Here is a 69,760-nt window from a genome sequence, read left to right as displayed (position 1 = left end):
ACCTGTGATTTCATACTACAGGCTGAAAACCTGTCCATTCATTACTGCACGGTGGTGGAATTTGGACACTGACATGCTCTGAGGAAACTGAGCTCCACAGCCTCCAGGTACCCCTGAGCTGGGAAAGGCTCAGTTACGTGTCCTAAGGAATTACGTAACTTTGCCTTTTCTCATCCTCTACTAGAACAGGCACAGAGTCAGAAAGAATTTTTTTAGTACACTCCACGTGTTCTTTAATATAATTTAAAAAATGAATCCCACCAGTGTTGGAATACATCATTTTACAGAAAGCAGAAGCTCTGGGTTTATTTTCAGCAAGATGTTTCTAAATTCTACACCATATCTTTAAATCAGAAATTGTTTTTTTATGTATACCACACTTCATTGCCTGTAATTTAAGTGCACATTTACATCAGTCTGGGTGCACAATAAAATCCAGCCTGGGTGTGATGTCACTACAAGGCAGAGAACCCATCACCCCTCCTGTGAAGTTGTGTCATTGCTGAGATGTTTTGTGGCTGGATTCACTACACATATACTAATTTTAAATAGACCTTTTCTCACATAAAACTGAGCCCTGCCACTGCAGGTTATGGCAGTGCACCTCTGGGTGCAGCCTGTCTGGCTCTCAGTATGAACTGCTGTGCCATAGATTTGCAGGGGAGGGAAAGGAAATACCTTTATGACCTCATGCTATCCATTTATACTCTGAGTCATTTAAATGATTGCTTCTTATAAAAGTTATCTTTGCTAGCAGAGGAATATGTGGGCAAATGCTCCCTGTGACAATCAGTGTGCTTTGGATCGGACTCAAAACACACACATTATTCAAACTTAACTTTCCTTCACTCCTACTGCATGATTTGCCCTCAAAAGAAAACAGCTGACTCTCCATAAAACTGCAGGTGATGGCGAAATTCCTGTCAAGCACTGGAGGTCCAGTGTGCTCCTCAGTTAATTGTAAATTACTCTGGAACCTGCTAGGCAAAAATGAGATTTTGTTCCACCTGTGGCCCACCAGTTAATATGGAACAAGAGTCTATTGTCAGTAGACCAGATTTATTGCACAGTGTCCTTTCCATCAATGGAAAAATATGAGGGATCTATAAATAAAAAATAAAAAAAAATTGACTACACTCCACTGTGTCCAAACATTCAACTTCCAAACAAGTTGCCTTTCTGTTTGTCAGTTTTAATTATAGAATAACTTATAGTTGATTGTGTAAGTGTTAAAGGACTTACTGAAGGAAAATGAAGAGCAGTGGAAGGGCAGAATGAAGGAGAGATGAATTTCATAAAGCTGTGGTTCAGTTCATGCACACATGTTTAGGTTTTCTTTCGATGGAAATGAAGTTACAGGATGGGGGATGAGTCAGAACAGATCCCACTCTGATGTGGCAGTAAGGACTGAAGGCCCTGAACAAGGAAGTAGGAATTGCTCCGAGGTCCTGCAGTTTAAATTAGAAGAAAATAGATCTTGTTATAGCAGTTAAGACAGCAAACTCCACCAGTTCATCCAGTTAAATCCACTTTTGCTCAAGCACTGTGCAGGCTAATGCAATTCAGACCCTGTGTCATTCCATTTCTCAATCATTTCATTTCACTTAACCACATTTTGCTAGTCACTATTTGTTTTTGCAACCATAGTGATGAAATATATTTATTGGCGACATAAGCAGGTGTCTGGCTTTGTCAAATTTCAATAATTCAGAACATCTCTTGTCCATTATACTAATAATTGAAATTTAAGCAATTTTTGTTCTGAAATCAAATCCAAAACCTCTAAATTTGGGATTGGCTAAGAAGATGTGAGACTATTTATCCACAGTTCAATATTTCTGCCAATATCTTGCTAATAATTTTGTCTGATTTTTTAGGTTATTGTCATTTGGTAACTGTAGTTCATATTTTCATTGAATTTTTGTCTTCTCCTGTAGGACAATTATAAATGTAATCTGTTATGATATTCTTATGACAGTGACATCTGATATTTATTGCACTGACAATTGATACTTAGAATATATTCCTTGGCTCATTTTTAAGCTGTCATTTTCCTTCAGTGCTGTTGGAAATATCCTTATAAACAAAGAATTCTCAGGTTCAGAGAAAGTTGCTTTCATTACAAAATCCAATTACCCCCTACCTTTTATTACAGGAGACATCAAATCTTATTTGGCTTTTATTTTTGGGTGTCAAAATTTTTTCGTCATTCTCTGATTATATTTAATTCCCTTCACTTCTTTACAAGTAATCACAGACTCATGAAAATTCACTAAATTTTACATTTGCCTCAGCTATTTCAGTATTGCAAAATGCTGTATAAAATATAGCATTTTATAAAATATATAAAACTCTTAAAAACCCTGATAAGGAACTTTAATACTTCTAAACTCTGTTGCAGGGGAGAGAACAATTTATCCTCTGTTCTTCATACAACTTAATCACCTTTTAATCCATAACAGCATCCCACCCCATGGCTACAAATGTCTTGAACTACCTCAAGGGAAAACTTCCACGTGGTCAAAATTCAGAATATTGAAAATCAATAGCATTATGGTGATAGAAATGTATCCAGAAATAGGCACTGAATTATCAGAAGGAATTGTGTATGGAAAAGGAAGAAGCTCTGCTGATATATTTATATATTGGTATAATTTTTATTTATTATCAGTCTCAAAATGCCACCACACAAAGAACATGTTTGAAAAGAGAGATGTGCTTGAACTTGATCACGTCAATATGAACAGGACTGATTAATTATTTGATATGGCTGAATATTCAGCCATAGAAATGACACAGTGGAAATTGAAATAGCAATAATTTGTAGGACTGTCTCATATGTCAGTGGCAAAAGGAAAATTTTTAACCAGGTTGGAGGAACTGAGAGGTAGTCTCTAGTTTTTGTCTAAATATTTTTGCAGTGGGTGCCCACAGCTGGCACTTTTAATTCTGGTCCTTCACCTTCCTCCCTCCAGCTGTTTGCTGCTGTTTTATTTATCGTTTCCTAAGGAGATATTGAAATGGAGCTAGGCTTGGAACAGGAACTGATTATCATTTCAGCTTGGTTTCAGTTTTTGGCAGCTGAACCTGAAGACTTCTGGAAACCTTGAAAAATATATATGCAAGGGAGGCTACTAAAGCCATTAGTCAATTGGGAAACATTGCCTTTTCCCAACCACACAGAGTGGAATAATGAATAACATGGACAAAACTACCAGTGATGTCAATTGTTGTCACTGCATTGAAGTTGATGATGAGACAATAACTCAAATTTATGATCTGAACTCTTGATCCTCTCCATTTCCCATAAGTAGATGTATTAAAAGTCTTAATAGAGGACATGGAATTTAAAACAGGAATGACATGTGTCCATGGAAGCAGCTGAAGCATATTGAAGGAACCCCATTTGTTATTAAAATTTAATTGGAAAGATAAGATGCCAGCAAAATGACTGGAAAAATGTAATTTTCTTTCTCCCCAGAAATATTATTAAATACTTACAGCATAACAGTCCACGTGGTAGATTCCTAAAGGATAATTTCCTTTCTGTGCTGCTCTATAGCTCCTTCCATTCCAAGAAACTGCATGTTTCTTTTATTTATTTTCCTTTTATACCATAAAACTCCCCTGTCACTCGCTATATTTTGTTAGGATACAAAACAGCCCACTCAGCAATTGTTTTGCATTCACACCTTGCATTTGAAAAGAGGAAAGAAAAGCTGCAGTAGAAAGTGCAGCTGAGGACAGGCAATATAATCTGACTTACTTGTGTTTCACTCTATGGAAAATAACTGGCACTATTAATGAAGTCAACTGCACTTCATCCTAAGCAAAGATGGCAGAGCTCAAGTGCTTTTAAGGGAGACAGAAATGAAACTGGATAGATTTAAACTGTGAACACAGGAAGAGGTTAAAGAAAATTTTTTCCCTCTAGTTTTGAAAAATGTTTAGCCTGGAAGATGCAATAGACACATGATTTCCTATCTCAGGGAGTGTCACCCTTAAGGCTTACATATCCCAGGATCATAAAGGTGTCATTGTATATAAGAATATTTCAGTTTAGACATCAAAACTGAGGAGATTGGCACCATCCCTATGTACTTTATATCTAAATTATCTCCCCTTTATCTAAAGCAGTGTTATACACTTTTTTTCATTTTCTCCTGAGCAGTTACAAAGAAATCATATATTAGATTGATCTAAAGGAGTAATAGTGATGCTTTTAGAGACAGGTTCCTACTGACTATTACTTGTTTCCTGAAACCATTGACCTGTGCAAGTGAAAATACAAAGTGTACAAATGATGCAAGTTGATGAAGGGATAGAGGACGCTGATTATTGATGGGGGAATGTGAGACACTGACCATTGCCACCTGTGATTCCATAACTCTCAGAACCTCTGGAGAGCCTGAATTAGTGCCTAAGTGACAGACCCAGATCCTCCTGGCAGAGAGGCCCAGAACTGCTCTGTTCTCCTTCCCCAAATAATTCTCCTGTAATTCTTTAAGGGAAATCTTCTCATAGAATTCCATATTTCATCCTTGAGCAAAGAATGCTCTGTAACTTCCTTCTTTACAATTGGAGCACCTTCCATCCATTTTGCTCTGAGTTGCAGCATTTGGCATTGTTTAAAATGATACTAATCTGTTTTTGTGACCCTTGGCAGGGCCAGCTGCACTTTATCACACAGAGAGGAGCAGCAATTCAAATGGACATTCTGTCACTGATCCGTAGCTTATTTTTAGAGGTGCCTCATTCCCCTCATCAGTTCATTTGGTCCTAATTAATTTGCTCAAGCAATCAACAAATTATATCCCTTATTAATAATCTCATAAGTGAGATTTATGGCCAGTATTGCTATCACAGCCGTGGAGATAATGGTGAAATCTGTCTTCTATGGATATTTAGCTTGCCTCATCCATTTTACCAGCAGCTTTTATTTTTTTCCCAGTATTTTTTTTCCTCACATTTTATAGAATTAATTCAGTATTGACAATGAAAATCATATTGCAGTAACCAGTAGAGTCTCCACAATTAAAAATTAAATACTACATTAAAATGCATACAAATAATGAATTGAAATAGGAAAGGAAAAGAGGCTTGAAACAGAGGCTGGATTTGAAATAATGTATTCTTATGTCAGCCTCAGGAGATCTGCCCATCGTGGAAGGCCCTGCACTTTAAATGCCAGATTTGTTTTATGCATTGTGACCGAGTATTTTGAAAACTTAAGTGAAATAACAGCTTCAGTCACAGATCAGAATTCATAAAGTCCCACTCTTGTGCTTGGTCTCTTTCCCACTGGCATCTCTTGGCCTGTGTGGATTTAAATGAGGTGGTGCAAAATTGGAGCTTGCCTGGGAAACCAGACCTCGCTCAGCCATGCTTTAATAATGTTAATATTTTTAAAAGTGGTATTTTTTCAACACTGAACCGTGCTTTAGAGAAGACCTTTGGTAATATTTTCTTTTTGAACAATGTGTTAAGAATCATTGCAAGGAGAAAGGCAGTTTGGTTAATGGATGATGATGGAATTGTAGTTTCCTCTCATCTGCAGCGGCAAATATGAGGTGAGTGGTAACTATTGAAAACAGAGAGTTTGTTAATGGGAATAAAAACACAAAAAAGACAGGAGAAAGTGAAGTCATAAATTTCCTGCAATTTCCAGACTTAATGGACAGCTGATCTACTTGTGTGTGCAGTGACCATTGATTTTTCATCACTCAAATTTGAGAGGGTAAAGGAAAGCACTGAGTATTTATTATAATTTATAGTAGTTGATGTGCATAAACAACAACAAGGTAACAACCTACTGCTGGATTTTACTGGATTAAAGGATTGGCAAATAGTTCAGTGTTTCCAGAAACATCTTTATCAGCGGAGAAGAAAATGCATTTTCTTCTTGTGAAAAATTACAGTGTAAAAGGCCATATACAGGTTGCTTGTAAACATCAGGCACTTTGGAATTCCACAGCACTGTGTTTTGCTTGTTCAAACCTGGGCGTGGCAGTCAGACATGGATTAGCAGGTTAGAAATGTGTATTTTGTTACTTTGTATAAAACATGGGAGAAAAAATGCCCTGTTATATTTGCTGTCATACAGTTTTCTTGTCAAATTCTTCAGTATTAAAGCTGCTCTGAAATTTCAAACAAAATCATATAATCACCTTTCCCCCCCATCCTCTTCCCACCATAAAATCCTATGGGATGAGGGAGAAAATAATAGCCTGTCAAAATGTTCAAGAAATAGGGTGGGGCAAGGACTCTGACATGCAGGCAGCCATTCTAAGCAGATGTTTTGCCCAAACATGGGATCCTTCATGGGAGAAAGAGAGGTCACACAGCCTTCCTCAGGCATGAGTTCTCTCTGCAAGACAAGATTTATAGTTTTGTTGCCTGTTCCTCTAACAAGATAATTCCTGTCAATATGGCAAGTTGGTGGGTGAAGCAAGATCTTGGATTAAACGTTCTGCTTTTGTGCCAGGTGGGAGCTGACCCTGGACACGTGGGTTCTCTGCAAGAGGTGTGCACATACATCCTGCTCCAGGCAAACCAGTATCAGGGCAAACTCTGGGCAGTGTCCTCTATTCTGGAGAAACAAATAGATAAACTCTCAATAACAACAATCTCATGATGCAAAACTCTGTACAGCAACAAGAAATCCTCCTGGTTCAGTTTCAGGGAGGGTGCTCCCAAAACTGAGAATCATGGAATTATAGAAATAGAATATCCTGAGTGGGAAGAAACCCACAAGGATCATTAATCCAGCTTCTGGCCCTGCACAGACACCCCAACAATCCCATCCTGTGCACCCCTGGGAGTGTTGTCCAAACACTTCTTGAGCTCTGTCACTTTGGTGCTGTGACCTGGGGAGCCTGTCCCAGTGCTTAACCACTCTGTCAGTGAAGAAACTTATCCTAAAATCACAGTGGGTGATTCCCAGCCCTCTCATTTATCTGGGTCTCTCTGCAAGGTGTCTCTGCCTCGGAGGGAGCCAACATCTCCCAGTTTAGCAACTTCTCTCCTATAATTGCCCAGTTCATTCCTCTTGAAGTTGTTACTCCAGATAACTCTCACTGTGCCTACTGAAGTTATTTCTGGCCCCTCCTCTCCTTTGCTAAAGGCTGATTCCTCTCCACTGTAAAGGGTGCCAGTTAAAAACACGAAGTAGATTATTTGCATCACAAATGAGCCCAGGCTTTTCTGAAATAGCTGTGAACTGCCCAGGTTGAAATGCAGAAACTTGGTCTCTTCCTCACTTTGAACAATGTAAAATATGTCGGGAGGCTGGATCTCACTTGGTTTGGCCGGGCTGGGTTGGAGCTGGTGTCCAGCTGAGAGGCCAGCACGAACTGGGAGAACAGCGGCTCCTTCCCAGCAGGACAGTGGGCAGGAGAGCATCCTCTGCCAGGACAGCAGGTCTGGAGCAGCACAGCTCATTGCATCCCTGGCTGGATCTTTGCACCTCTGCCAGCTCTCTGGGAGGCACTCAGACCTCATCATATCAACAGCTCTTTCTTAGGAGGGCATGAATCAGACCAGCCTTTTCAAGCCTTTGTCATATGCAAAAAAAATAACAACAGAAAGCCTTTTTTAAGGTTGAAACATTTTAAAAAGCTGACAAATCCCAGATATTTATATTTTATATATATATATAAATATAAATGCATGTGTTTATGTACATGTATTATTCATCTTCTGAAGCTTTTTTGCATGTGTGCTTGTTTTGGCTGAGGTAATTTTCTTCCCAGTGGCTGGTGTGGGGCTGCATTTTGGATTTGTGCTGAGCACAGCGTTGATGATATAGAAATGTTTTTGTTATTGCTGAGCAGGGCTCACACAGAGCCAGGTCCTTTCCTGCTTTTTGTGCTGCCACACTGGGGAGGAGGTTGTAGTTTAGCAACAGGTAAAAGGAGGTGTTGAGTAGATGTTTTCTGCTCCTGAACAAAATCCCCAGACTAACTTCTGTGAGGAGATTCTGGAGCTCATGATTTGTAACCCTGTCTTTAGGATTGTTATGTTAAAGCTGATCTTTTCAAGTTAATCCTTTAAGAAGAAAAGCATAGAGAAAAGATTTTTGAACTTTCAGTCTAATGTCTTTATCTTTACTTGCGGTTTATGTTCATGTTGTAAGTTGTGCGTCCTGGGAATCTTAGCTACTCGGGACATGCAATAAATTCACCAATTTTAGAATTCTGTGAGAGGATTATTAATGTCCTTATTCCTGCTAAAATTTCCATGGAATTTGGATTGTCTGCTGCCTGTTAATTGCATCCTTATATGTAGCAAGTTTTCTAATTGTTTCATCACTTATCAATAAGAAAAAACTTTTGTCTGGTTTGAATAAATGTGGTGTACTTTAAAAGAAAATACCCAGGACTTCAGAACTGCCTCATGTCCCTGTGAGTTGGCTGCAACTTGGACACTTGGAAATCAAGCATCCTGGTTGAATGGGGTGGTTTCAAAGGATACCTTGGCCACTTTCCTCCTCCAGGTGCAGTGACATCAAAGAAATCTCAGTTGTCCTGGAGAGTTTGTGTTCTCCAGGGACTCTGTGGCCTGGAACAGGACTGCACACAGGAGTGATAAAAACATTTTACATAACTTGAAACCAAATTGAATCGCAGGAGGATATGGACAAGTGATGCAGAGGAGGAGAGGGTGGAGGAAATAAAATCATGTAAACAGAATGAAAACTTACGTAAGAGCTGAGTGCTGGGTCAGATTGAAGTGTCAGATCTTCTCTCTCAGCTGATACTCAGTTTTTAAAAAGGAATTCATATAAACCAGGCATGCTGAGAATATTTAAAGTAAGGAAAAGTTCCCTGGTTTTATTCTTCTCTCTGCACTTTGACTGGGAGGTGAGAAGAGTGATTCTGTGGGCTGTGTTCATGCTGCAGTCTGTTCTCAGATGCTTCTGATAAAAGCATTAAAACACACTGCTGAGCTCAAGCACTGCTTTCATACAGTGAAAGTTTTGCCTCAGCTGCCTGAAGACCCTGGTGGAGCAGCTGAACACCCCTGAAGGAGCTGCTGGTATGGAGTGGGTAAAAGCTGCTATTCAATTTGTCTTGATTTCTCTCTGCCCAATGAATTTTATTTGGCAATAAATTTAATTTTTCCCAGGTTGTGTTGCCTGTGATGGTACCTGATAATTTCCCGGTCCTTATCTCAGCCCAATAAATTTTTCCAATTTATTATCTCCCCTTTTCATGGGTGAGGAAAGGCACGGTGACAGAGTGGCTCAGAGGGAGGCACAGAGTCTGGAAGGACTGTCCCAAACCCTTCTTGAGGTGGTGTGAAAATGCAAAATTATAAAACAGGGAGTCCTGGTTCCAGCCAGGAGAGGATTAATTTTTGCAGTAGCCACGAGGGCTCACGGCAGAACCTGAAGTTTATTCTATACCACCCCAAAACATTCCTGGGAACAGGATAAGGGGTCCTTGGGAAGTACTCAAAGGGCATTGTTGGGGTTTTGGGAGAGCTGCTGTGGAGACAGAGGGAGTTAAAAAGCTGAATCTCAAGGCATTATCCAGATGGTAAAATTATACTCTTCCACAGCTGACTTGGAAGTTTAGAAAGCACCTCTCACTGAAAGCAATCAGGATAGAACTTAAAAAAATATTTTGATGCCTTTCTTGCATGATTTTAATGACAAGTAAGCTACTGTACACCCCAAGCTCCTTAAAATGTGAAGTAACTTCTGAAAATTTCAGATTGTTTCCTTTCATTCAGATACATTAATCTTTCCACATTTGTTTTAAGAAGTTTCTTCCTGGTTCCTTTAAGAGGCTTTTACCATCAGCAAAGGAAAAAAATTGTGTCTTGATGTGCCGAGGTGTTACTTTAGAGGCACTGCTGTTATGAGATGAACACCATTAAGTTCAAGGGTAATGATAATAGGATGAGGCAAAGAACAGGGAAAACTGGCAGAAAATGGAATATATCAGGCCCCACAATGGGTTGCAAACAAAAGGAACAGAGAAATCCTGCCTAGTTCTTTATCTTTTCTGGCCTTGTTTTCTTTGCCAAGTTACAAGGCCTCTGTACCTAATTGTGGATCAAGGTCTTCCCCTTCCCCAGGAAAGAACAGGGCTGTGCAGCCCTTGGGTCACATCACTTCTGTATTTGCCTCTTGTTTCATGCTTCCCACCCTTGAATATCTAAGGGCTGAGAACTCTACTTTGTGGCTGTGGTAAAAAACCCTTGGGAGCGAGATAATATGATCAATTCAACAGGAAAAGCACCATAACCAATAAAAAACACCCAAAAGCCAAAAAAAAAAAAAAAAAAAAACCAAAAACCAGCAAAAAAATCCAAACCAGCTGAATTTCATGCATGATCAGAAAAAGAATGCTTGGATCTAGCATCAAAATCTTGATGTCAACCAATTTTATGCAGTTCCTTAGCTAACAATTTCATTTGGAGAAAGTAGAGGGTGACTGCGGTTTATAAGACATCCAGAAATTTTAAAAGTTCTTAGAAAATGCAAGCAAATAATAGATGGGGGGAAAGATTCACTGATGCCTGAATAAAAACAGAAATTCTAAGGTGTAAATAAGGACTGAATAAGATTGGCAATTGTAAGGTATGACATAATAATATAAAATATTAACAAACCCCTTTGCCTTAGTTCATACAATTCAGCTAATTTCTTTGCATCTTAAAAAGGAAATAAAAAAGGAATTTAAAAAGGAAATAAAAAGGAAATAAAAAGGAAATAAAAAAGGAATTTAAAAAGGAAATAAAAAGGAAATAAAAAGGAACTTAAAAAGGAAATAAAAATTGTTTTAACTCTGGCAATGTGAAGGGTTAAAACACTTTAAAACCATGCTTTGTGTATGAAAATGGTGATTCCAGCCCTGTCCTAAACAGTGGGATTGAAAACCATCCCAGAAAATCAGGTTTTGTGCTGTTGCCAGGCCATCTTTGCAGACCAACAATATGTTTATATTCTGGAGTTAGGATAAGATTCAGATAAGAACCCATTTTCAGTTGTTCTAACTGAAGTGATAGGTTTTGTAGTTTGCCAGTTGCTGAAATGCTTTGCATGAAGATCAAAAAATAAACGTTTCCTTTGTGTGATGGGCAAGTATTTCTGTGTGAATATTTGGGGCTTTTTTCTTATGTAAAATGATATTTTTAAAAAATGGAATTTCTAGAACTCTCTTCTGAATGAAGCAATATCTGTTGTATTTTTTTTTAATGTTTCTAGAATGCAAGACAAGCCAGGCTGTTATGCTGGCTCTGTGCTTGCCCTCTGTTTATAAACAGCATTGAGGATCATCCATCATCTTCTCTGGACTTCAAAATGATGACATCTGGACTCCATCCTCACAATGCTGTAGCACTGACACTTCAAACAAACTCAGAAAACTCTAAAGAAAGAGCACAACTTACAAACATTCCACAAGCATAATGTCTGTCTGCACACTAAAAGCTAAAAGACTTGTTTTGCTGGAAATAATTAAAGTTTTGGGGGTGTTTTTGTCTTGGTTTGGATTTTTTTTCCCCTCTTCCCTTTTCCTGGCTTTAACTTATTGAACTTTTTAGTTAAGGCAGCCTGAAGGCACGAAATTACAGATGGTGCTCACTCATCCTAAAATTGAAAACTTCCTCTTTCCAAAGGTAATTGTTTCCAGTTGATACTTGCCACTTGAAGGGGATAAGTCAATCACTTCTAGAATGAAAATAGCTCTTATATTCCTGAGAAGGGAAACTCCCTGACAAGGAGGGAAAAGGGATTGCATCGTCTTTCCTTCACCTAATTTTAGGTGTCAAACCCACACACAGAAACCTTGGCAGAAACATGTAAAAAGTAGGAAGAGTTCCTTGATATTTTATAGTCTATGACTGCAAAAATATAAGTGGGAAAAGCAGGTCATATATGTGAAAATATTCAATATTTCAAAACTTTCTTACAAAGGCTGATCTTAGAGATCTGGAGCCTGTAGCCTTTTTGAAATTTGGAGAATTTTGAACAGCAGATCATGGAACAACTGCAAGAGTATGTTAAGAGAATATGCCATTTATGGTATGCTTGATTATGTTTCTTACCATCATTGGAAAAAAAATCCTGAATAATGGTATCTATTTAAATAAACATCTTTACAGTCAGAAATATAAGTTAAGTTCTTTCTATGAATTTTGATAAGCTTCTTGAGGGCATGCTGGCTAATAAGGGTGTTCTAATTATTTAGCAGCTCTGGACTGGGAGTAGGAATCTCTGGTTTTTGTCTTCACTGCTCAGCAGAGATGCAAGCCCAGACCTTTGAGGGAAATGAGCTGTGCCTTTTCTCACTAGGTTTAATAAATGTATACAGACAGTAAAGGCCTGCTGAGTTTTAGGAGTCCTGCACCTATTTCAGCTCTGAAGAATATCTCCTTAAGGGTTACAAATTTCTTTTCTTCTAAACTTTTTTGTTTTCAGTTTCCTCTCATTGCCTTTTTCTCCCAACTCTTCTCTCCAACCCTTATCCCAAGCTTGTATTGTCCCCGTTTGCCCTCTTGGAAACAAACAATTGACAGACTCTATTTGTGTCTTTCAAACACAAATTTGACAGCTTTTATTTATGTCTTGGAGTTATTTCTGAGCTGTTCCTGTCTTCTGACAAGCAGAAAAGCTGCCCTGAGTACACACTTGCAAGGGATACAAGCAGCTTTGCATGCAAGCTCTCAGAAAAGTTTCTGTGACTGAGATGTGAACAGCAAGACCTCAATCTGGTGCTTTGTTTGAATCATCCCAGTGAGCTGGACTCAATCAATAGCCACCTTGGCTCTGTTCAGGAACAAACACCCTCCGGGTTATTCCTGTTCCTGTCCAAACAAGGCCGTTTCCTACTGTCTGTTTGCACCTTGATTTACTTTAGCTGAATCTGATAAGGATTGCACTTTAGAACATGTGAAATTAGCAGCAGCTACCTAAAATTTGTGTTCTCTCAGGGAAACCAGGTGCTTGTCTCTCCCATTTGTGACTCATTTTTTCAAGAGGAGCAAGGAGGAATGAGGCCCAAAGCACAGTTTTGTATAACTATTATAAAATGTTCAAGGGAAGGCATAAAAGCTGTATTTTTAGTAAAAGAGAAGGGGGAAAGGGGAAAAAAAGAAAATAAAAGAAAAGGAACTGCAGAACCTGCTCGAGTAGTGAGAGAGAAGGACTTCACACACAAAACCTCCAGGTCCATGGAACACCCTGGGGCTCCTGAGGTATTACAGGATCTGTCTCAACGCCTGACTTAATAAAACTCAACTAAAAAACTCCTTGTGCTTTTCAGGACTTCTGTTTTGGAACTGAAGAAGTGTTTGCAGGCTGGGAAGGTTGTCCATGCATTTTTTATTCCTGCTTTGCCAGCTCCCCTAGGAAAAGTTCTTATCTCTTGCAAATCTTTCTCCTCAGAAAAAAAAAAGTGTATTTATGCTGTTTGTTTTGGTTGGGATTTTTTCACTTTCAGGATTGATTCACACAAGTCAAAACCTCATTTCTGTTTTAACAGAACTCTAAGGGATATAAAACCACTTGTAAATGCCCCTACTTTCTGAAAAAGGAGTTAAGGGCTTACAAAGTTAAAGAGGCCATTTTAAAAAGAAAATAGAAGATAAAGCACAGCATGTGCCTAAGTATTTTGCTGACTATGATGAAATTAGGCATATTCTTGAGTGAAACGGGGCCAAAACATCCTCGTTCTCCCTGCTGGAAGGTTCAGGGGGATGGGGGTGCCAAGGGAAGGCTTTTAAACAAAGCTGTGTGAAGTGAGTAATTCCAGTTTCCAGGCACAGCCTGTTTATGAGAGAGGGAGGCTGGCCCATGATAAACACACTGCAGAGGAACTCTTTGGAATTATTTCATGCTTCCATTGCAAACTTCATGAAAAATATCAATTAAACCCACTAGTGTTAAGAAATTACACATAGGTGTTGTGTATCTTCACAATATAATTTAAATTGTTCTTCTAATTAAGGTTTCTTGATGCTGAAACTAAAAGCATAATGTTTAGCATAATTTAAGTTCAAAGCTGAAGAGAAAAACCTGGGAGTTTTACCTTTTGTGCTCTCCATCCCACCCCAGGGAGGAGGGAGTGGTTTAACTAGGAGAACTAAATTGGAGAATACCATTCCCAAACTATGGCACAACCCTCTAAAAAAGTGATGGCTGCAATTTTGCTTTTTCTGTTTGTAGTTCAAGACAGAATAAGCAGAACTGCTTTAACTGAGCAAGGACTGTTTGTTCTTTGTGAAAACTGCTGGTTTGAAAAGCATACAGGTAGTAGGTGGGTAGCATGAGCAAGCAATATACAGAAAATTTGCCCATGAATTACAGAATATTTACTGAGAGATTGAAAATCAGTTTCAAAGAATCCAATTTAAAAAATTGTGATAATGAGCACCTTGGCACTCAGCGGCTGTGGAAAGCAGGTCTTTCTCATCACGTTTTTTTTCTCCCAAATTTGCTTATGAAAAAGAATGCTTAGAGAGAAGCAAAACAGCAATTACACCTCCCTTTTCCCTTTGTTTTTTTAAGTTCCAAGATGCCTCCAGAAACTGATAATTTGGCAAGACACAAAAGTTAAACTTTTTAAAAATGTAGCTCTATTTAATCATTGTTCTTATGCGGAGGAAGAGAAAATGTATTCTAAGAGTTGGCGCTAGAAGCCCCGGTCTGGTAGCTTGAAAAAGCAGCCCAGGTCAAGGCAGTGAGGGTGGTTAGTGGAGAGGAGAGAAGGTGATCTCATTAATAAAACAAAGCCTGGAGTGTCTTTACAGAAGGATGGATTATGTTGACAATCAAGTGAAGGATGCACTTGAAAGGCAGAGGTGCCGCTGGGATATTTGACCGTGGTGCTCTGAGACAAAGCTTGATTAAAAAACGGAGAGAACAGTCAATCCTCCGTAAATGCAGGATTGTGTCCTGCTGCTCCCCACACAATGGCTCCTTTATGGGCTGCCTCCTGCTCTCTGTGCTGAGCCCCAGCTCTGACAGGACAGGTATGACTTGGACCCTTGAAGATTTTTAATGTTGGGTTGTTGTGGTTTTTTTTTTTTTTTCAACACACTTCAGATCTCCCAAGGAACACAAAGGCTTAGCTTGTTCTGAACCTAGGTTTTTAAAATTCCCCTCAAGTATAAAGAGGAAAAAATTAGTACTTTACTACCTGAAATACAAATAAAGCATCCTTTGACTACAATTATTGAATCCTGGCAAAATATTATTTTAAGCTGGGTAATCTGATGCTATTTCCATGCTAAACAACACTCAAACCCTACGATAGTAATGTGGAAACTCACTGGCTGAAGCAGGGGGTATTTGAGGGGGAATTATTGCTCATGATAAAAGCAAAGGAATGCAATTAAGCAGCAAGAAAGGAAAACATGAAATTAATGTATTTCCCTTGTTGTTTTAACAATGTCTGGATAGTGTGGAAGAAGAAAGGTCTTCAGATTAGGAAATCTCACTTCTGAATTACAAAAAGGCCTCCATCACATCCATCAGCTTTTGCCAGGATATATTGTTATATTTTGCCTGAACTCTGCTATGAAAGAGCTGCTGTCTGAAGTGAAAAAATGCTACAATATTTCAGTTTCCAACATACAGAAGTTTTATTGTTTCTGTGAAATCGTTGCTTTGGCTCTGCCAGACACTTGAGTTGCCTGAACACCTGATGCCTGCACTTGCAATCTCTCTCCCTGCAGAGATCTGGCAGAGGTCCCTCATCTGCTGAAGCCACTGGATTTCCACACTGATGCAAGAGGAGCATCTTTGCCTTTGGAGTGGGAGCTCTGCTCGCTGTGCATCCAATGAAAATTTTTATTTTGTTGAGTCAGCTCAAAGCACAAAGTGCTTGTTAGTTTTCCCATCCAGTGTTGGACCTCACTCAACAAATAATGAATCGTGGGTGTGTTGTGCTTCCATCCTTTTTCACCTTTACCACTTGCTAATTTTGGAACTTGCAGTTTATAATTACAGCGCTGAGCCAGGGCTCTTGGCTTTGGGAAATGAGAATGTTTTAAAGGGAATCTTAATAGCTGGATCTTGGTTGAATACGCCGTGAAGAGCTGAGTCTGACCTACATTAAAAGCTTAGAGAACTTTTCATTCTGCAAATGAATAGAGGGCCCTAACACTGAGGGAAAAGCACATATTAATTTCTCTCTAAACCATTGGGATCCACAGAAATAGAAATGGAAGGGGTTTTGTGGGACCTCTCAGTGCTTGTTTCAGGATGTTATGGGGCAGTGCACTTTGTCAGGGTTTCAGTCAGTGCCTGCTGCAGTAATCTGCTGAAAACTGGATTAAGCAGACAATTTTCTTTGCCCTTAAATATCTGATGAATGCCAGCAAATTAAAGGCCACTTTTATGCTACATGTTTAAGTAGTGGTTAAATAATATAGGTAAAAGAACAGCTGATTAAGTTATTTGTAAGATTTTTCTGATGCTGCATCAGAGAGTTCTGTATTTCAGGCAGAGGACATCCTTGACACTCTGGTTCAGAGTCTGCATCTCTTTTCATGAAGAATGGAAGCTTTTGATAAGGGGGAAGACTATTTGAGAATAATTTCCTTTCCTGAGGCTGCACCTCTAATCAAAGGAGGATATCAACTATTGCAATATCCCAAGCATGGGGAATTTTACTCCAGAGGAAGTTAGTGATCAGGGTTCCTCTCTCTTTTTCTTGGGTTATTGAATATTCTCTCAGGGTAAACTGTGTGTCTGATGGTTTCCCACTGACAGATACCTAGCTCTGGGAAAGGACAAACTCATTTTACCAAAATTGCCTCTGGATTAAGGTGTTGCATACACCATTGCTGGGGATATGGCCTACTGCAGAAAACACTACAATTCAATTATATTGGTGAATGCAATATTATTTGTGAAATGAAATTGCCTTCTTGAATCTTTAGAGAATCATGAAACAAAGTGATTACCTATTACCTAAGTAAAAAGGAATAAATGAAAGAGCAGAGTTATCAGAAAGGTCTGAAATGAAATTATTATAAGGTATCCTGATGTCAGCAGAGAGCTCAAAAACATTTACATTTGTCATCTGGCTTGTCACCTTTGATAAGTCCTTTCTTTACTCCCTCTGCTTTCCTTATTTCATGCATGGCATCCCCTTCAATTTCTCCCTACTTTCCTCATATGTGCTTATTCCTCCCAAGCACAAAGCAGGGAAATGGATGTTTCTGACTACTCACTAAACTGAAAAACAAAACTCTGTGTTCAACTGGAATAAGAATATTTTGGTCTTTCATCTAAAAGGGCTAAAAACAGAAGCCAAAAAAATCCACAACATAGTTTCAGTCTTAACACTACTTGTCAATCTATTGGACATGATACTTCTTGGGGTTCTCTTTTTTTTTCCCCTTAAGGAGTTGGTAATTTGTAAAACAAAATTCAATAACTGTGAAACCTAAAAGAACATTTCCTTTTGCAATTCTTATGTATTTTGATATGTTATAATGGAATCCTTTCTTGAAAAAATATTGTCCATAATAAGAATTAAAATAGAAGTAACATACTGGTTCCTTCTCAGTGTAACTTGAATTCATGAAAATATGAAGTTTTCAGTGCATTTGCTGTCCATGGAAAATTTGTGGCAGTGCTACATACAAATAATGAGTAACAATGTACTGTTACTCCTATTGATGTTGTATGTTTTGGCTTAAAATTTACACTGTTTTATTAAAACAATTTCAAAATACATTCTGATATCAATAAATGCCTCTAGTGCTTCTGATGAACACTGCGCTGTCTGCAATCAACTTTGAAATTTGAAACCTTTGGATTTAGCTGGGACATTCAAATTAATTCAATGTTAGATTTATCTATTTATCTCATAGAAATACCTTGCATCTCTTTATATTTCTCATTTAAAGGCTATAAAATAACAAAGTAGATAATTTTGCAGGGGCTCTACCTTATTGAACAGAAGAAATATTTCCAGCCTGCTTACCCTCTTGAGGGTTTGTTTCACGTCAGATTTCAGTCTCAGCTCAAATTTGCCCGTGAACATAAATGCCATTCACTGTTTGGCTGTACTCCTAGGTTTTATTTATCTGAGTTCTGATGGTGCAGCTTATTGTTTCAGAGGAGTTAAAACACCACCTGAAAAGTCATGTGCATCTCGGTTGTGCATGTCTTATGGCTGTCAAGGAAACCACCCCAGGACTCCTGGCACCAGATTTCATCTCAATAAGTGATGGAAACACCACAGGTATTGGCCAGGCAGGCACCTCCCAGTGGGTGCTATTTTGGGAGCAAGTCAATGGATCAGATTCTCCTCTCCCAGCAGCTCTGAAGCTGTGTGAGAGTTTGCCTTTGTCTCCCCACGGGTCTCTGGCAGTTTCTCTGGCAGAGAGCCATCCTTGAGGTGAGGCTGTTTAACAGTGCTCTCAAGGTACAAAAAAGCCTTCAAAGCACTGTGGTAAACCTGTCTCTAACTTTCCTGAAGTCTGGAGTGAGGGCTAAAAGTTATCAGGAGAAGAAGGTGGTAGCCTTGGTTTCAGATGAACGCTCTCTTCATGTACCAAAACTCTACAAAAGTGTTTACATTTACAGCCTTAAACAAAAAATAATAATTGCACATTTGTAATGGATTTGTAATTAATTTAGTCATTAAATATCCTGAAGATGTTGATGGAGATCTCCAGTCCTGGGAATGGCAGAACACTGTAGTTAGGGCTCTGGGGTCACCTGCGAGGGCTACAGGCTGTCACCCAGACTGAGGGTCAAAGTGCCTCTGCTACCAGCCTGTTCCCAAACTGAGTTTGACCAGAAACCATCCCAAAGGGTAAAGTGCTTTATTTTCATGAAGAGGAAAGTAAAGCTTTTGGTGTCATTGGGGATGCTCGTAGGAAATGACAGAGCACGCTGGAAGAAGCTTGCTTGAATGCTAAGGGGAGAAAATAGGACAGGAACATTTGTGAGGGAAACTCTGAGGGGAATCAGTAGGGATAAGAAAGGACATATTGGAGATAAAACCCAAGGTAATGATAGGTGGCATTTTGGAGCTTAAATCAGAAGTAGTACAAAGATGTAGATGAAGACATTATGGAGGGAAAATGTGAGGTAATTTTAATGGAATGGAACACTGTGGAAGAAAACATCTGAGGTAATCTATAAGGACCAGAATAAATACTGAGGGAGAGGTGGGTGACCCTAGTGATGATGAGGAGGCGTGAGGGTCACTGAAGGGGTGCAAGGATCACTGAGGGAGGATGTGGGCTGTGTTGCTGAGGGGCACCCGCCCGGGGCGGCGCCCTCAGCTCCCCTCAGCCCTAAGGGCGGGAACTCGAAGCCGCTCTGGCCGCCAGGGGGCGCCCCCACCCCTCAGCTCCCCTCAGCCCTGAGGGCGGGAACTCGAAGCCGCTCTGGCCCCCGGGGGGCACACTCGCCCCTCAGCTCCCATCAGCCTGAGGGCGGGAACTCGAGGCCGCTCTGGTGGGCAGGGGCGCCCCCGCCCCTCAGCTCCCCTCAGCCCTGAGGGCGGGAACTCGAGGCCGCTCTGGTCGGCAGGGGCGCCCCCGCCCCTCAGCTCCCCTCAGCTCCCCTCAGCCCTGAGGGCGGGAACTCGAGGCCGCTCTGGTCGGCAGGGGCGCCCCCGCCCCTCAGCTCCCCTCAGCCCTGAGGGCGGGAACTCGAAGCCGCTCTGGCCCCCGGGGGGCACACTCGCCCCTCAGCTCCCCTCAGCCCTGAGGGCGGGAACTCGAAGCCGCTCTCCGCCAGGGGGGCGCCCCCGCCCCTCAGCTCCCCTCAGCCCTGAGGGCGGGAACTCGAAGCCGCTCTCCGCCAGGGGGGCGCCCTCGCCCCTCAGCTCCCCTCAGCCCTGAGGGCGGGAACTCGAAGCCGCTCTGGCCCCCGGAAGGCGCCCCCGCCCCTCAGCCCCCCTCAGCCCTGAGGGCGGGAACTCGAAGCCGCTCCGGCCGCCAGGGGGCGCCCCCGCCCCTCAGCTCCTCTCAGCCCTGAGGGCGGGAACTCGAAGCCGCTCCGGCCGCCAGGGGGCGCCCCCGCCCCTCAGCTCCCCTCAGCTCCCCTCAGCCCTGAGGGCGGGAACTCGAGGCCGCTCCGGCCGCCGCTCTCGGCGAGGCGACGCGCGGGGTTCCACGCGCGGGCCGGGAGGCGCCCTCAGGCAGCCCCTGGGCTGAGGCAGAGGAGGAATGGACGGCCCTCACGCGTCTGCACGGTGCTTCGGTTTGCGGGAGGAAGAGATGAGGTAAGTCAGAGGGGAGAAAAAGAACTTCATGGGGGAGGAATGCTGGAACTCCGTGGCATCACCTGGAGAGCACGGAATGCACGTTTTGGTAAAAATTGAGGAGTGTGGGAAAAACAGATGCAGTAATCTGTGGCGATCACATAGTGGACATTTTTGGAAGGAAAATCTTTCTCCAGTGGAGAAAATTGGTTTTGGAGAAAAGTCTGAGGTAATTTGGGGAGGTAGAGCAGAGCAAATTTTGTGATAACACCTGAGGTCATTCTTAATGGCCAGATGGAACATTTTTGAGGGTAAAATGTAAGGCAATCTGCAAGGGACTGAAGGAATACTTTAGAAAGAAATCCTGAGGTAATCTGTAAGGAGCACAAGTAACCCTGAGGGAGAGGTGGCTCTCCAGGTGATGCTGAGGGGATGTGAGAGTCACTGAGGGAATATGAATGTTCCTGAGGGGAGATAGATGTGAAGCACAAAGCTGGGCAAGAAAACAAAACTCTGTAGTCAGATGGCTACAGAGCAGGTGTTTGTTTATTCAGAGCTGGGAGTGAGGCTGCCAAACGCCACTCAATGTTGTTTTGCCTTCAGTTTGATTCTAAATTGTAATGTTAAATTTACAAGGTATCATTAGCATACTCATATTTGTGTAAAGCTGTGTCATGGTTCTATGGGAGTTTGTTGATTTCACACCCGTGTCAGTTTCTTTGTGATCCTCATTCTTCTTGTGGTCTTTTGATTAAGACTTCTGTAGTCTTCGTTACGTTTGAACTTTTTACCTCTAACTTCAGGACATGTCTGGTGCTTCTTGGTTTTTTCCAGTCTATTTATGTTTTTAGCTACGTATGCAGTGTGCAACTTCCATAACAATTTGCTATTTAGCTCTGGATGGTGCTTGCAATGTCAGTGGCTTTGCTGTTTTGTTTGTTTCACAAGCACATCTTGGTTCAATCTTACTGGTTACGGTGTTACTTGTTAGAATTACTTAATACAATATAATGCGTTGCATTTGATAAATACTGCTTAGAATTCGGATGCTGCCTATGTTCCTCTTAGGGGGAATATGGGAGTCATTTGAACGGAGGCAGGTGCCCCGTGTTCCTCTGAGGGGCCATGCATTTTCTGAGAAGTAGATGTGAAGCCCAAAGCCTGGCAAGAAAACAAAACTCAATAGTCAGATGGCTACAGAGCAGGTGTTTGTTTATTCAGAGCTGGGAGTGAGGTGGATCTCTCTGAGAAACCTCACTCAATGTTGTTCTGCCTTCAATTTCATTCTAAATAGTAACTTCCCAGTTACAAGGTATCATTAGAATACTCATATTTGTGTAAAGCTGTGTCATGGTTCCATGAGAGTTCGTTTATTTCGTGCCAGTGTCAGTTTCTTTTTGATCCAAAGCCTACTGGTGGTCTTTTGGTGAAGACCTCTGTAGTCTTCCTTTTGTTTGGACTTTTTATCTCTGTCTTCAGGACATGTGTGGTGCCTCTTGGTTTTGTTCAGTCTATTATGTTTTTAGCTAATTATGCAGTTTGCAAGTTCCTTTGCAATTTGCTATTTAGCTCTGGATGGTGCTTGCAATGTCAGTGGCTTTGCTGTTTTGTTTGTTTCACAAGCACATCTTGGTTCAATCTTACTGGTTACGGTGTTACTTGTTAGAATTACTTAATACAATATAATGTGTTGCATTTGATAAATACTGCTTAGAATTCGGATGCTGCCTATGTTCCTCTTAGGGGGAATATGGGAGTCATTTGAGCGGAGGCAGGTGCCCCGTGTTCCTCTGAGGGTCCATGCATTTTCTGAGAAGTAGATGTGAAGCCCAAAGCCTGGCAAGAAAACAAAACTCAATAGTCAGATGGCTACAGAGCAGGTGTTTGTTTATTCAGAGCTGGGAGTGAGGTGAATCTCTCCTCCAAACCTCATTCAATGTTGTTCTGCCTTGAATTTCATTCTAAATGGTAACTTTCCAGTTACAAGGTATCATTAGCATACTCATATTTGTGTAAAGCTGTGTCATGGTTCCATGAGAGTTCGTTTATTTCGTGCCAGTGTCAGTTTCTTTTTGATCCAAAGTCTACTGGTGGTCTTTTGGTGAAGACCTCTGTAGTCTTCCTTTTGTTTGGACTTTTTATCTCTGTCTTCAGGACATGTGTGGTGCCTCTTGGTTTTGTTCAGTCTATTATGTTTTTAGCTAATTATGCAGTTTGCAAGTTCCATTACAATTTGCTATTTAGCTCTGGATGGTGCTTGCAATGTCAGTGGCTTTGCTATTTTGTTTCACCTGCATATCCGGGTACTCTATTATTTGTTACCATTACTTGATACAATATAACATGCAATCTTTTGTCACATACGGTTTAGGATTCAGGTGCTGCTTATGTTCCTCTGAGGGGTAATATGGGAGTCGTTTGAGGGGAGGCAGGTGCCCCGTGTTCCACTGAGGGGACATGAGGGTCACTGAAGGGATGATGGCAAATGCCCTCCATGTTACTGAGACGGCATGGGGGTCACTGAAGGAGAGGTGAGTGCCCAGCATGTTGCTAAGGAGACACAAAGGTGATTGGAGAGGGAGGCAGGTGCCTCGAATGTGGCTGAGGAACCCGTGAGAGAGGAACGCGAGGTACCCTGCATGTAACTGGTGGTGGCAGATGCCGTGCGTGCCACTGAGGGGGCGTGAGGATCACGGAGCGGGGGATGCGGGTTTGCCGGCTGTTGCTGCGGGCACGGGAGAGTTCCTGATCGGGATCCGGTTGCGCCCTGAGGAACGTCCCTCCCTGAGGGTCGGGGGTGGGGGTGGGCCTGTTCCCGTCGTGCGGCCGCCGCCTCCCGATTGGCACCGCAGGGCGAGATTCCCGCACATGCGCGGCGGCCCAGCCCCGCCGCTTCTGTCACCGCAGAGGCGGGAACTCGAAGACGCTGAGTCCGCCCGCGGCGGCGGCCTCGCACCCCGGGCCCCTCAGGCCCCAGTGCGGGAACTCGAAGCCGCTGTGTCCGCCCGCGGAGGCGGCCTCGCACCCCGGGCCCCTCAGGCCCCAGTGCGGGAACTCGAAGCCGCTGGGTCCGCCGCTCTCGGTGGATCGCCGGGCCGGGAGGCGCCCTCCAGCCGCCCTCGGGTAAGAGAGGAGGAATGGACGGGCGGCCTGCACGGTGTTAGTTTGTAGGGTTAGAGATGAGGTAACTCATAGGGCCAGCAAAAACTACAGAGGGGACCACTGCTGGAATTTCCTGGCTTCACCTGTGGGGCAAGGAGTGAACATTCTTGTGTAAATTGACTAGCGTGGGAACTAAAGCTGCGGAAATCTGTGGGGATCGTAGAGGAGACATTTTTTTGGCTAGAAGGTTACAGGGGATCTCTAGGGAAGAAAATTGTTTTTGGGGAAAAGGCTAAAGTATTTTCGGGGAGATGGGGGCAGAGAAAATTTTCTGATAAAACCAGAGGTAATTTAAAGAGCCAGAAAAAACATTTTTTATTTGAAATCTCAGTTAATCTGCAATGGAATGAATGAAAGTAAAAAGGTAATTTGTATGGTTTAGAACTTTTGGGGAGCAAAATGTGTGTTAATCTGTAGGAGATATTTTGAAAGCTAATATCTAACAGATTTAATAGATGTAAATGAATCTTTTTGAATATTCTTCCTCAAAATAAAGGATTACAAACCACATCTATTCGCATAAACTCATGTAATTTCTCATTAAGATACACAAAAGTATCTTAATGAGAAATATTTACTACACCATAAAGACGAAACAAAAACTAGTGTAGTATAATACCCAATCTGAAACAAAAAATAATTGCACTAAAGCTACAAGAAACCCATATTCAATGAAACTTAATATGGCACAGCCATGACAAAAAGAGAAGAAAAATCACACTTGCTACAGTATAAAAGAGAACGGAGGAGTGTCTACAATCAGGGAGGAATCTGTACACAAAGCACTCCAAAACTGAATATATTTCAAAAACAAATACTAAAATTACAGTTGTCTTCCTTCAATATCAGCCTGTGGGGCACTTGGGTGGCGGTTCCCTGCAGGCACAGGGTCTGGAGCTTCTCAGGCTCTGAGTGTGTCGTCGTGCATTGGCAGAAGCCGTGGGACGACGAAGCAAGAGCGGCATCGTCTTCGGGATCAAGTGTGGGACGGCGAGGCAAGAGTGAGCTTGGAGCTGAAGAGGGACACCAGGGGCCCTCTGGGCAAAGGGCTTTTCCAGGCCAGGGCACCTTCAGGGTGCCGCGGCCGGCTTTGCGCTGGGCGACCTCCCTGTGCGCAGGGCTGGGTCTTTGCTGCGGTTGGCCTTTTGCCCTTGTGCTCCTTTGGCTGCCCGGAGAGAGGGGCAACCCTGTAAAGGAGGGTGAGTGCCCCTGTCTCCGCACCGGAGGGGGGAAACGGAGCTCTCCCGGCCCCCAGCCCAGCTACCCTGTAAGCAGGGCAGGGCTTTTCCCCAGCCCCGGCAGCTTTCTGCCTGCTGCCGGCCCCTGGCCAGTGTGACCCCCTGTACTCGGGGCGTGTCACAGCCCGTGTCCCCATGCCAGGCCTGAAGCGCTTCAGCGCGTCGAGGCCCCTTGTGGCCTCCTCTCAGTGCACGGGCAGGTCTGATGCTTTCCTCTCCCGCTCAGCATTAGGAATGGCTCCCTAGAGTAGGTTGGCTGCACAGAGCTTGCTCCCTCTTCTGGGACTGTCTCCCCCTCTCCTGTCTTCCCCTTAGCCGGTGTGAGTGAGGAAGTGTGTTTGTGCTTTCGCCCCCCTTCTTTAGAAACAGAGCAGTGTAGCTCAGACTTCCCAGGAGGGAAAGAGGAGCTCTGTGCAGCCACAGGCGGGTGCCCAAAATGCACGGGTGGAGAAAGCGTCCGGCCTTGCCCCTGCTTTCTGAGGACGGCGCGAAGCCGCTTAGCGGCAGCGTGGGCACCACGACCCGCCTGTAGCCAGGGCCTGGGCGTGCGCCCACGCTGCCGGTGGTGCTGGTGAACTGCCAGCGCGCGGGCCCCGTACTCGGGGCACGTGTCAGGACCTTGGCGGCACCCTTTGTCCCCAGGAGCAGCCCCGCCCAGGTCCCTGTAAGCAGGGCTGGGGAGGCTCCTTTAGCCAGGCGACAGGAACGAGCGCTCCCGGGCCCTTGCCAGGGGGCAGCTTGCAGAAGGGCCGTGCCGCAGGGCACGGTCCCGCCTTTGGCACTGCCTCGGGCTGGCGCCACATGCCTGGCGGCCTTGTAGAGGAGGCTGCCGAGGCTCTGCAGACGGCTGTGCTGCCGTGCTGCGCTGCGGCCGGGCTCCGGCCTGTCCCTAAGTGGGGTGCAGGCCGGAGCCTGTGCTCCGCAGTGCTTGTTGGGGGGTGCCGGGCAGCAGGGGGCGGCCCCGTAAGTGGGGTTCTGTGCGTCCCCTGGCCTCGGCGGGCGGTTGGAGGGACCCCCTGTAATCAGGCGGGTGTCCCTGGCCCCGGTCTTTCAGAGGCATGGGGCCAGGAGTCATGGGGCCGGGCGTGTGCCCTCCCTGTCCTCGGGGCTGGGCTCGCGGCCCCTCGGGCCCCTCGGCTTTAGGCCGTGAGCTCGACTGCCTGACTGTAGAGTCAGGTTCCTGTTGCCTTGGGGGAAGGCCGAGCTCCGTGGCTCCCTGGGTGTGGACCGGCCTGTAAGCAGGCTGCGGGTCTGGGAGCCTTTGTGCTTCCTTCAGCTGGCAGCCTGTGTGCGGCGCCCGCCCCGTTAGTGGGGAGCGCCCCGGAACTGGAGAGAAGGAGCCTCCATAGGCCTTGGGGACCAGAGCCGCCCTGTAAGTGGGGGCCAGTGCTCTGGAGTCCCGGGCACTTTGAAGTCCAGGCAGCGGCTTGAGCCCCCTGTAAGCAGGGGTGCAGCCTCTTGGCCGCTGCTTTGCGTGCCCAGCTTCATTTGCCCAGAGGGCCCGGCTCCCAGCACGGCGTGGGACTGCGCCGGACGTCGCCATGGTGAGTCAAGCTGAAGTTGGAGGCTTTTGGGCAGCCGGGGGGCTGTGTGGGTGGTGGCATGAGGATCTCGCTGTGGGGCTCTGGGGTGGCGGTTCCCTTTGGCAGCTGGAGCTCCTCAGGCCTGATTGTGTCCTCGTCGATGTTTGCAGAACTGTGGGACGGCGAGGCAAGAGAGAGCTTGGAGCTGAAGAGGGACACCAGGGGCCCTCTGGGCAAAGGGCTTTTCCAGGCCAGGGCACCTTCAGGGTGCCGCGGCCGGCTTTGCGCTGGGCGACCTCCCTGTGCGCAGGGCTGGGTCTTTGCTGCGGTTGGCCTTTTGCCCTTGTGCTCCTTTGGCTGCCCGGAGAGAGGGGCAACCCTGTAAAGGAGGGTGAGTGCCCCTGTCTCCGCACCGGAGGGGGGAAACGGAGCTCTCCCGGCCCCCAGCCCAGCTACCCTGTAAGCAGGGCAGGGCTTTTCCCCAGCCCCGGCAGCTTTCTGCCTGCTGCCGGCCCCTGGCCAGTGTGACCCCCTGTACTCGGGGCGTGTCACAGCCCGTGTCCCCATGCCAGGCCTGAAGCGCTTCAGCGCGTCGAGGCCCCTTGTGGCCTCCTCTCAGTGCACGGGCAGGTCTGATGCTTTCCTCTCCCGCTCAGCATTAGGAATGGCTCCCTAGAGTAGGTTGGCTGCACAGAGCTTGCTCCCTCTTCTGGGACTGTCTCCCCCTCTCCTGTCTTCCCCTTAGCCGGTGTGAGTGAGGAAGTGTGTTTGTGCTTTCGCCCCCCTTCTTTAGAAACAGAGCAGTGTAGCTCAGACTTCCCAGGAGGGAAAGAGGAGCTCTGTGCAGCCACAGGCGGGTGCCCAAAATGCACGGGTGGAGAAAGCGTCCGGCCTTGCCCCTGCTTTCTGAGGACAGCGCGAAGCCGCTTAGCAGCAGCGTGGGCACCACGACCCGCCTGTAGCCAGGGCCTGGGCGTGCGCCCACGCTGCCGGTGGTGCTGGTGAACTGCCAGCGCGCGGGCCCCGTACTCGGGGCACGTGTCAGGACCTTGGCGGCACCCTTTGTCCCCAGGAGCAGCCCCGCCCAGGTCCCTGTAAGCAGGGCTGGGGAGGCTCCTTTAGCCAGGCGACAGGAACGAGCGCTCCCGGGCCCTTGCCAGGGGGCAGCTTGCAGAAGGGCCGTGCCGCAGGGCACGGTCCCGCCTTTGGCACTGCCTCGGGCTGGCGCCACATGCCTGGCGGCCTTGTAGAGGAGGCTGCCGAGGCTCTGCAGACGGCTGTGCTGCCGTGCTGCGCTGCGGCCGGGCTCCGGCCTGTCCCTAAGTGGGGTGCAGGCCGGAGCCTGTGCTCCGCAGTGCTTGTTGGGGGGTGCCGGGCAGCAGGGGGCGGCCCCGTAAGTGGGGTTCTGTGCGTCCCCTGGCCTCGGCGGGCGGTTGGAGGGACCCCCTGTAATCAGGCGGGTGTCCCTGGCCCCGGTCTTTCAGAGGCATGGGGCCAGGAGTCATGGGGCCGGGCGTGTGCCCTCCCTGTCCTCGGGGCTGGGCTCGCGGCCCCTCGGGCCCCTCGGCTTTAGGCCGTGAGCTCGACTGCCTGACTGTAGAGTCAGGTTCCTGTTGCCTTGGGGGAAGGCCGAGCTCCGTGGCTCCCTGGGTGTGGACCGGCCTGTAAGCAGGCTGCGGGTCTGGGAGCCTTTGTGCTTCCTTCAGCTGGCAGCCTGTGTGCGGCGCCCGCCCCGTTAGTGGGGAGCGCCCCGGAACTGGAGAGAAGGAGCCTCCATAGGCCTTGGGGACCAGAGCCGCCCTGTAAGTGGGGGCCAGTGCTCTGGAGTCCCGGGCACTTTGAAGTCCAGGCAGCGGCTTGAGCCCCCTGTAAGCAGGGGTGCAGCCTCTTGGCCGCTGCTTTGCGTGCCCAGCTTCATTTGCCCAGAGGGCCCGGCTCCCAGCACGGCGTGGGACTGCGCCGGACGTCGCCATGGTGAGTCAAGCTGAAGTTGGAGGCTTTTGGGCAGCCGGGGGGCTGTGTGGGTGGTGGCATGAGGATCTTGCTGTGGGGCTCTGGGGTGGCGGTTCCCTTTGGCAGCTGGAGCTCCTCAGGCCTGATTGTGTCCTCGTCGACGTTTGCAGAACTGTGGGACGGCGAGGCAAGAGAGAGCTTGGAGCTGAAGAGGGACACCAGGGGCCCTCTGGGCAAAGGGCTTTTCCAGGCCAGGGCACCTTCAGGGTGCCGCGGCCGGCTTTGCGCTGGGCGACCTCCCTGTGCGCAGGGCTGGGTCTTTGCTGCGGTTGGCCTTTTGCCCTTGTGCTCCTTTGGCTGCCCGGAGAGAGGGGCAACCCTGTAAAGGAGGGTGAGTGCCCCTGTCTCCGCACCGGAGGGGGGAAACGGAGCTCTCCTGGCCCCCAGCCCAGCTACCCTGTAAGCAGGGCAGGGCTTTTCCCCAGCCCCGGCAGCTTTCTGCCTGCTGCCAGCCCCTGGCCAGTGTGACCCCCTGTACTCGGGGCGTGTCACAGCCCGTGTCCCCATGCCAGGCCTGAAGCGCTTCAGCGCGTCGAGGCCCCTTGTGGCCTCCTCTCAGTGCACGGGCAGGTCTGATGCTTTCCTCTCCCGCTCAGCATTAGGAATGGCTCCCTAGAGTAGGTTGGCTGCACAGAGCTTGCTCCCTCTTCTGGGACTGTCTCCCCCTCTCCTGTCTTCCCCTTAGCCGGTGTGAGTGAGGAAGTGTGTTTGTGCTTTCGCCCCCCTTCTTTAGAAACAGAGCAGTGTAGCTCAGACTTCCCAGGAGGGAAAGAGGAGCTCTGTGCAGCCACAGGCGGGTGCCCAAAATGCACGGGTGGAGAAAGCGTCCGGCCTTGCCCCTGCTTTCTGAGGACGGCGCGAAGCCGCTTAGCGGCAGCGTGGGCACCACGACCCGCCTGTAGCCAGGGCCTGGGCGTGCGCCCACGCTGCCAGTGATGCTGGTGAACTGCCAGCGTGCGGGCCCCGTACTCGGGGCACGTGTCAGCACCTTGGCGGCACCCTTTGTCCCCAGGAGCAGCCCCGCCCAGGTCCCTGTAAGCAGGGCTGGGGAGGCTCCTTTAGCCAGGCGACAGGAACGAGCGCTCCCGGGCCCTTGCCAGGGGGCAGCTTGCAGAAGGGCCGTGCCGCAGGGCACGGTCCCGCCTTTGGCACTGCCTCGGGCTGGCGCCACATGCCTGGCGGCCTTGTAGAGGAGGCTGCCGAGGCTCTGCAGACGGCTGTGCTGCCGTGCTGCGCTGCGGCCGGGCTCCGGCCTGTCCCTAAGTGGGGTGCAGGCCGGAGCCTGTGCTCCGCAGTGCTTGTTGGGGGGTGCCGGGCAGCAGGGGGCGGCCCCGTAAGTGGGGTTCTGTGCGTCCCCTGGCCTCGGCGGGCGGTTGGAGGGACCCCCTGTAATCAGGCGGGTGTCCCTGGCCCCAGTCTTTCAGAGGCATGGGGCCAGGAGTCATGGGGCCGGGCGTGTGCCCTCCCTGTCCTCGGGGCTGGGCTCGCGGCCCCTCGGGCCCCTCGGCTTTAGGCCGTGAGCTCGACTGCCTGACTGTAGAGTCAGGTTCCTGTTGCCTTGGGGGAAGGCCGAGCTCCGTGGCTCCCTGGGTGTGGACCGGCCTGTAAGCAGGCTGCGGGTCTGGGAGCCTTTGTGCTCCCTTCAGCTGGCAGCCTGTGTGCGGCGCCCGCCCCGTTAGTGGGGAGCGCCCCGGAACTGGAGAGAAGGAGCCTCCATAGGCCTTGGGGACCAGAGCCGCCCTGTAAGTGGGGGCCAGTGCTCTGGAGTCCCGGGCACTTTGAAGTCCAGGCAGCGGCTTGAGCCCCCTGTAAGCAGGGGTGCAGCCTCTTGGCCGCTGCTTTGCGTGCCCAGCTTCATTTGCCCAGAGGGCCCGGCTCCCAGCACGGCGTGGGACTGCGCCGGACGTCGCCATGGTGAGTCAAGCTGAAGTTGTTGGCTTTTGGGCAGCCAGGGGGCTGTGTGGGTGGTGGCATGAGGATCTCGCTGTGGGGCTCTGGGGTGGCGGTTCCCTTTGGCAGCTGGAGCTCCTCAGGCCTGATTGTGTCCTCGTCGACGTTTGCAGAACTGTGGGACGGCGAGGCAAGAGAGAGCTTGGAGCTGAAGAGGGACACCAGGGGCCCTCTGGGCAAAGGGCTTTTCCAGGCCAGGGCACCTTCAGGGTGCCGCGGCCGGCTTTGCGCTGGGCGACCTCCCTGTGCGCAGGGCTGGGTCTTTGCTGCGGTTGGCCTTTTGCCCTTGTGCTCCTTTGGCTGCCCGGAGAGAGGGGCAACCCTGTAAAGGAGGGTGAGTGCCCCTGTCTCCGCACCGGAGGGGGGAAACGGAGCTCTCCCGGCCCCCAGCCCAGCTACCCTGTAAGCAGGGCAGGGCTTTTCCCCAGCCCCGGCAGCTTTCTGCCTGCTGCCAGCCCCTGGCCAGTGTGACCCCCTGTACTCGGGGCGTGTCACAGCCCGTGTCCCCGTGCCAGGCCTGAAGCGCTTCAGCGCGTCGAGGCCCCTTGTGGCCTCCTCTCAGTGCACGGGCAGGTCTGATGCTTTCCTCTCCCGCTCAGCATTAGGAATGGCTCCCTAGAGTAGGTTGGCTGCACAGAGCTTGCTCCCTCTTCTGGGACTGTCTCCCCCTCTCCTGTCTTCCCCTTAGCCGGTGTGAGTGAGGAAGTGTGTTTGTGCTTTCGCCCCCCTTCTTTAGAAACAGAGCAGTGTAGCTCAGACTTCCCAGGAGGGAAAGAGGAGCTCTGTGCAGCCACAGGCGGGTGCCCAAAATGCACGGGTGGAGAAAGCGTCCGGCCTTGCCCCTGCTTTCTGAGGACGGCGCGAAGCCGCTTAGCGGCAGCGTGGGCACCACGACCCGCCTGTAGCCAGGGCCTGGGCGTGCGCCCACGCTGCCGGTGGTGCTGGTGAACTGCCAGCGTGCGGGCCCCGTACTCGGGGCACGTGTCAGGACCTTGGCGGCACCCTTTGTCCCCAGGAGCAGCCCCGCCCAGGTCCCTGTAAGCAGGGCTGGGGAGGCTCCTTTAGCCAGGCGACAGGAACGAGCGCTCCCGGGCCCTTGCCAGGGGGCAGCTTGCAGAAGGGCCGTGCCGCAGGGCACGGTCCCGCCTTTGGCACTGCCTCGGGCTGGCGCCACATGCCTGGCGGCCTTGTAGAGGAGGCTGCCGAGGCTCTGCAGACGGCTGTGCTGCCGTGCTGCGCTGCGGCCGGGCTCCGGCCTGTCCCTAAGTGGGGTGCAGGCCGGAGCCTGTGCTCCGCAGTGCTTGTTGGGGGGTGCCGGGCAGCAGGGGGCGGCCCCGTAAGTGGGGTTCTGTGCGTCCCCTGGCCTCGGCGGGCGGTTGGAGGGACCCCCTGTAATCAGGCGGGTGTCCCTGGCCCCGGTCTTTCAGAGGCATGGGGCCAGGAGTCATGGGGCCGGGCGTGTGCCCTCCCTGTCCTCGGGGCTGGGCTCGCGGCCCCTCGGGCCCCTCGGCTTTAGGCCGTGAGCTCGACTGCCTGACTGTAGAGTCAGGTTCCTGTTGCCTTGGGGGAAGGCCGAGCTCCGTGGCTCCCTGGGTGTGGACCGGCCTGTAAGCAGGCTGCGGGTCTGGGAGCCTTTGTGCTCCCTTCAGCTGGCAGCCTGTGTGCGGCGCCCGCCCCGTTAGTGGGGAGCGCCCCGGAACTGGAGAGAAGGAGCCTCCATAGGCCTTGGGGACCAGAGCCGCCCTGTAAGTGGGGGCCAGTGCTCTGGAGTCCCGGGCACTTTGAAGTCCAGGCAGCAGCTTGAGCCCCCTGTAAGCAGGGGTGCAGCCTCTTGGCCGCTGCTTTGCGTGCCCAGCTTCATTTGCCCAGAGGGCCCGGCTCCCAGCACGGCGTGGGACTGCGCCGGACGTCGCCATGGTGAGTCAAGCTGAAGTTGTTGGCTTTTGGGCAGCCGGGGGGCTGTGTGGGTGGTGGCATGAGGATCTCGCTGTGGGGCTCTGGGGTGGCGGTTCCCTTTGGCAGCTGGAGCTCCTCAGGCCTGATTGTGTCCTCGTCGACGTTTGCAGAACCGTGGGACGGCGAGGCAAGAGCAAACTTGGAGCTGAAGAGGGACACCAGGGGCCCTCTGGGCAAAGGGCTTTTCCAGGCCAGGGCACCTTCAGGGTGCCGCGGCCGGCTTTGCGCTGGGCGACCTCCCTGTGCGCAGGGCTGGGTCTTTGCTGCGGTTGGCCTTTTGCCCTTGTGCTCCTTTGGCTGCCCGGAGAGAGGGGCAACCCTGTAAAGGAGGGTGAGTGCCCCTGTCTCCGCACCGGAGGGGGGAAACGGAGCTCTCCCGGCCCCCAGCCCAGCTACCCTGTAAGCAGGGCAGGGCTTTTCCCCAGCCCCGGCAGCTTTCTGCCTGCTGCCAGCCCCTGGCCAGTGTGACCCCCTGTACTCGGGGCGTGTCACAGCCCGTGTCCCCGTGCCAGGCCTGAAGCACTTCAGCGCGTCGAGGCCCCTTGTGGCCTCCTCTCAGTGCACGGGCAGGTCTGATGCTTTCCTCTCCCGCTCAGCATTAGGAATGGCTCCCTAGAGTAGGTTGGCTGCACAGAGCTTGCTCCCTCTTCTGGGACTGTCTGTCTCCCCCTCCCCTGTCTGTCTCCCCCTCCCCTGTCTTCCCCTTAGCTGGGTGTGAGTGAGGAAGTGTGTTTGTGCTTTAGCCCCCCGCTTTAGAAACAGAGCAGTGTAGCTCAGACTTCCCAGGAGGGAAAGAGGAGCTCTGTGCAGCCACAGGCGGGTGCCCAAAATGCACGGGTGGAGAAAGCGTCCGGCCTTGCCCCTGCTTTCTGAGGACGGCGCGAAGCCGCTTAGCGGCAGCGTGGGCACCACGACCCGCCTGTAGCCAGGGCCTGGGCGTGCGCCCACGCTGCCGGTGATGCTGGTGAACTGCCAGCGTGCGGGCCCCGTACTCGGGGCACGTGTCAGGACCTTGGCGGCACCCTTTGTCCTCAGGAGCAGCCCCGCCCAGGTCCCTGTAAGCAGGGCTGGGGAGGCTCCTTTAGCCAGGCGACAGGAACGAGCGCTCCCGGGCCCTTGCCAGGGGGCAGCTTGCAGAAGGGCCGTGCCGCAGGGCACGGTCCCGCCTTTGGCACTGCCTCGGGCTGGCGCCACATGCCTGGCGGCCTTGTAGAGGAGGCTGCCGAGGCTCTGCAGACGGCTGTGCTGCCGTGCTGCGCTGCGGCCGGGCTCCGGCCTGTCCCTAAGTGGGGTGCAGGCCGGAGCCTGTGCTCCGCAGTGCTTGTTGGGGGGTGCCGGGCAGCAGGGGGCGGCCCCGTAAGTGGGGTTCTGTGCGTCCCCTGGCCTCGGCGGGCGGTTGGAGGGACCCCCTGTAATCAGGCGGGTGTCCCTGGCCCCGGTCTTTCAGAGGCATGGGGCCAGGAGTCATGGGGCCGGGCGTGTGCCCTCCCTGTCCTCGGGGCTGGGCTCGCGGCCCCTCGGGCCCCTCGGCTTTAGGCCGTGAGCTCGACTGCCTGACTGTAGAGTCAGGTTCCTGTTGCCTTGGGGGAAGGCCGAGCTCCGTGGCTCCCTGGGTGTGGACCGGCCTGTAAGCAGGCTGCGGGTCTGGGAGCCTTTGTGCTCCCTTCAGCTGGCAGCCTGTGTGCGGCGCCCGCCCCGTTAGTGGGGAGCGCCCCGGAACTGGAGAGAAGGAGCCTCCATAGGCCTTGGGGACCAGAGCCGCCCTGTAAGTGGGGGCCAGTGCTCTGGAGTCCCGGGCACTTTGAAGTCCAGGCAGCGGCTTGAGCCCCCTGTAAGCAGGGGTGCAGCCTCTTGGCCGCTGCTTTGCGTGCCCAGCTTCATTTGCCCAGAGGGCCCGGCTCCCAGCACGGCGTGGGACTGCGCCGGACGTCGCCATGGTGAGTCAAGCTGAAGTTGGAGGCTTTTGGGCAGCCGGGGGGCTGTGTGGGTGGTGGCATGAGGATCTCGCTGTGGGGCTCTGGGGTGGCGGTTCCCTTTGGCAGCTGGAGCTCCTCAGGCCTGATTGTGTCCTCGTCGACGTTTGCAGAACTGTGGGACGGCGAGGCAAGAGAGAGCTTGGAGCTGAAGAGGGACACCAGGGGCCCTCTGGGCAAAGGGCTTTTCCAGGCCAGGGCACCTTCAGGGTGCCGCGGCCGGCTTTGCGCTGGGCGACCTCCCTGTGCGCAGGGCTGGGTCTTTGCTGCGGTTGGCCTTTTGCCCTTGTGCTCCTTTGGCTGCCCGGAGAGAGGGGCAACCCTGTAAAGGAGGGTGAGTGCCCCTGTCTCCGCACCGGAGGGGGGAAACGGAGCTCTCCCGGCCCCCAGCCCAGCTACCCTGTAAGCAGGGCAGGGCTTTTCCCCAGCCCCGGCAGCTTTCTGCCTGCTGCCGGCCCCTGGCCAGTGTGACCCCCTGTACTCGGGGCGTGTCACAGCCCGTGTCCCCGTGCCAGGCCTGAAGCGCTTCAGCGCGTCGAGGCCCCTTGTGGCCTCCTCTCAGTGCACGGGCAGGTCTGATGCTTTCCTCTCCCGCTCAGCATTAGGAATGGCTCCCTAGAGTAGGTTGGCTGCACAGAGCTTGCTCCCTCTTCTGGGACTGTCTCCCCCTCTCCTGTCTTCCCCTTAGCCGGTGTGAGTGAGGAAGTGTGTTTGTGCTTTCGCCCCCCTTCTTTAGAAACAGAGCAGTGTAGCTCAGACTTCCCAGGAGGGAAAGAGGAGCTCTGTGCAGCCACAGGCGGGTGCCCAAAATGCACGGGTGGAGAAAGCGTCCGGCCTTGCCCCTGCTTTCTGAGGACGGCGCGAAGCCGCTTAGCGGCAGCGTGGGCACCACGACCCGCCTGTAGCCAGGGCCTGGGCGTGCGCCCACGCTGCCGGTGGTGCTGGTGAACTGCCAGCGTGCGGGCCCCGTACTCGGGGCACGTGTCAGGACCTTGGCGGCACCCTTTGTCCCCAGGAGCAGCCCCGCCCAGGTCCCTGTAAGCAGGGCTGGGGAGGCTCCTTTAGCCAGGCGACAGGAACGAGCGCTCCCGGGCCCTTGCCAGGGGGCAGCTTGCAGAAGGGCCGTGCCGCAGGGCACGGTCCCGCCTTTGGCACTGCCTCGGGCTGGCGCCACATGCCTGGCGGCCTTGTAGAGGAGGCTGCCGAGGCTCTGCAGACGGCTGTGCTGCCGTGCTGCGCTGCGGCCGGGCTCCGGCCTGTCCCTAAGTGGGGTGCAGGCCGGAGCCTGTGCTCCGCAGTGCTTGTTGGGGGGTGCCGGGCAGCAGGGGGCGGCCCCGTAAGTGGGGTTCTGTGCGTCCCCTGGCCTCGGCGGGCGGTTGGAGGGACCCCCTGTAATCAGGCGGGTGTCCCTGGCCCCGGTCTTTCAGAGGCATGGGGCCAGGAGTCATGGGGCCGGGCGTGTGCCCTCCCTGTCCTCGGGGCTGGGCTCGCGGCCCCTCGGGCCCCTCGGCTTTAGGCCGTGAGCTCGACTGCCTGACTGTAGAGTCAGGTTCCTGTTGCCTTGGGGGAAGGCCGAGCTCCGTGGCTCCCTGGGTGTGGACCGGCCTGTAAGCAGGCTGCGGGTCTGGGAGCCTTTGTGCTCCCTTCAGCTGGCAGCCTGTGTGCGGCGCCCGCCCCGTTAGTGGGGAGCGCCCCGGAACTGGAGAGAAGGAGCCTCCATAGGCCTTGGGGACCAGAGCCGCCCTGTAAGTGGGGGCCAGTGCTCTGGAGTCCCGGGCACTTTGAAGTCCAGGCAGCGGCTTGAGCCCCCTGTAAGCAGGGGTGCAGCCTCTTGGCCGCTGCTTTGCGTGCCCAGCTTCATTTGCCCAGAGGGCCCGGCTCCCAGCACGGCGTGGGACTGCGCCGGACGTCGCCATGGTGAGTCAAGCTGAAGTTGGAGGCTTTTGGGCAGCCGGGGGGCTGTGTGGGTGGTGGCATGAGGATCTCGCTGTGGGGCTCTGGGGTGGCGGTTCCCTTTGGCAGCTGGAGCTCCTCAGGCCTGATTGTGTCCTCGTCGACGTTTGCAGAACTGTGGGACGGCGAGGCAAGAGAGAGCTTGGAGCTGAAGAGGGACACCAGGGGCCCTCTGGGCAAAGGGCTTTTCCAGGCCAGGGCACCTTCAGGGTGCCGCGGCCGGCTTTGCGCTGGGCGACCTCCCTGTGCGCAGGGCTGGGTCTTTGCTGCGGTTGGCCTTTTGCCCTTGTGCTCCTTTGGCTGCCCGGAGAGAGGGGCAACCCTGTAAAGGAGGGTGAGTGCCCCTGTCTCCGCACCGGAGGGGGGAAACGGAGCTCTCCCGGCCCCCAGCCCAGCTACCCTGTAAGCAGGGCAGGGCTTTTCCCCAGCCCCGGCAGCTTTCTGCCTGCTGCCGGCCCCTGGCCAGTGTGACCCCCTGTACTCGGGGCGTGTCACAGCCCGTGTCCCCGTGCCAGGCCTGAAGCGCTTCAGCGCGTCGAGGCCCCTTGTGGCCTCCTCTCAGTGCACGGGCAGGTCTGATGCTTTCCTCTCCCGCTCAGCATTAGGAATGGCTCCCTAGAGTAGGTTGGCTGCACAGAGCTTGCTCCCTCTTCTGGGACTGTCTGTCTCCCCCTCCCCTGTCTGTCTCCCCCTCCCCTGTCTTCCCCTTAGCCAGTGTGAGTGAGGAAGTGTGTTTGTGCTTTAGCCCCCCGCTTTAGAAACAGAGCAGTGTAGCTCAGACTTCCCAGGAGGGAAAGAGGAGCTCTGTGCAGCCACAGGCGGGTGCCCAAAATGCACGGGTGGAGAAAGCGTCCGGCCTTGCCCCTGCTTTCTGAGGACGGCGCGAAGCTGCTTAGCGGCAGCGTGGGCACCACGACCTGCCTGTAGCCAGGGCCTGGGCGTGCGCCCACGCTGCCGGTGATGCTGGTGAACTGCCAGCGCGCGGGCCCCGTACTCGGGGCACGTGTCAGGACCTTGGCGGCACCCTTTGTCCCCAGGAGCAGCCCCGCCCAGGTCCCTGTAAGCAGGGCTGGGGAGGCTCCTTTAGCCAGGCGACAGGAACGAGCGCTCCCAGGCCCTTGCCAGGGGGCAGCTTGCAGAAGGGCCGTGCCGCAGGGCACGGTCCCGCCTTTGGCACTGCCTCGGGCTGGCGCCACATGCCTGGCGGCCTTGTAGAGGAGGCTGCCGAGGCTCTGCAGATGGCTGTGCTGCCGTGCTGCGCCGCGGCCGGGCTCCGGCCTGTCCCTAAGTGGGGTGCAGGCCGGAGCCTGTGCTCCGCAGTGCTTGTTGGTGGGTGCCGGGCAGCAGGGGGCGGCCCCGTAAGTGGGGTTCTGTGCGTCCCCTGGCCTCGGCGGGCGGTTGGAGGGACCCCCTGTAATCAGGCGGGTGTCCCTGGCCCCGGTCTTTCAGAGGCATGGGGCCAGGAGTCATGGGGCCGGGCGTGTGCCCTCCCTGTCCTCGGGGCTGGGCTCGCGGCCCCTCGGGCCCCTCGGCTTTAGGCCGTGAGCTCGACTGCCTGACTATAGAGTCAGGTTCCTGTTGCCTTGGGGGAAGGCCGAGCTCCGTGGCTCCCTGGGTGTGGACCGGCCTGTAAGCAGGCTGCGGGTCTGGGAGCCTTTGTGCTCCCTTCAGCTGGCAGCCTGTGTGCGGCGCCCGCCCCGTTAGTGGGGAGCGCCCCGGAACTGGAGAGAAGGAGCCTCCATAGGCCTTGGGGACCAGAGCCGCCCTGTAAGTGGGGGCCAGTGCTCTGGAGTCCCGGGCACTTTGAAGTCCAGGCAGCGGCTTGAGCCCCCTGTAAGCAGGGGTGCAGCCTCTTGGCCGCTGCTTTGCGTGCCCAGCTTCATTTGCCCAGAGGGCCCGGCTCCCAGCACGGCGTGGGACTGCGCCGGACGTCGCCATGGTGAGTCAAGCTGAAGTTGGAGGCTTTTGGGCAGCCGGGGGGCTGTGTGGGTGGTGGCATGAGGATCTCGCTGTGGGGCTCTGGGGTGGCGGTTCCCTTTCGCAGCTGGAGCTCCTCAGGCCTGATTGTGTCCTCGTCGACGTTTGCAGAACCGTGGGACGGCGAGGCAAGAGCAAACTTGGAGCTGAAGAGGGACACCAGGGGCCCTCTGGGCAAAGGGCTTTTCCAGGCCAGGGCACCTTCAGGGTGCCGCGGCCGGCTTTGCGCTGGGCGACCTCCCTGTGCGCAGGGCTGGGTCTTTGCTGCGGTTGGCCTTTTGCCCTTGTGCTCCTTTGGCTGCCCGGAGAGAGGGGCAACCCTGTAAAGGAGGGTGAGTGCCCCTGTCTCCGCACCGGAGGGGGGAAACGGAGCTCTCCCGGCCCCCAGCCCAGCTACCCTGTAAGCAGGGCAGGGCTTTTCCCCAGCCCCGGCAGCTTTCTGCCTGCTGCCAGCCCCTGGCCAGTGTGACCCCCTGTACTCGGGGCGTGTCACAGCCCGTGTCCCCGTGCCAGGCCTGAAGCACTTCAGCGCGTCGAGGCCCCTTGTGGCCTCCTCTCAGTGCACGGGCAGGTCTGATGCTTTCCTCTCCCGCTCAGCATTAGGAATGGCTCCCTAGAGTAGGTTGGCTGCACAGAGCTTGCTCCCTCTTCTGGGACTGTCTGTCTCCCCCTCTCCTGTCTTCCCCTTAGCCGGTGTGAGTGAGGAAGTGTGTTTGTGCTTTCTCCCCCCTTCTTTAGAAACAGAGCAGTGTAGCTCAGACTTCCCAGGAGGGAAAGAGGAGCTCTGTGCAGCCACAGGCGGGTGCCCAAAATGCACGGGTGGAGAAAGCGTCCGGCCTTGCCCCTGCTTTCTGAGGACGGCGCGAAGCCGCTTAGCGGCAGCGTGAGCACCACGACCCGCCTGTAGCCAGGGCCTGGGCGTGCGCCCACGCTGCCGGTGGTGCTGGTGAACTGCCAGCGTGCGGGCCCCGTACTCGGGGCACGTGTCAGGACCTTGGCGGCACCCTTTGTCCCCAGGAGCAGCCCCGCCCAGGTCCCTGTAAGCAGGGCTGGGGAGGCTCCTTTAGCCAGGCGACAGGAACGAGCGCTCCCGGGCCCTTGCCAGGGGGCAGCTTGCAGAAGGGCCGTGCCGCAGGGCACGGTCCCGCCTTTGGCACTGCCTCGGGCTGGCGCCACATGCCTGGCGGCCTTGTAGAGGAGGCTGCCGAGGCTCTGCAGACGGCTGTGCTGCCGTGCTGCGCTGCGGCCGGGCTCCGGCCTGTCCCTAAGTGGGGTGCAGGCCGGAGCCTGTGCTCCGCAGTGCTTGTTGGGGGGTGCCGGGCAGCAGGGGGCGGCCCCGTAAGTGGGGTTCTGTGCGTCCCCTGGCCTCGGCGGGCGGTTGGAGGGACCCCCTGTAATCAGGCGGGTGTCCCTGGCCCCGGTCTTTCAGAGGCATGGGGCCAGGAGTCATGGGGCCGGGCGTGTGCCCTCCCTGTCCTCGGGGCTGGGCTCGCGGCCCCTCGGGCCCCTCGGCTTTAGGCCGTGAGCTCGACTGCCTGACTGTAGAGTCAGGTTCCTGTTGCCTTGGGGGAAGGCCGAGCTCCGTGGCTCCCTGGGTGTGGACCGGCCTGTAAGCAGGCTGCGGGTCTGGGAGCCTTTGTGCTCCCTTCAGCTGGCAGCCTGTGTGCGGCGCCCGCCCCGTTAGTGGGGAGCGCCCCGGAACTGGAGAGAAGGAGCCTCCATAGGCCTTGGGGACCAGAGCCGCCCTGTAAGTGGGGGCCAGTGCTCTGGAGTCCCGGGCACTTTGAAGTCCAGGCAGCGGCTTGAGCCCCCTGTAAGCAGGGGTGCAGCCTCTTGGCCGCTGCTTTGCGTGCCCAGCTTCATTTGCCCAGAGGGCCCGGCTCCCAGCACGGCGTGGGACTGCGCCGGACGTCGCCATGGTGAGTCAAGCTGAAGTTGGAGGCTTTTGGGCAGCCGGGGGGCTGTGTGGGTGGTGGCATGAGGATCTCGCTGTGGGGCTCTGGGGTGGCGGTTCCCTTTGGCAGCTGGAGCTCCTCAGGCCTGATTGTGTCCTCGTCGACGTTTGCAGAACTGTGGGACGGCGAGGCAAGAGAGAGCTTGGAGCTGAAGAGGGACACCAGGGGCCCTCTGGGCAAAGGGCTTTTCCAGGCCAGGGCACCTTCAGGGTGCCGCGGCCGGCTTTGCGCTGGGCGACCTCCCTGTGCGCAGGGCTGGGTCTTTGCTGCGGTTGGCCTTTTGCCCTTGTGCTCCTTTGGCTGCCCGGAGAGAGGGGCAACCCTGTAAAGGAGGGTGAGTGCCCCTGTCTCCGCACCGGAGGGGGGAAACGGAGCTCTCCCGGCCCCCAGCCCAGCTACCCTGTAAGCAGGGCAGGGCTTTTCCCCAGCCCCGGCAGCTTTCTGCCTGCTGCCGGCCCCTGGCCAGTGTGACCCCCTGTACTCGGGGCGTGTCACAGCCCGTGTCCCCGTGCCAGGCCTGAAGCGCTTCAGCGCGTCGAGGCCCCTTGTGGCCTCCTCTCAGTGCACGGGCAGGTCTGATGCTTTCCTCTCCCGCTCAGCATTAGGAATGGCTCCCTAGAGTAGGTTGGCTGCACAGAGCTTGCTCCCTCTTCTGGGACTGTCTCCCCCTCTCCTGTCTTCCCCTTAGCCGGTGTGAGTGAGGAAGTGTGTTTGTGCTTTCGCCCCCCTTCTTTAGAAACAGAGCAGTGTAGCTCAGACTTCCCAGGAGGGAAAGAGGAGCTCTGTGCAGCCACAGGCGGGTGCCCAAAATGCACGGGTGGAGAAAGCGTCCGGCCTTGCCCCTGCTTTCTGAGGACGGCGCGAAGCCGCTTAGCGGCAGCGTGGGCACCACGACCCGCCTGTAGCCAGGGCCTGGGCGTGCGCCCACGCTGCCGGTGGTGCTGGTGAACTGCCAGCGTGCGGGCCCCGTACTCGGGGCACGTGTCAGGACCTTGGCGGCACCCTTTGTCCCCAGGAGCAGCCCCGCCCAGGTCCCTGTAAGCAGGGCTGGGGAGGCTCCTTTAGCCAGGCGACAGGAACGAGCGCTCCCGGGCCCTTGCCAGGGGGCAGCTTGCAGAAGGGCCGTGCCGCAGGGCACGGTCCCGCCTTTGGCACTGCCTCGGGCTGGCGCCACATGCCTGGCGGCCTTGTAGAGGAGGCTGCCGAGGCTCTGCAGACGGCTGTGCTGCCGTGCTGCGCTGCGGCCGGGCTCCGGCCTGTCCCTAAGTGGGGTGCAGGCCGGAGCCTGTGCTCCGCAGTGCTTGTTGGGGGGTGCCGGGCAGCAGGGGGCGGCCCCGTAAGTGGGGTTCTGTGCGTCCCCTGGCCTCGGCGGGCGGTTGGAGGGACCCCCTGTAATCAGGCGGGTGTCCCTGGCCCCGGTCTTTCAGAGGCATGGGGCCAGGAGTCATGGGGCCGGGCGTGTGCCCTCCCTGTCCTCGGGGCTGGGCTCGCGGCCCCTCGGGCCCCTCGGCTTTAGGCCGTGAGCTCGACTGCCTGACTGTAGAGTCAGGTTCCTGTTGCCTTGGGGGAAGGCCGAGCTCCGTGGCTCCCTGGGTGTGGACCGGCCTGTAAGCAGGCTGCGGGTCTGGGAGCCTTTGTGCTCCCTTCAGCTGGCAGCCTGTGTGCGGCGCCCGCCCCGTTAGTGGGGAGCGCCCCGGAACTGGAGAGAAGGAGCCTCCATAGGCCTTGGGGACCAGAGCCGCCCTGTAAGTGGGGGCCAGTGCTCTGGAGTCCCGGGCACTTTGAAGTCCAGGCAGCGGCTTGAGCCCCCTGTAAGCAGGGGTGCAGCCTCTTGGCCGCTGCTTTGCGTGCCCAGCTTCATTTGCCCAGAGGGCCCGGCTCCCAGCACGGCGTGGGACTGCGCCGGACGTCGCCATGGTGAGTCAAGCTGAAGTTGGAGGCTTTTGGGCAGCCGGGGGGCTGTGTGGGTGGTGGCATGAGGATCTCGCTGTGGGGCTCTGGGGTGGCGGTTCCCTTTGGCAGCTGGAGCTCCTCAGGCCTGATTGTGTCCTCGTCGACGTTTGCAGAACTGTGGGACGGCGAGGCAAGAGAGAGCTTGGAGCTGAAGAGGGACACCAGGGGCCCTCTGGGCAAAGGGCTTTTCCAGGCCAGGGCACCTCCAGGGTGCCGCGGCCGGCTTTGCGCTGGGCGACCTCCCTGTGCGCAGGGCTGGGTCTTTGCTGCGGTTGGCCTTTTGCCCTTGTGCTCCTTTGGCTGCCCGGAGAGAGGGGCAACCCTGTAAAGGAGGGTGAGTGCCCCTGTCTCCGCACCGGAGGGGGGAAACGGAGCTCTCCCGGCCCCCAGCCCAGCTACCCTGTAAGCAGGGCAGGGCTTTTCCCCAGCCCCGGCAGCTTTCTGCCTGCTGCCGGCCCCTGGCCAGTGTGACCCCCTGTACTCGGGGCGTGTCACAGCCCGTGTCCCCGTGCCAGGCCTGAAGCGCTTCAGCGCGTCGAGGCCCCTTGTGGCCTCCTCTCAGTGCACGGGCAGGTCTGATGCTTTCCTCTCCCGCTCAGCATTAGGAATGGCTCCCTAGAGTAGGTTGGCTGCACAGAGCTTGCTCCCTCTTCTGGGACTGTCTGTCTCCCCCTCTCCTGTCTTCCCCTTAGCCGGTGTGAGTGAGGAAGTGTGTTTGTGCTTTCTCCCCCCTTCTTTAGAAACAGAGCAGTGTAGCTCAGACTTCCCAGGAGGGAAAGAGGAGCTCTGTGCAGCCACAGGCGGGTGCCCAAAATGCACGGGTGGAGAAAGCGTCCGGCCTTGCCCCTGCTTTCTGAGGACGGCGCGAAGCCGCTTAGCGGCAGCGTGAGCACCACGACCCGCCTGTAGCCAGGGCCTGGGCGTGCGCCCACGCTGCCGGTGGTGCTGGTGAACTGCCAGCGTGCGGGCCCCGTACTCGGGGCACGTGTCAGGACCTTGGCGGCACCCTTTGTCCCCAGGAGCAGCCCCGCCCAGGTCCCTGTAAGCAGGGCTGGGGAGGCTCCTTTAGCCAGGCGACAGGAACGAGCGCTCCCGGGCCCTTGCCAGGGGGCAGCTTGCAGAAGGGCCGTGCCGCAGGGCAGGGTCCCGCCTTTGGCACTGCCTCGGGCTGGCGCCACATGCCTGGCGGCCTTGTAGAGGAGGCTGCCGAGGCTCTGCAGACGGCTGTGCTGCCGTGCTGCGCTGCGGCCGGGCTCCGGCCTGTCCCTAAGTGGGGTGCAGGCCGGAGCCTGTGCTCCGCAGTGCTTGTTGGGGGGTGCCGGGCAGCAGGGGGCGGCCCCGTAAGTGGGGTTCTGTGCGTCCCCTGGCCTCGGCGGGCGGTTGGAGGGACCCCCTGTAATCAGGCGGGTGTCCCTGGCCCCGGTCTTTCAGAGGCATGGGGCCAGGAGTCATGGGGCCGGGCGTGTGCCCTCCCTGTCCTCGGGGCTGGGCTCGCGGCCCCTCGGGCCCCTCGGCTTTAGGCCGTGAGCTCGACTGCCTGACTGTAGAGTCAGGTTCCTGTTGCCTTGGGGGAAGGCCGAGCTCCGTGGCTCCCTGGGTGTGGACCGGCCTGTAAGCAGGCTGCGGGTCTGGGAGCCTTTGTGCTCCCTTCAGCTGGCAGCCTGTGTGCGGCGCCCGCCCCGTTAGTGGGGAGCGCCCCGGAACTGGAGAGAAGGAGCCTCCATAGGCCTTGGGGACCAGAGCCGCCCTGTAAGTGGGGGCCAGTGCTCTGGAGTCCCGGGCACTTTGAAGTCCAGGCAGCGGCTTGAGCCCCCTGTAAGCAGGGGTGCAGCCTCTTGGCCGCTGCTTTGCGTGCCCAGCTTCATTTGCCCAGAGGGCCCGGCTCCCAGCACGGCGTGGGACTGCGCCGGACGTCGCCATGGTGAGTCAAGCTGAAGTTGGAGGCTTTTGGGCAGCCGGGGGGCTGTGTGGGTGGTGGCATGAGGATCTCGCTGTGGGGCTCTGGGGTGGCGGTTCCCTTTGGCAGCTGGAGCTCCTCAGGCCTGATTGTGTCCTCGTCGACGTTTGCAGAACTGTGGGACGGCGAGGCAAGAGAGAGCTTGGAGCTGAAGAGGGACACCAGGGGCCCTCTGGGCAAAGGGCTTTTCCAGGCCAGGGCACCTTCAGGGTGCCGCGGCCGGCTTTGCGCTGGGCGACCTCCCTGTGCGCAGGGCTGGGTCTTTGCTGCGGTTGGCCTTTTGCCCTTGTGCTCCTTTGGCTGCCCGGAGAGAGGGGCAACCCTGTAAAGGAGGGTGAGTGCCCCTGTCTCCGCACCGGAGGGGGGAAACGGAGCTCTCCCGGCCCCCAGCCCAGCTACCCTGTAAGCAGGGCAGGGCTTTTCCCCAGCCCCGGCAGCTTTCTGCCTGCTGCCGGCCCCTGGCCAGTGTGACCCCCTGTACTCGGGGCGTGTCACAGCCCGTGTCCCCGTGCCAGGCCTGAAGCGCTTCAGCGCGTCGAGGCCCCTTGTGGCCTCCTCTCAGTGCACGGGCAGGTCTGATGCTTTCCTCTCCCGCTCAGCATTAGGAATGGCTCCCTAGAGTAGGTTGGCTGCACAGAGCTTGCTCCCTCTTCTGGGACTGTCTGTCTCCCCCTCTCCTGTCTTCCCCTTAGCCGGTGTGAGTGAGGAAGTGTGTTTGTGCTTTCTCCCCCCTTCTTTAGAAACAGAGCAGTGTAGCTCAGACTTCCCAGGAGGGAAAGAGGAGCTCTGTGCAGCCACAGGCGGGTGCCCAAAATGCACGGGTGGAGAAAGCGTCCGGCCTTGCCCCTGCTTTCTGAGGACGGCGCGAAGCCGCTTAGCGGCAGCGTGAGCACCACGACCCGCCTGTAGCCAGGGCCTGGGCGTGCGCCCACGCTGCCGGTGGTGCTGGTGAACTGCCAGCGTGCGGGCCCCGTACTCGGGGCACGTGTCAGGACCTTGGCGGCACCCTTTGTCCCCAGGAGCAGCCCCGCCCAGGTCCCTGTAAGCAGGGCTGGGGAGGCTCCTTTAGCCAGGCGACAGGAACGAGCGCTCCCGGGCCCTTGCCAGGGGGCAGCTTGCAGAAGGGCCGTGCCGCAGGGCAGGGTCCCGCCTTTGGCACTGCCTCGGGCTGGCGCCACATGCCTGGCGGCCTTGTAGAGGAGGCTGCCGAGGCTCTGCAGACGGCTGTGCTGCCGTGCTGCGCTGCGGCCGGGCTCCGGCCTGTCCCTAAGTGGGGTGCAGGCCGGAGCCTGTGCTCCGCAGTGCTTGTTGGGGGGTGCCGGGCAGCAGGGGGCGGCCCCGTAAGTGGGGTTCTGTGCGTCCCCTGGCCTCGGCGGGCGGTTGGAGGGACCCCCTGTAATCAGGCGGGTGTCCCTGGCCCCGGTCTTTCAGAGGCATGGGGCCAGGAGTCATGGGGCCGGGCGTGTGCCCTCCCTGTCCTCGGGGCTGGGCTCGCGGCCCCTCGGGCCCCTCGGCTTTAGGCCGTGAGCTCGACTGCCTGACTGTAGAGTCAGGTTCCTGTTGCCTTGGGGGAAGGCCGAGCTCCGTGGCTCCCTGGGTGTGGACCGGCCTGTAAGCAGGCTGCGGGTCTGGGAGCCTTTGTGCTCCCTTCAGCTGGCAGCCTGTGTGCGGCGCCCGCCCCGTTAGTGGGGAGCGCCCCGGAACTGGAGAGAAGGAGCCTCCATAGGCCTTGGGGACCAGAGCCGCCCTGTAACTGGGGGCCAGTGCTCTGGAGTCCCGGGCACTTTGAAGTCCAGGCAGCGGCTTGAGCCCCCTGTAAGCAGGGGTGCAGCCTCTTGGCCGCTGCTTTGCGTGCCCAGCTTCATTTGCCCAGAGGGCCCGGCTCCCAGCACGGCGTGGGACTGCGCCGGACGTCGCCATGGTGAGTCAAGCTGAAGTTGGAGGCTTTTGGGCAGCCGGGGGGCTGTGTGGGTGGTGGCATGAGGATCTCGCTGTGGGGCTCTGGGGTGGCGGTTCCCTTTGGCAGCTGGAGCTCCTCAGGCCTGATTGTGTCCTCGTCGACGTTTGCAGAACTGTGGGACGGCGAGGCAAGAGAGAGCTTGGAGCTGAAGAGGGACACCAGGGGCCCTCTGGGCAAAGGGCTTTTCCAGGCCAGGGCACCTTCAGGGTGCCGCGGCCGGCTTTGCGCTGGGCGACCTCCCTGTGCGCAGGGCTGGGTCTTTGCTGCGGTTGGCCTTTTGCCCTTGTGCTCCTTTGGCTGCCCGGAGAGAGGGGCAACCCTGTAAAGGAGGGTGAGTGCCCCTGTCTCCGCACCGGAGGGGGGAAACGGAGCTCTCCCGGCCCCCAGCCCAGCTACCCTGTAAGCAGGGCAGGGCTTTTCCCCAGCCCCGGCAGCTTTCTGCCTGCTGCCGGCCCCTGGCCAGTGTGACCCCCTGTACTCGGGGCGTGTCACAGCCCGTGTCCCCGTGCCAGGCCTGAAGCGCTTCAGCGCGTCGAGGCCCCTTGTGGCCTCCTCTCAGTGCACGGGCAGGTCTGATGCTTTCCTCTCCCGCTCAGCATTAGGAATGGCTCCCTAGAGTAGGTTGGCTGCACAGAGCTTGCTCCCTCTTCTGGGACTGTCTCCCCCTCTCCTGTCTTCCCCTTAGCCGGTGTGAGTGAGGAAGTGTGTTTGTGCTTTCGCCCCCCTTCTTTAGAAACAGAGCAGTGTAGCTCAGACTTCCCAGGAGGGAAAGAGGAGCTCTGTGCAGCCACAGGCGGGTGCCCAAAATGCACGGGTGGAGAAAGCGTCCGGCCTTGCCCCTGCTTTCTGAGGACGGCGCGAAGCCGCTTAGCGGCAGCGTGGGCACCACGACCCGCCTGTAGCCAGGGCCTGGGCGTGCGCCCACGCTGCCGGTGGTGCTGGTGAACTGCCAGCGTGCGGGCCCCGTACTCGGGGCACGTGTCAGGACCTTGGCGGCACCCTTTGTCCCCAGGAGCAGCCCCGCCCAGGTCCCTGTAAGCAGGGCTGGGGAGGCTCCTTTAGCCAGGCGACAGGAACGAGCGCTCCCGGGCCCTTGCCAGGGGGCAGCTTGCAGAAGGGCCGTGCCGCAGGGCACGGTCCCGCCTTTGGCACTGCCTCGGGCTGGCGCCACATGCCTGGCGGCCTTGTAGAGGAGGCTGCCGAGGCTCTGCAGACGGCTGTGCTGCCGTGCTGCGCTGCGGCCGGGCTCCGGCCTGTCCCTAAGTGGGGTGCAGGCCGGAGCCTGTGCTCCGCAGTGCTTGTTGGGGGGTGCCGGGCAGCAGGGGGCGGCCCCGTAAGTGGGGTTCTGTGCGTCCCCTGGCCTCGGCGGGCGGTTGGAGGGACCCCCTGTAATCAGGCGGGTGTCCCTGGCCCCGGTCTTTCAGAGGCATGGGGCCAGGAGTCATGGGGCCGGGCGTGTGCCCTCCCTGTCCTCGGGGCTGGGCTCGCGGCCCCTCGGGCCCCTCGGCTTTAGGCCGTGAGCTCGACTGCCTGACTGTAGAGTCAGGTTCCTGTTGCCTTGGGGGAAGGCCGAGCTCCGTGGCTCCCTGGGTGTGGACCGGCCTGTAAGCAGGCTGCGGGTCTGGGAGCCTTTGTGCTCCCTTCAGCTGGCAGCCTGTGTGCGGCGCCCGCCCCGTTAGTGGGGAGCGCCCCGGAACTGGAGAGAAGGAGCCTCCATAGGCCTTGGGGACCAGAGCCGCCCTGTAAGTGGGGGCCAGTGCTCTGGAGTCCCGGGCACTTTGAAGTCCAGGCAGCGGCTTGAGCCCCCTGTAAGCAGGGGTGCAGCCTCTTGGCCGCTGCTTTGCGTGCCCAGCTTCATTTGCCCAGAGGGCCCGGCTCCCAGCACGGCGTGGGACTGCGCCGGACGTCGCCATGGTGAGTCAAGCTGAAGTTGGAGGCTTTTGGGCAGCCGGGGGGCTGTGTGGGTGGTGGCATGAGGATCTCGCTGTGGGGCTCTGGGGTGGCGGTTCCCTTTGGCAGCTGGAGCTCCTCAGGCCTGATTGTGTCCTCGTCGACATTTGCAGAACTGTGGGACGGCGAGGCAAGAGAGAGCTTGGAGCTGAAGAGGGACACCAGGGGCCCTCTGGGCAAAGGGCTTTTCCAGGCCAGGGCACCTTCAGGGTGCCGCGGCCGGCTTTGCGCTGGGCGACCTCCCTGTGCGCAGGGCTGGGTCTTTGCTGCGGTTGGCCTTTTGCCCTTGTGCTCCTTTGGCTGCCCGGAGAGAGGGGCAACCCTGTAAAGGAGGGTGAGTGCCCCTGTCTCCGCACCGGAGGGGGGAAACGGAGCTCTCCCGGCCCCCAGCCCAGCTACCCTGTAAGCAGGGCAGGGCTTTTCCCCAGCCCCGGCAGCTTTCTGCCTGCTGCCGGCCCCTGGCCAGTGTGACCCCCTGTACTCGGGGCGTGTCACAGCCCGTGTCCCCGTGCCAGGCCTGAAGCGCTTCAGCGCGTCGAGGCCCCTTGTGGCCTCCTCTCAGTGCACGGGCAGGTCTGATGCTTTCCTCTCCCGCTCAGCATTAGGAATGGCTCCCTAGAGTAGGTTGGCTGCACAGAGCTTGCTCCCTCTTCTGGGACTGTCTGTCTCCCCCTCCCCTGTCTGTCTCCCCCTCCCCTGTCTTCCCCTTAGCCAATGTGAGTGAGGAAGTGTGTTTGTGCTTTAGCCCCCCGCTTTAGAAACAGAGCAGTGTAGCTCAGACTTCCCAGGAGGGAAAGAGGAGCTCTGTGCAGCCACAGGCGGGTGCCCAAAATGCACGGGTGGAGAAAGCGTCCGGCCTTGCCCCTGCTTTCTGAGGACGGCGCGAAGCTGCTTAGCGGCAGCGTGGGCACCACGACCTGCCTGTAGCCAGGGCCTGGGCGTGCGCCCACGCTGCCGGTGATGCTGGTGAACTGCCAGCGCGCGGGCCCCGTACTCGGGGCACGTGTCAGGACCTTGGCGGCACCCTTTGTCCCCAGGAGCAGCCCCGCCCAGGTCCCTGTAAGCAGGGCTGGGGAGGCTCCTTTAGCCAGGCGACAGGAACGAGCGCTCCCGGGCCCTTGCCAGGGGGCAGCTTGCAGAAGGGCCGTGCCGCAGGGCACGGTCCCGCCTTTGGCACTGCCTCGGGCTGGCGCCACATGCCTGGCGGCCTTGTAGAGGAGGCTGCCGAGGCTCTGCAGACGGCTGTGCTGCCGTCCTGCGCCGCGGCCGGGCTCCGGCCTGTCCCTAAGTGGGGTGCAGGCCGGAGCCTGTGCTCCGCAGTGCTTGTTGGTGGGTGCCGGGCAGCAGGGGGCGGCCCCGTAAGTGGGGTTCTGTGCGTCCCCTGGCCTCGGCGGGCGGTTGGAGGGACCCCCTGTAATCAGGCGGGTGTCCCTGGCCCCGGTCTTTCAGAGGCATGGGGCCAGGAGTCATGGGGCCGGGCGTGTGCCCTCCCTGTCCTCGGGGCTGGGCTCGCGGCCCCTCGGGCCCCTCGGCTTTAGGCCGTGAGCTCGACTGCCTGACTATAGAGTCAGGTTCCTGTTGCCTTGGGGGAAGGCCGAGCTCCGTGGCTCCCTGGGTGTGGACCGGCCTGTAAGCAGGCTGCGGGTCTGGGAGCCTTTGTGCTCCCTTCAGCTGGCAGCCTGTGTGCGGCGCCCGCCCCGTTAGTGGGGAGCGCCCCGGAACTGGAGAGAAGGAGCCTCCATAGGCCTTGGGGACCAGAGCCGCCCTGTAAGTGGGGGCCAGTGCTCTGGAGTCCCGGGCACTTTGAAGTCCAGGCAGCGGCTTGAGCCCCCTGTAAGCAGGGGTGCAGCCTCTTGGCCGCTGCTTTGCGTGCCCAGCTTCATTTGCCCAGAGGGCCCGGCTCCCAGCACGGCGTGGGACTGCGCCGGACGTCGCCATGGTGAGTCAAGCTGAAGTTGGAGGCTTTTGGGCAGCCGGGGGGCTGTGTGGGTGGTGGCATGAGGATCTCGCTGTGGGGCTCTGGGGTGGCGGTTCCCTTTGGCAGCTGGAGCTCCTCAGGCCTGATTGTGTCCTCGTCGACGTTTGCAGAACCGTGGGACGGCGAGGCAAGAGCAAACTTGGAGCTGAAGAGGGACACCAGGGGCCCTCTGGGCAAAGGGCTTTTCCAGGCCAGGGCACCTTCAGGGTGCCGCGGCCGGCTTTGCGCTGGGCGACCTCCCTGTGCGCAGGGCTGGGTCTTTGCTGCGGTTGGCCTTTTGCCCTTGTGCTCCTTTGGCTGCCCGGAGAGAGGGGCAACCCTGTAAAGGAGGGTGAGTGCCCCTGTCTCCGCACCGGAGGGGGGAAAACGGAGCTCTCCCGGCCCCCAGCCCAGCTACCCTGTAAGCAGGGCAGGGCTTTTCCCCAGCCCCGGCAGCTTTCTGCCTGCTGCCAGCCCCTGGCCAGTGTGACCCCCTGTACTCGGGGCGTGTCACAGCCCGTGTCCCCGTGCCAGGCCTGAAGCGCTTCAGCGCGTCGAGGCCCCTTGTGGCCTCCTCTCAGTGCACGGGCAGGTCTGATGCTTTCCTCTCCCGCTCAGCATTAGGAATGGCTCCCTAGAGTAGGTTGGCTGCACAGAGCTTGCTCCCTCTTCTGGGACTGTCTGTCTCCCCCTCCCCTGTCTGTCTCCCCCTCCCCTGTCTTCCCCTTAGCTGGGTGTGAGTGAGGAAATGTGTTTGTGCTTTAGCCCCCCGCTTTAGAAACAGAGCAGTGTAGCTCAGACTTCCCAGGAGGGAAAGAGGAGCTCTGTGCAGCCACAGGCGGGTGCCCAAAATGCACGGGTGGAGAAAGCGTCCGGCCTTGCCCCTGCTTTCTGAGGACGGCGCGAAGCCGCTTAGCGCCAGCGTGGGCACCACGACCCGCCTGTAGCCAGGGCCTGGGCGTGCGCCCACGCTGCCGGTGGTGCTGGTGAACTGCCAGCGTGCGGGCCCCGTACTCGGGGCACATGTCAGGACCTTGGCAGCACCCTTTGTCCCCAGGAGCAGCCCCGCCCAGGTCCCTGTAAGCAGGGCTGGGGAGGCTCCTTTAGCCAGGCGACAGGAACGAGCGCTCCCGGGCCCTTGCCAGGGGGCAGCTTGCAGAAGGGCCGTGCCGCAGGGCACGGTCCCGCCTTTGGCACTGCCTCGGGCTGGCGCCACATGCCTGGCGGCCTTGTAGAGGAGGCTGCCGAGGCTCTGCAGACGGCTGTGCTGCCGTCCTGCGCTGCGGCCGGGCTCCGGCCTGTCCCTAAGTGGGGTGCAGGCCGGAGCCTGTGCTCCGCAGTGCTTTTTGGGGGGTGCCGGGCAGCAGGGGGCGGCCCCGTAAGTGGGGTTCTGTGCGTCCCCTGGCCTCGGCGGGCGGTTGGAGGGACCCCCTGTAATCAGGCGGGTGTCCCTGGCCCCGGTCTTTCAGAGGCATGGGGCCAGGAGTCATGGGGCCGGGCGTGTGCCCTCCCTGTCCTCGGGGCTGGGCTCGCGGCCCCTCGGGCCCCTCGGCTTTAGGCCGTGAGCTCGACTGCCTGACTGTAGAGTCAGGTTCCTGTTGCCTTGGGGGAAGGCCGAGCTCCGTGGCTCCCTGGGTGTGGACCGGCCTGTAAGCAGGCTGCGGGTCTGGGAGCCTTTGTGCTCCCTTCAGCTGGCAGCCTGTGTGCGGCGCCCGCCCCGTTAGTGGGGAGCGCCCCGGAACTGGAGAGAAGGGTATTTTCTAACCTGATCCTCCTTTCTGCCATTGATATTCAAGAATCACAGTGGGTTTTGCAGTCACCAGTTTCATACTTGCTGGGATATGTTAAAGAGCAAGAGAGAAGATATCGTTGGTGCCAGGACATCTGCAGGATTTCCCAGTTTCTAAATATACATTGAAACGCCAAATCTAGTTTGGCAATGCGCAGCAAGGAATATTCAGGAAAATACCTAATTCAGGTAGAAAGAGGTCACAGTCAGAGAAGTGAACCTCTGAGTTCTCATGGTCTGACAATTAGACCATGCTGAGCTCTCCTCCTTTTCCGGGGAGGTGCCCTGACTGCCAAATGGAATGAAGAATTGGGACTAGAGACTCTAGAAAAGCAAACGCAGTTGGGTTTAACGTTGGGGCAAAGTTACGGTCTTTAAAGGTAGGCACACGTGCACTCTGCTCTAAATAAAGGAAGTCTTCCCCCTTTCTTTTGCTATCTTTTCAGATAATCTTCTTTTCTTTTTGATACCCTTTTCTGAAGGGTACAGCACTTTGTGAACACTTTTTCTTTGTTGACACACAAGTGCTATTATAAGTTTTCAAACCTGGATAATTTAGGTCAGAAATAAGGGAAGCCCAGTTCCTTATAAGAATGCCTTTCTTTGTTTCTAAATTAAAAGTGCTAAACCTAAATACCTGTGTTTTTGTCATCTTTTGCATGAGATACACAGTTTGTTGCACATAGCATCACTGCTGCATTATTTAAAAAGTAGTGTTGTTTTTAACATCTATCAGTGCATGGCAGGTTTTCCACTACACACTCAGAGCAGAACACAGTGGAAAAGCAAGATGGCTTCCTAAGATTTGGTGTGCCAGGAAGATTTCACTTTGACTAGCTTCAGGTATTTTTTCCCCTGAGCTTGAACCTAGAGTTGAATCCCCAGGCCACCAACATTTTTTGTTTTACAGTTGCCTTACAAGTCTGATTGGGCAAATTAATTATTAGAGAACTTTAGTGTACAATGAGATCTCAGTAGGATTTAATAAGAACTGCCCATTAATTTTCTCAAGAATAAAGATCTTTTTGGAAAACTTTCAGAACTTGGGAGATATTTGCTCTCATCATGTGTGTAGTCTGAGATTGCACAGCAGATATTAATAAAAGCCTCTTTGAACAGTGGACACAGAAACATAATTTAAAAGTAGCACAGCACCAAATATTTGCATTTGTTAAATTTCTGTTTGAAACATGGAGTGTGTAGAGGAATGATTTGTGGGTGTATCATGAAAACAATGATGTTATTGCTTCAGAAAATTGCATTAGCTTCAGAAATTGCTTTATTTTCAGGGTTTCAGTGATAATTCACAAACAGCAAAAAGCATTAAAGCTACTGGCAGTACACGATGAAAAAAGAGTGTTCCCAAGTTTAAGTGCATTGCATAACACGCCCTGACTTTTCCTATTCTTACTACACCTTCATCCTAGAGGCCTCTTCTAAGAGTGTATGATTCAAAAAAAAAATCCAAAAAGAAAACAACACACATGTGACCTCTCTGCTGATGTTTAGGTTTGTAGTGTTAGTTTGTGTTCATGCCATGTCACAAGCTATGTTAGGACTGGCAGTACTGGTATAAAACCAAACCTGTTTCAATATCATGTGGAGGTTGGTTGAAATTTGTCTGAGGAGCAGTGGGCTGCAACCACATGATAAACCTGCATAGATCCAGTCAAAATCCATGTGCTACAAAATGTGAGGTGGGAGGAGAAACGTGAACACTACCTTCAGCCTCCTGGCATCTCCTCCCCTGGGTACTTAGGTATTAGGCTAAGGCCTGCCCCAGTTTGCATCCAGCTGCCAGAGCCCTCCTTCAGGCCATTTTTTCCACCTTAAAACCAGCTGGGAATGTGCAAACACTGTAATTGCAGCGGTAAAGCTGGAGAGATGCTCCTTAGCAGATCTCTAATACCTAGAAACTCTCCCAAAATGAGGGAAGTTTCAGGCACTACCAAAGCCATATTTGCTGGAGTGTCTTTGTGCTCTCACCTTGGCACAGAGCAGCCTCCCTAAAGGATGCCAGGACTTGAGCCTTTCCCTGGCTGTCCTATACACTGCAAACAAGAGCACAGTGTTTACTTCACTGTCTGCTGGTCCCTGTGGGGAGAGTTAAATACAGAAAATGCCAAAGCTGCTGAGTTCCACATAAAACAGCAGGGAGAGGATGGGAGGCTGCAGGGGAAGCAGCAGTCGGAAGTGGGATGGCTCAAAGTAGCCCAGATAAAGCTTCCTGAGGTGGAGTCACTCAGTGATACCCAAGGGCAGGAGCACCCCACCTCTGATTTCCTCCACAAGAAGACATTTTTTTGTACTGATGGACTGAGAAATCCCATTAACTCTTTCAGGCTTAGGAATTTTTCTTACTTTAAAGCCTTCTAAAATCTTTGACATGTTTCCCACTTAAAAAGATTCAGCTCTCTTAATTAATTAATTAATTAATCTTTATGAGCACTGTTGGGGGCTGACCTTACAGCACAGAAATCCAAGTAGGCTCTGGTTTGCATCTAGAAAATCTGCATGCTCTGGGCCTCTCTGCCCTTCTTTATTTATAAATCTGACAGAAAATACAAGAAAAATCATGCTGAACTGCATGAGCCTTTTAAAGTGGATTCTGTTCTGGTTTTTGAAAGTTTTAATGTTCTTTCAGAACTGAACTGGAATTTGGGTCAAACCTTTGCCTTTGGGTCAAATTTTTGTCAAGGTAACTGTTTCTAGCTGGCGCACATTAAAAATATTACTCTTGAAATACAAAGAGAAGCAGAGGGAGCAAAATTAATTCATTTCATTTCAGACTCTTGCATTTCCTGGCCTGATGTACCAGGTTTAGATACTGAACGGGTCTACCCACCCCAGTTCTTTCTCACTTCAGTGGCACCAAAAGAAAAGCAGTGGTTTGGGCAGGAAAAGAAGAAAATATTTTGTTGGCTGAATTCTCAAAGGGGGCGTTCAAAATTATTCAGAATTATTTCTCCTTGACCAAGCGTAGTTACAGAATTATCTCCTATAAAGGGAGTTTAATTTTAATTTTTAAATGATTTTTTCAAGCTATTCTCTTTCCCTCTTCCCCCCTCTAACAAGGGTTTTGATCTTTCTAGCTGGAAACATGAAGTACAAATTTTATTTCTCAGACTGATGCTTTCCAAGAATATGTAACAACTCTCATGTCTATTACTTCAGATTAATTTCCAGAGAATTCAGTGAACAAAATAGCCATCATTATCTGAGCTTTTATCCTGGATATTTTCTGACCCTCTCACCATGGGATAAGATCAGAATTTTTCCTTTCATCACTTATGGACAAATTTCTGCAAAATAAACGCTCCTAGATCTGGGTAAGTGCTCAGGGCCATCACAGCAATGCAAGGTGCCTCTAATTTTCCTTGTAAACAGTTCATCAGATATTCCAGCAGCTGTCCTGAAATGCCCTGACCATGGAGATAATAGTTTTATCAGAGGGAGGACATGATTCCATCTGCTTCTCTCAGAGTGATTTACAGAACTGGAAATGCTTCTGTGCTTCCATTTTTCCTCTCAGTAACTACCACACCTATTATTGAAATGTACATTTCTGGGCAATTTTCCGCCATTGTTCAAGTGTAATGAAACAGCAGGAAAACAAAGTTTCTCTGTTGTATGTCCTACTCTTTACCTGTCCAAAGAATTATGATGGTAAAATACTGTTAAAAATTGTGCAACTGTAAAAATTGTGCAACACTGGGCAATGATAATTTAGAACATTGTACAGAAAAAAATAGGTTGGCCAAGCAAATCCACCTGTAAAACACTAGATAAGTTACCTTTCAAATTCAGAATTCTATCTGTCATGTGTTTTTTCTGTTACATCTCTTCCAACGTCTGAATGCAATTTTTGACTACAAAATACCCTTAAGGTGCACCAGGGGAGGTTCAGGTTGGACATGAGGGAGATTTTCTTCACTGAAAGGGTGGTCAATCATCAGAAGGGGCTGCCCAGGGGCGTGGTGGAGTCACTTCCCTGGAAGCTAAGAAACCACTGGATGTGGCACTCAGTGCTCTGGTTTAGTTGATGTGGTGCTTGTCTGGTCAAAGGTTGGACATAATGATCTTGGAGGTCTTTTTCTAACTTAATGATTCTGTGCCAGGTGGTTCTCCTGCTCTGTATTCATTACTGTTTATTGCTGTCCCTTTTGAAATATTGCTGATTTTTGAAACCAAATGAAACCACTTATTCTCTTAAGGTACTAAAGTAGACCTAGCCCCTTACTTAAAAAAGTGTCTTTGGCTGGGCTGATGTCATCAGCTCTCCCCAGATCACTGTAATTTCAGTGAAAATATGGCTCTCTAGATTCCTGTGAATATTTTGTTCTACATACAGGTATTATTTTCACCTGTTATTTCCCAAACTCAATGGTCATGGTAAAATATTTACATATTTGTCATCACTCAAGTTGAAGGGTCCAACAACACTGTATTTACTACTGGTTTTTACTACCAGAATTTTCTTCTGAGGTAACCTCTGGTCACATCCTTATCACTGTCTGTCCCACTGTTATCCCTGTGGGATAATAGTGGGATAACATTTAGGAGAATCAGCTGACAAACCCTTAATGAAGTCTATCTTTGTGGGCATAGAATACACATTGATGGAGAAAGAATGCTGCATGTGGAGACTTATTACAGCCATAATAAGGGGAAATAAAACATATTTAACATTATTGTTTATCTTTTTCAATATTGCTCTAAAGAGACCATTTTCCAAGGCAGGAAAACATTACAGAGAATGGATTTTGCTGTGAAAATTTGGGCAGGTGCACAATGTATATTTATCTACCATTCACTATTTTCTGGTAATGTTCTGAGGCATTTCAGTGATTGGTCAGTTTTTTCTCCCTTTTTGTGAAGCATCCAGAGAGTTCTGATATTGGAAAAATAATTTGGATGACATGGGCCACAATTACGCCCCATTATGGGCTGTGCTCCATAATGGATATTAATCTATAGTGGGAGGATGCCTGGTGTGAAGTCATTAGATTCTCTTTGCTAGCTGGGAATGGAATTCAAATAAAAATAACAATAACTCTCCTTTCCACTCTCCCCCAGTCCGTTTCAGTGCTCATTGAATTGCTCTTTAGGGATATCTGCATTTCCCTGGGTTTCACTGTGTTAAAGAAGCATTAAATTAGAGTTTTTGATGGTTGCTTATGGAATGGGAGTGACAGAAAGGGCAGGTAAAACACAACAAAAGAAGAATTATGAATATGACAAGCAGCTCTACCAGTTCTACGTTTGCTTTGCTTTTGCTTGCTTATTTGTTGTTTTAAAAGTGGATTTTATGCAAAATGAGACCGGGTGGAGGTGAATCCAAGTTTTCAAATGTTGTGAAGAAAATTAATCACATTTCCAGCATTAGCAATTAGAACTTAGTTAATCATGCCTTGTGCTGTACCCACTGAAATACATTCTGCTTCAGGGTATTTGAAAAATGTAGATAAACTACTCTTCAACACCCAGACATCTCAGTAAGTCTTCAGCTGATGTCATCCTTTTACAAACTAAGTAAGGGAATCTAAAAATCCAGTATCAGCAGTATTATTTTGGATATTAAACTTGTAGCTGGGTACAGTCCACTTAACTGCCCTGAAATAATTCAGGCTGCTTCCAAACCTATTTATAAGGCAACTGTTTCAGCTATTAGGTGCAAAAGCTTTTAGTTGCTTATTTCATCTGGAATTACTGGGTTTTATTAAAAAGAAACCTTAAAAATCTACCAAGCCATCCCCTTAAAGCACAGCTCTTCTGCTTTCTTTGGTTTTATAAAAGATTGCTGTCGTAAGAGACACCAGGTTCAAAAAGGCAAAGAGATTGTTTTTCATCAGCATCGTGACAGTTGTTAGGAAAAAGAAAAAAATCCAGAGGGGAGATTTATGGAAAAGAAGAAAAGGCCAATTTTATCAGTGAATTTTGTTTACCGGCTGATAAACAGAGCTGCTATCTGGCCACTGGAATCTCTCCCTGGGTTTGGTAAAGGTTGAGCACATTTCCAGTGCCTGCTGCAGATCCTGGAGGGCTGCACGTAAACGGGGTCACGTACACAGGGAACACTCCTGCTTTTCCCTCAGCCATGGAGCCTGAGGCTGGCACAGAGCTTTGAAGCAAGAAGGCAAACTCCAAGGCTGCAAACTGCATCAGCCCTGGCTCTTTCAACACACCTCATCTGAAACTGTAACATAATTCCTCTTCCATTGTGGAGTACCACACAGCTTTTAAAAATATTAAGAAAATTATGGAAAAAAAATACCACTCCCTATGTGTAGCATTGAGCTCCTTTTTGATTTTGGTTCTCTTAAGGTTTTCATGCTTCTCAGCAATGGTCTCTCTTCCAGGTTCAATTTAAAGTTGCACTCAAGTTTGTATCTTAGCTGGTTCTCCCACTGTGGCTTTGTCATCTAAGTGCCCTGCAGAGCAGCAGGAAAGGCAGCAGTGAGTGATATATTCCAGGTGTGCTCTCTGGATAAGAATAAATGGGAAGCTGCTCAGTGTAGAGAAACTATTACCTTTCAGAATCTTAATTGAAACATGTTAAACACAAAATTAATAGGGGAAAAAAGAGATTTGGCATACAGCTTTTCAGGCTGCTTCAGATTTTAATAAAATGTAGCTGTATAAAAGTATTTTAAAGTGTTTTGAACTTGTAAAGCCTTTGCATCATCAGGCATGGAGAGATAAACCAGCAGCAGTAGGGAACTCGAGGGTCAACAGCAGCCACTTAAAACGTTTTCACTCACATTAGGATTGTACTGACTCAGTACATACTTGGTGTGACTGGTTAAAATCACTCTCTGCTTTATGGTATATATTTTTTGTTTCTTTTTTATCTTGTCTTTTGCTGGAACTAATGAGAGCCATGTCTTTCCAGTTAGTGTACAGCAGTGCAAGAAATCCGTATTTTCTCCAAGCTCCTTTATAACCCTGTTTACTGTCGTTGTGCCCCTCCAAGCGACTACTTGAAGTCACCTAGCTCGCTCAGGCACAGCGAGCAGCAGGGGACACTCTCCCGCTCCTCAGGAGGCCTGGAGGGCGGCTAAGGCTCTCGCCTTCCACGAGCGGGACACTGTGCAACGCAGGGGAGAAGAAGGAGCGGGCTCTTGTAGGGGGTTCAGTCCGGGTTTATTGAGGGAAGGCAGCAGAGAAACCCATATCGCCCACCGAAAACCCCGGTCCACCCGCTCCAGAAAACCCCCGGGCCGGCAGGAAAAAGGTACGGGGGAGGGTTGCCCGTCCACCAATAGGGCTATAGGAGGGCGGGAGGAGCAGGGGTACAGACATTTAGGGGAACCAATGAGGGTAATTCGGGGGAGGGGCCCCGGTGCCTGAACCTATCACTCGACGCCCCAGGTAGAAGTTTCTGGAGGGAGGGGATGGGTTGCCGAGTGACGGACAGGACACGGGGGAGGGGTCGAGGGAATGACACAGCATTTTCCAGGGGATAAGGAGTGGAAGCTGTGGCATTGACAAAGAGGAGGAGGGAGGAGGTAACAGGGGCAGAACCATTAGAACAGGGGGAAACTAGAACAAACCAAGATACAACCTATCACAACTGAAATGTAGAAAACCACAATACAACAGTTTACTGAGGTGCTTTCCTGATCCCTTCAAATAAAGCTTTTGCTCAGACTTTTCTTCTCCCATGTAACAAGTCTTGTAAATGCATAAAAAAATACCTATATGGATACAAAAATTCACAACAATGAGCTGTGGAAGAGCCATGGCTCTGGTTGTTTCATGCCCCAAACCTGAGCTCTTGGAACTTGTGCAGCTTTCTTTGCTGGATGTAAAAGGCAGGACACCCCAATACTTCTGTAATTCACTGTAATTAACAGAAGGTGATGGCTGCTGGGATTGGAGGAGGATGGGAGTGAACCAGCACCTCGTGGTTTGGAGACTCTCTTAATGGAGCACTAAATTGGGGAGTAATTAATGAATATATTTTAGATTTGGCTTCTTGTACTTTATAAAACTCTTAGCCCCCATAAATCCCATTATTTTCTCTGGTTACTTCAGGGAACTCCATTAACTCAAGACACAATGAACTAAACTTCAATAAGTTTGCTATATGTGTTATTTTCAATGAAGTAATATTCTATCATCAGTTACCACTTCCATGGTATTCCCTTCTGATCTTGAACCTGATCATGAAAGCATCACTGAAGAAGCAAGGGAATCTAGAGCTCTCACATTCATATCTTCTTGTATGAAGTGTGTAAAAAAATCATCAAAAACTTTTTGATTTCTCTGATATTTATCTTTCTTCTTCTGTGTTCTGTTCCTTTTTAAATGGGGTTTACTCATAGTGGTGCTTAGCTTGAGCTCAGATTTGAATTTCAGGATATTCCCAAGTACTGAGAAATGTCTGTATTTACTAAATTGAAGCTTGAATGAGAAGAATTTCTATGATGTCATTATCCTAAAATCCATCAACAGCAACACGCAGTGTGCATTAACAATCTGCAGAGAATTATGATGTGTGAACTCTTTATAAAATAGTTAAATCAACAACCAGTAATGTCCTTTGTTTGCTACATTTTTGGTTTTGACAGTGTAACACTTACTTATTTTTTATCATTTAAGAGCAAATGGCCAAATGTTTGACATAATTTTCCCTTGGGTGTACACACACCTTGAGACTGTTCTTCTTCACCCTGCATATCTCCCCCTGGTTTTTTTTCCCCAAAAATTATTTTGCAGTGTGTAAGGAATAATAATCCTTTCTGCTTGTATCTAGAAAGGGAACTAAATGCAAAAGCAAGGTTTTAGGTGTTAGTCTTACAGAACACACGTGAGTGTGGTGAATAGGAAGGGCCTTTTTTGGGACTTGAAACAATAACCCTTTACCTAACACATTAAGAAGTTCCCCAATAGAAAGAATCCAAATCACAGCACTTTCCAGTAGAAGAAGACGAATAACCTTGCAGATACAGCTGTTGAGTATAAAGAGAATTTGCTGCAGGAATTAGGTGATTGTATGTGTTAAGTTGCTGCAGCTGCAGTCAATAATTTGCAGGAACCACTAGTGATTATTTTTGTCCTTTATTTTCATTTCTAGCAGGTGCCTTTTTCAGGTAATGGTGAGGGGCTCCTGAAGGACAGACTGGAAAGAGTGAGGTATAAAGGACACCCAGGTCTCTTAAAATTAAACAGACATTCCTGAAGCTTAAAATATTCTTCAAGTGTGCATTTACAATTTTATGTAAAAGTAGAGGCTTCTCATCAGAAGCTCCTTTGGTACAATTAGGTGGCCAAGCTAATACTGCTATATATTAATGGTTTGAGACCTGATCAGGAGATTGGCTTTGAGGTAATAAAACGCACAGAATTTTGTTAAATATCTGTTTGGTAGCCCACAGCATTTGATGGTATGTATTTCCCACACCTTAAGATATTGTACTTTTCCAAGGAGAGCACAGAGGAAAAATATCAAGTAAATAAAATAACAAACTCACATCATGCCCCCAAGAAACCCCTCAGCCTTGAAAACTTGAAGCCTGGTCTGACAAATGCGAAGTCCAGGGATAAGCATATTAAAGAAAACCATAAGATTTCAGGGCAAGTCATGGGAAATGTCACCTGTCTTGACCTTGATTGTAATCATCAATGATTATTACAAGGCTCATGTTGTTTTTAAGGAATGCAGTAATAAAATTTTAGTGCTCTGGAACTGGAACCAAACATTGCATTTAATGTGAGAAAGTTCTTTCTTTGGAGATTGTGCTGCTTGCATAGTAAATAGGGCTTGTCATCTTTGGTTTCTGCTCTAAACATGACTGGAATGTTTAATATGGTTACTAAATAGAACATAAATGTAACTTTCTTCTCAGGAAACAAAAAAAAAAGGAACTTTATAGAATAGGCTTCCATTTTTAAAAAGAATTAATTTTCTTTTTTCTTGTTACTTTATGTGATCATTATTCTGAATATTGTCAATTTTTACAAGTTCAAGCACCCAAAATGCATTTGAATGGTTGCATCTTTCAGGTGAGAGCAGCAGTATGGTACGTGACAGCCAGCAGGAACTCTTCCAAACACACTGCCCTTGCTATACCAGGCCAAATCTCAACTCCAATAAATTCCTTCGAGACCTTCAAAATGCCCATGAATGCTGTTTTACTGACCTAGGGTTATATAATTTCTTTTCAAGGTCCACCTGTATTGGGTAGTTAGGGTGGTAGATAGGTTTGCAGAATCCTATATAATGAGGGCTCAGAAAATCTGTATATTTTTATGTCGTCCTAGAAATAAAAAGCTTTTACAAAATGATGCATCTCTAATTTATAATTGGATTTAAAATACCCACAAGGGTGATCAGTCTCTTAATGCTTCTATGTTATGCTATCCTTTCTTCATTAGGAGGTAGAGATAGGGCTAGTTTTTCTGTAGGCAAAATGCACCTGTGAATATTCCTGTTCCTCATCATCACGTCTCAGACCAGAAGTGATTACCTGACATGTGTAATTCTCCAGCTTTTAAGCTGGGTCTTAACTTCCAATCCCTGCTTGAATTCCAGTTTCCCATGCCATGTGCTCACCTCCTCTTCCCCAACAGTGTGGAAGACTGGTGGTCAGAGGTCAAAATTCTCTTTGTAAGAAATCATGGGGTTGGGTTTGATTTTAAAGGCCTTTTCCAACCTAATTCTGTGATTTTTCCAATCTGATTCTATGATTCTATAGCTCATTCAAAAAATGGTTTATGAGGAACAATAAATAGCAAACCTGACTTCTCCAAGGCTGATCCTTCCTGGATCCACCGAAGCCTGTGGAGACAGCCGACATTTCCAAAATAAATGCGCCTCTTACTGTCTCTGTCTCACTTCATAATCTTCCTTAGAGTGTTCCTGAAGGAGGATTCTCTTCTGCTTTTGAAAAATTTCTGACACGTCATTATTGAAGACACTGCTTTCTTTGAAACTGGAATTCTTGCTTCCTAAAGCCCATGGATCTGTTCCATATTTCAAGAGCAATTTGCTATCCTGTCCAGGGATCTTTTTTTTTTTCTCTCTGTATCATGTTTTTGTTTGGTTGTTTGCTTTGGTTTGTTTTTTCCATGCCATAGTAAGACAGCACTGTCATTTTTGTAACCTTTATAAATGTTTCCCTTTTATTAATGTTTCCATTTATAAATACCATCTCTGTTGTAGCATAGTGATGTGATTTCAAACTAATCCAAGACACTGCGTGATCTCCAGACACGTTAGAGATAAACACGAGGCCCTGGGAACTTCTGTGTCAACTCAAAAGCAGCACAGCTGAGTATCAGCATGATCTGAGTGTTGACACAAGGCTTTTTTTTTTCTTTAAATGCTCTGGAATGCACTTCTTGAGGGCTTCTGCAACTGAGTTACTTTAGAGCCTCCCACCTCCACTTTTACTCACTGATAAAAAATTGGCTGTTGAGCATTTCTGGGGGGAGATGAAATGGAAATTTTGTTATTGATTTATGTGTACTGTCTTCATTTACCCTGCTGTGTTAGATTGAAGAGTTGTTTATTGGTCCCTGGGTTCCATTAATCAGCATTCCTCCTTCTCACACCCGTGGAGGGCCCTGTGCCTTCAAAGGCCTTGCTTTAAATTTGTGCAACTCAGGGGGCCTCAGGAGAATCATAAAACCATCCTGGTTTGTGATTCTCTCCAGAAGGAAGGCCAAAGTATAACTGTCATTTGTGTCTGGGCAATTACAAACCAAATAGTGGCATTTTCTGTATTTTTATGGTGGTACCCATCTCTATTTTTCAGTACAGACCTTTAGGAGTCGTATTTGCAAATTCAAGGTTTCTCCAGGAAACAATAGCACTGAGAACATTTTACCTGTTCCAAGTGTCCTGGAAGAGGGGAACCTTTCAAGGAAAAACCACCCATCAGTTTCAAAGCCATGAGCTTCTGACATCAATTTTCAATTACCAATACACAGATTGGCATAAAAATAATGATTACACCCAATTTTTTTTCCCAGTTTTTCCCTTACCCTGGTTAAATTACTCTTGCATCGTGTGGGGGCTCAAGATGTACCTGGCAGAGGGACCTCCTGAGCCTGGTTTGTTCCTGCTTTCAAGCAGTCTGTTCAAATCAAGTGGCAATCAGGCTGAGAGATGCATTGCAGAGGAGTCATTGTTGTTGCCAAAATATTTTCAAGGATTCAGGAGGAAAACTGGGTGGCAAAGGGCTCCTCAAGCTGGAGAAAGATGATTTTAATCTTAGATATATTTGTCATGGCTCATAAAAGTGGAATCAGTGTCGAGAATCTGCTACTGGCAAGGAGAAAGCAAAGGGATGGGATTTTAATTACAAACATATTTATTAATGTGTGTAGGGACATGATAGGGAGAAAAAGAGTTTTCATTTCTGACACATGTGCATTATTAATCAGGAATGATCCTAAGGTTACAAATGTGAATCTGCCTTTGTGGCAGAGGGCAAAAGAAATGATTTTTATTAAATATATTGAGCCAATTTCTGTTCTCTGACATAAGCACACAGATTCCCTGGAACTCCATGGGAGGCCTACACTTGCATTGCAAGGCAGAATTTTAATCCATACTCTTTAATCATAATTAAATTTTCAGTTCAAGGATAGGCTGCGGAATATGTGGCTAAAATGGGATTAGGGCCAAGGTAATCTGCTTTATCAATATGCAATTCCTAAGGTACCTCATAAGCTGCCTCCTAATCAGAAGTTAGAATGTTCAATTAATTATTTTCAGTCCTGGAAGGATTAAGGCTTAACCTAAATTCCAAAGTGTTCAACATCTGCAATTGAAATACACTTATCAACCTTAAATATGTATATTTAGACATTTCATGCAGATACAATCATTTCATCATTTCAAGTGAAAGCATTTTTTATGATAGGGATGCAACAAATCTGAGTCATCTATGATTTTTGGTATTGGTATTTCCTACAGCATCTTTAAATTACAGGTTACTGATTTGTAATTCAAAAGTGAAAGGAGTTTTGTTTACTTTTTAAGCTTTTAATTGATTAAATATCCTTCTATTTCCAAGCTTGTTAAGGCAAAACAAAACAAAACAAAACAAAACAAAAAAAAAAAAAAAAAAAAAAAAAAAGGGAAAAAGCTGTTTTCTGTGGGAACTGAGAATATTAAATTCCAGAGGAAGAAAGGTGAAAGATTAAGAAAGCCAGAACTGAGGGCAGTGATTTGCCATGCTTTGCTGGTGCCTGGGAAACCTGATTTTTGCCCTCCAAGTATCTTGAAAGCAGGTGCTGACTCACCACCCTGATATTTGTTAATCACAGCATCCATCACCAAATATTAGGGACCTTATTACAGGCTGACACCGGGAGACAATGTTTGCTTTGTTATCTTTGGGGTTTGAAACTTGGCTTTGTATGCATCTAAAAAAAACCCCAAAGCAACAACTGGGGGTTTGTTAATTTTTTTTCATGTCCTTGTCTGCCTTAACTGCAGTTTCAGCCACGAATTTTGCATGGCCAAAGTTGATTTCATGCTGCCAGTGCAGAGAAATTCACCTTCCAGAGATGCCAATAATGGGGTTTTCTTCTCATAATGATAATTAAATTTTAATGGAGTGGGAGCAATCAATTTGCACAAACTGGAATGCATTCATTTTATCATTTTTACAATTGTTGCTCTGCTTATCTTTTTAAAAATCTATGAATATATTGTCATATATACTTTATTTTGTATGGAGGATTGAGGTTTTTAGGCCACTCCTAAAAATTACATCAAAGTAATTACATCAAACTAGAGCTATACAATACAATCTTAAAAAAATAACTCTTCATACCAGAAAGTTTTAAATCACAAATGATTTGTAATTTAGACTACTTTATTTTTATATACAGTAAGTTTTATTATATATACAACCCCCATCAGAGTGTTCTTTTTTGGCTTATTTCTATATATATACATATTAAGATGGCAAAAATCCAAGGAGCAAGACGTTTTCCTTCTCCAGTGACATTCCACTTCTTTCCTTCTGTAACCTTGTAGCACTCCTAAACTACTCATCAACTTTTAAAACAAAGAGTCAGATATGGGACTTGTGCCAAACTCCTCAAAATTTCTTAGTTTGCTTTCTTCCCAGTATATTTAACTTTTCTTGGTGAGAAACAGACTTGTGGGTTTCAGAATATGTGCAACATTATGCATTATAAACAATCAACTTTTTGCCAAAATGTGAGTAATTTTTACATTTTTTTATAGAATAAAGTAGATTTCACAGTAGAAAGACTCAATAAGCTGTAGGTTCTCACTTCTTTTATTTTTTTCCCCTGGCTTGGTTTCAATAGGTAAAGGGTGTGGCGCTCTCACTTGAAGTTTCCATTGAGTGTGTCCAGTTCTCCCTGGGATCATAAACTGCGAGTTAAAACTGGATTTATTTGTACTTAGGGATATAAATTTTGTATCTAAGCTGCCTGTATTTGCTGGGGTTTTTTTTCCTAAATCTTTACTCAAAGCCTTAAAAAAGTCCAGTTTATCCAGCAATTTAAATCTGTTGTTCTTGAATTCCTTTATTTTCAGTAATGAACCCTTACTTAATAATTCTTCTTCTCTGTCCTTTAATTATAATAACTTTAGGGGGTTTTCTAAATCATAATAAAAATTTCATAGAAAAGCAACAAAAGCAATCTCTCTGGTATCTTAAAAGATTTTTTTGGTACAGTAAAAATTATTTATTTACAATTTGAATTTTGAAAGCTAATATCTAAACAGAGGTAGTTCTCTTTGAAATTTGCACTTGAGTTCCCTCTTTTAAATAGATACATTTTTTCTTATAGTTACAGAATGCTTGAATTCCAAATTTTGTCTAAATAGAACTTCATATTCAGGCCTCTCTGTGCAAACCAAATTCTACCTGTTTATTAAGAAAAGTAAATATCATGTAACAGCTCATAAATTTAATTCACCTACAACAAAAAAAAACAACCTCCAACCCCAATCTTTTTGGCCTTACTAACAACACAGGATTTTTAACGAGGTGGCACCGGGAGAGGCATCAGTAATTTCTAAAAGGCATTTTTAAATCAATGAGAAGTGGTGAAAATCAGTGAAGAGCACAAAGCTGATATTGATAATTCAGAAAACCTCATCTACATGAGAGAATCAGGAAGCAGCACAGTCACAGAAGAAGAACATGGTAAAGTGTTAATATGAACGCAATATAACGTTCATTATTGGTTTTGGAAACAAAGCAGTGGTGGGAGATTCTACAAGCACCACTGAATTTGTTAAAAACAATTACAAGTATTATTTAGTCTTCCTACTCTTCAGTCATCACAGTCAACCTGTCGTTGTCACAGATAGAAATTTCTGATGACTTCCCTCTACAGAAAAACTCCTCTCGAAGAACCACTGTTCTCATTCCCACTGAAAATTCATCTTTTGCTGTGGTTTTATCAGTTTGTCTACAGGTAGCAAATGGTAGCTGCCTTGCTCTGAATTTTGTGTTTTCTACCAATTAATTAGAGAAAATAATTAATAAAAACTTCCTTAAATATTCAAAGTTTAAAAGGCGGCTTAGAATGGTTTCTGAGCTGTATTTTGGAAGCACAGGGCCTCTCTCCCTGACCATGCTCTCTAAGAACTCTCTGTTCCAGGTCAAACGGGAGCTTTTTTCCATTCCTTCAGCACCAATTCCTCCACAGCAACAGCAGTTTCTGAGCCTGCTTTCTCTTTTTAAAGAGAAGCAACTCCAACTGAATTTTGTCCTGAATCCTGGTGGCCTGACTTAGACACGTTCTAGGAATAGCTAGGAGAGTGAAACCTTTGGAGGAGAAATCCCTGGGCTCTGTCGTTCATCTTTAGACACTCTGGGTTGTGCAGAAGAAGTTTTCCAGCAACTGAGCTTAAAAGAAATTCTCCTCCCTGTCAAACCGATGTAGTTTTGACCCTGTAAACTTTGACTGGCCCCAGGTATCATCACGATAAAGTCCATTTGTAAAGGGCATTTTAAGGAGCTTTCTTTATTTACAATTTGAATTTTGAAAGCTAATACATAAACAGAGGTAGTTCTCTTTGAAATTCGCACTTGAGTTCTCTTGCTTTTAAACAGATACACTTTTTCTTATTGTTACAGAATGCTTCAATTGCAAACTTTGTCTCAATAGAACTTCATATTCAGCCCTTTCTGTGCAAACCCAAATTCTACACGTTTATTAATTTGAAAAGAATAATTAAGGTGTTCATATTTTTAAATAAAGTATACATCAGACTCTCTGTTCACTCGAGATGGGGATAAAGAAATCAACTTTTTCATACAGATAATAGATATATACTACACTATATAGATATATATACTGAGGTTTTCTGAAGCTTACTAGTAGTTCATCACAAAATCATGTAGATATTGAGTGAAATGAAAACCTTTAATTCTTCTTTCTTTCCCTGCTGTGGCAAGATATAAACTGTCATTCCATTATATACAGATTCTTTTCCTGCAAGGGAAGAAAAATTGACTGTTTCTCTTACTACTGCTGATGGAATTTACTCAGTGTCTTATCTGTGGTTGCAGGAAGACTCTGAAATATTGTGGTGACCTGAACATACACAGGCACCGCTGCTTTTATAATTTATATTTTTCTTATTATTTTATTTTTCATATGTAAAATATGCATGAATGGCAAATCATAAATTTCTTTCCTAGTGTTCCTACAACAAGGAGTAAAAAAAAAAATCCATAAGAAAATACCAATGTTCAAAGAGAGCTCTAAGCAATTTGTGGGACATATGCTGGTTTTTGGAAACACCTCTGATTTTTCTTGGTTTTCATAGCCTTATTTTGTTTAAAAATTATTTTATATAATAATGCAAAGATAAATTATAAATGGGCAAAATATGCTGAGTAGGGAGCAAAGCAGCATTGCTTGGTTTCCTGTTGTGCAGTTCCTTCCATTCATCAGAACTGAACAATCAGTCTAGACAAAACTCCATTTAATTTTAGAGTATTACTGATTTTCTGCTTGGGCCAGGGTATTCACGCTGCATTTTGGGACACACTTGTCACATTTGAAGAGAACCTGGCCAATCTATTGTTTTAGGTGGTGATAGCAGGAATCCTGAGTGGTCTTGATTTACAGCCGCGTGAAATTTTGGCAGTCTTAGCTACGCTTCACTGCAAGTCATGGGATTTATTCAAGCCAGAACTCAATTTCAAAGGCAGAACTTATGATTTTTTTATGAAAACAAACTGAGAAAACATCAGAGAAGATCCCAGTTTTTTGGGATGGCACGTCAGAGACAGCAAGTCTCATTATTCATTTCCTCTTTTCTCCATTCCACACTCAGTACAAACACATCAGGAGACAGCTGCAGTAAATCTTCTCAAGTTTTGCATAATGAAGAGAGTTGATTCAAACTTTTATGTTGGTTGAGATAGCCATGAAGCTGATGAAAAAACCCCAACTAATTTACTAAAAAAATTACTATTTTCAAGTCCTAGATATTTCTCCTTTCCCATCTCATTTTGCTTTTTTATCCCTTCTTCCCTTTTCTTTGTCACTATGAAGTAACAGAAGGAAAAAGGACAAGATGAAGATACTCAAATCTAGAAAATCTAGTTATAAAGTATTTTTTCAACTGTTTCAGTCAGCTTGAACTTTCAGTTGTCAAATAATTATCAAATCTCTTGAAGGGTGGCAAAAATAAGGGTATAGAACTTACAGAATAAGGATATTTTGAAGTGGACAACAAGAAAGAATTTATACTGAGCCTACAGCAGGATGGAGTCATGGGAACAAAAATTTTGAGCTAAATAGAAGAGAATGGAAAATAGGTTTCATAATAGAAGTCATAATAGAACTGTTCCCCTGTTTCACAAAATTTGTGGATAGATGGCCATAAAGAATAGAGCAACTTGAAATACAGGAGTTGAAAATATGAGCATTTTTCGGTGTTTTTCTTGGTGGCAGTTAGAAAAGGTGTTAAATTTACTGACATGGAGTGGATTTCTCTTCTCAACAGCTTTTTTTGGTTACTGGATGTTGAAATGAAATGGCATGAGGGTAAGATTAGGCTAGGTCAGAGAACTTTGTTTTATTTTTGCAGGCTTTTAACCAGGGAATTTTGTGAGTCTCAGCTTCCTTGGAGAGGTGTATGGATGGCCCGCACTGTGACACCTGCTCCTTTGGGAAACAGCTGTGGGTGTATGGCCAATCTCAGCTAGGAGGGGAGTTTCCATGAGAAAAAATGATTCATTGAGCTGATATCAAGAAGGCCTTCCCAAGTGCTCTGAAAAGAAGTTATTACTGAGAGGGAGCACTCTGGGCAGTTTTACAGGGCTCTTCTGGGAACCTCTGTTCAA

At 50.7% G+C, this 69,760-nt stretch overlaps 3 long non-coding RNA genes across 3 annotated transcripts; all 3 read left to right on the top strand.

The window, feature by feature from the left end:
• The first annotated feature begins 29,115 nt into the window (after positions 1 to 29,115).
• LOC132340506 (uncharacterized) lies at positions 29,116 to 36,813 on the top strand. Its single transcript, XR_009489879.1, has 5 exons — positions 29,116 to 30,036; positions 30,186 to 31,989; positions 32,139 to 33,965; positions 34,115 to 35,918; positions 36,068 to 36,813. It is a non-coding gene; the product is annotated as an uncharacterized LOC132340506 (long non-coding RNA).
• Positions 36,814 to 38,464: 1,651 nt separating this feature from the next.
• Positions 38,465 to 42,032, top strand: LOC132340505 (uncharacterized). The gene is made up of 3 exons (XR_009489877.1): positions 38,465 to 39,850; positions 40,000 to 41,803; positions 41,953 to 42,032. It is a non-coding gene; the product is annotated as an uncharacterized LOC132340505 (long non-coding RNA).
• Positions 42,033 to 42,054: 22 nt separating this feature from the next.
• Positions 42,055 to 48,412, top strand: LOC132340502 (uncharacterized). Its single transcript, XR_009489876.1, has 4 exons — positions 42,055 to 43,760; positions 43,910 to 45,717; positions 45,867 to 47,670; positions 47,820 to 48,412. It is a non-coding gene; the product is annotated as an uncharacterized LOC132340502 (long non-coding RNA).
• The last annotated feature ends 21,348 nt before the right edge of the window (positions 48,413 to 69,760 follow it).

This window comes from Haemorhous mexicanus, chromosome 2 (assembly GCF_027477595.1).
Source record: "Haemorhous mexicanus isolate bHaeMex1 chromosome 2, bHaeMex1.pri, whole genome shotgun sequence".
NCBI classification, from domain to species: domain Eukaryota; kingdom Metazoa; phylum Chordata; class Aves; order Passeriformes; family Fringillidae; genus Haemorhous; species Haemorhous mexicanus.
Note: the sequence above shows the minus strand (reverse complement) of the source record. Positions and strands in the feature narration are given on the sequence as shown.